General features: G+C 32.8%; 3 protein-coding genes and 1 long non-coding RNA gene across 5 annotated transcripts; 2 read left to right on the top strand and 2 right to left on the bottom strand.

Moving 5' to 3' along the window:
• Positions 1-5,265: 5,265 nt before the first annotated feature.
• Positions 5,266-16,395, bottom strand: LOC139526066 (uncharacterized). The gene is made up of 3 exons (XR_011665114.1): positions 16,325-16,395; positions 9,690-9,834; positions 5,266-5,369 (listed from the first exon to the last, which is right to left on the bottom strand). It is a non-coding gene; the product is annotated as an uncharacterized lncRNA (long non-coding RNA).
• Positions 16,396-25,580: 9,185 nt separating this feature from the next.
• On the top strand, positions 25,581-38,180 carry LOC139527528 (uncharacterized). Of its 2 annotated transcripts, XR_011665373.1 has the most exons (4): positions 25,581-26,747; positions 27,444-28,544; positions 33,535-37,361; positions 38,058-38,180. XR_011665373.1 is itself a non-coding variant. In XM_071323033.1 (3 exons), exons 2-3 carry the CDS (start codon positions 27,605-27,607, stop codon positions 35,931-35,933), a joined length of 3,339 nt encoding a protein of 1,112 aa, XP_071179134.1. In that variant the 5' UTR covers positions 25,581-26,747; positions 27,444-27,604; the 3' UTR covers positions 35,934-38,017. The 2 variants fall into 2 exon arrangements, 1 of the variants encoding a protein (XP_071179134.1); XM_071323033.1 differs by lacking the exon at positions 38,058-38,180 and having other exon boundaries at positions 33,535-38,017.
• Positions 38,181-43,252: 5,072 nt separating this feature from the next.
• On the top strand, positions 43,253-49,574 carry LOC139526067 (uncharacterized). Its single transcript, XM_071321224.1, has 5 exons — positions 43,253-43,354; positions 44,798-44,866; positions 46,742-46,956; positions 47,509-47,706; positions 49,003-49,574. Exons 2-5 carry the CDS (start codon positions 44,806-44,808, stop codon positions 49,099-49,101), a joined length of 573 nt encoding a protein of 190 aa, XP_071177325.1. The 5' UTR covers positions 43,253-43,354; positions 44,798-44,805; the 3' UTR covers positions 49,102-49,574.
• Positions 49,575-50,907: 1,333 nt separating this feature from the next.
• On the bottom strand, positions 50,908-57,223 carry LOC139527529 (uncharacterized). The gene is made up of 2 exons (XM_071323034.1): positions 57,180-57,223; positions 50,908-52,782 (listed from the first exon to the last, which is right to left on the bottom strand). The coding sequence occupies exon 2, from the start codon at positions 52,763-52,765 to the stop codon at positions 51,035-51,037; it is 1,731 nt and encodes a 576-aa protein (XP_071179135.1). The 5' UTR covers positions 52,766-52,782; positions 57,180-57,223; the 3' UTR covers positions 50,908-51,034.
• Between the last annotated feature and the right edge of the window lie 11,433 nt (positions 57,224-68,656).

The raw sequence follows: 68,656 nt of genomic DNA on the forward strand, positions 1-68,656 counted from the left end.
GTCTTTTCAGGGTATTTAATCAAAAACTTCCATGGAAGGCAAATTTAACTAAAAGTATATCAAGACTTTAGTTTCTAGATGTACTTGCAATAATGGTAAAAGCAAACACAGAAACAATTCATATTTTTAAGCATAGTAATTTACACCATTCTTTTACAAACAGTCAATATGCAACTTGATATCCAATATATACATTGGCTGCAGCATGAGGTGTAGTATAAATTCTCCTCTATCTTTACAAGTTCAGCATTTATGGATGTGCATGTATTGAAACTGGAACTTGAAAATTGGATACATTGCTTGATCATTACAAAAAAAAAGGGGAAAAGCTGCTAAAACGTCCCTTATAGGGGTAAATTCAGTAAATAAGTATACCATTTGGAGGAGAGCTTTCTGTTTAAAACTATAGGCTGCATTTGTACTTTCATGAATGATACATGAAATTATCTAATTTCTAAAGGTTGATCAGGTATAAAAAAAAAATCAACACATAGATTAGCATTAAAGTCAATGGGTGATTTTTTTACTGAATTTACCCCTGTACTATGTTAATTAACTGGTTAATCTGAAACGTTTTAATTGACAAACAAATGTCTCTTTTTTATATCTCTCAACATTCTCCCACTTTGGACTTGTTTTGATAGGGTTATCATTCTGTGTCTCTGTGATTCAGAAAGCATTTTGTCAAAATAAATATGCCAATATTTCTTTAAGTCCACTTTCTATCAAAAATAGTACTTTATGTTTAACAATGAGTTTCGTCCTGCAGATGATAATCGGCAACTGATTTCGGAAATGACGCTTAGTTAGCGAGCGAGCTTATTGTGCGGGAATACTTTTAACACACGGCTGAAAATTGTTTTAAATGATAACATCCATCTTGTTATTTTCGTTTGGTCGTGATAAGACACAATATGTAAAAGTGCATAATGTAAAGAAGAATAATTTAGATAAAACACGAATATACTTACAAGTCAATGTAAATGCAACATGGTCGTTGCCTTTATGTGATAACAGTAGAGTTGCAATTATTTTATCGTTGATTTCTTGTGTTATCTGAGTAAAATAAGGTATAACATGTTGAACCTCGCCACATTAATTATAAATGTGCATGTCTTAAGTCAGGAGCCTGTATATTCAGTGGTTGTCGGTCGTTTGTTTATGTGTTATATATTTGTTTTTCGTTTATTTTGTTATATAAATAAGACGTTAGTTTACTCGTTTGAATTGTTTTACACTGTCTTATCGGGGCCTCTTATAGCTGACTATGCGGTATGGGCTTTGCTCATTGTTGAAGGCAATACGGTGACCTATAGTTGTTAATATCTGTGTCATTTAGGTCTTTTGTGGATAGTTGTCTCATTGGCAATCATACCACATCTTTTTTTTTTATATAACACAATATAGTTAGCCTCCATTGCCTGTTTTGATTACGTTATATGTGTATGTTCTCGTGTCATGCAAAGAACAACGATATTTGCAGAATGACCCAGTAACAACACGCTATAACCATTTTAAATTAGTTGGTAATAGTACTACCCTCGGTTTATGAATAACATACCTAGCATTTTGAACCATTTGAGACACATTTCGTACAAGGAATAATACAAACAATTTTACAAGTAACTGGAAATAGTTGCATATAGTATTTAAAGATTTAACAAAATAATAACCAACTAAAACTATTACTCAATTGGTTAAAAAAGATTATTTACGTTGCTAACTTAGAACTCTTTTTAATATGTTTAAAATGACATTTTGGTTTTGGAATAAAAAAAAATCATCCGGTATATATCATTCGTGGAAAAAAGTGTTAAAAAATAATGCTAGAAGATTAAATCCCTTATTTAAGAAGTAAACTGTTACAATCAGCACGTTGATTTGTCCAAATGTTTTAATACTGTATTTTTTAACATTCCCATTTTAGATGAAGTGTTGATTGTTAGCTAGATTATAAGAAAAGTCAAAGTCTAATAATCAAAACGTCGTGTGCAAGGAAAGGTCAATAAATAAATAATTATGTATAATGATAATTTTACGACAGATACATTTAAATAAAATAAAGAAGAGAAAATATTTTTAATCATCAAGCAAAACATACAAATGAATCAGTACGGTAGCTGTAATGTTGAATTTATGATAGTCATCTAATGAAAAGTAAAATCACAAAAATACTGAACTTAGAGGAAAATCAATTCGGAAAGTCCATAATCACTAGTGACCAAGTAAGGAAAAGTCGTTTATTTAGGGAGTTTAATCGTCACTCTAATTAAACGACTATAAATCACAGTATTGGTAGTTCAAAGGCTACACCTCACATTTTGACTTGTCGTCAAAAAATCGTACGGTGCATTTTTGGTAAAATGGGCTTTGAAGTTCGTTCCCTTATTTTAAAGAAAAAAATACTTTCAAAAGATTTTTGGCCTACATTCTTAAATAACATTCGTTATATGCTTTTTGTTGTTATAAACATTGTTGCAACACCTTATTCTAACAATTTCAGGCAAAGTTTAACAAAATTAATCCGTTATTGAAGAGTTTTTTTGAAAAATGGAATACTACGAATATTTTGCGTTCAATAGAGTACAGTTCTACGTTTAAATTCATTTTTCATCATTTGTTTTTACGCAAAATGTAAAATAATCAACATTTTTATGATATTCCAAACCTTTATTAAACAACAATTTCAAAATAATTTATTTCATTATTTTGATTAATACGAACGATCTTTTTTTGTTTGTTCATGGTCCCATTTCGTGTTCGTTGTCTTGGTTTTCTTGTGTATTTTAAAAAAGATTTCTTATTTTCGTCTGTTGATTTGATATGGTTTTTTTTCTTTTTATATATTTCAAAAATTAAGAACCAAGTCTGAATTTTGACATCTAGTTTTCCGGAAAATGTTTGAATTAGGAAGTCCTCTACGACTAGGTCCTATTAGTTAAAAAAGGCAACACATATGTTTTAATTTTGAAAAGTGTATCGTGTGCCAGAGAAGAAGTTCTGAATCACTTCCTTTACTGTAAAGAGTAAACGTTGGTTCTTAAGTTCTGTTAGAAGACTCATAGATGGAATCTGCTAGCAATGTGTTGAAGAATATGGGTCGTTTTTTGAAATTCCTGATTTTGTGAACCAATTCGATTCTGATGTCTCTTGTGCAGATTCCCGTACTTCCTTTAGTCCATCACTCACAACTTGCGTCAGTTGGTAATTGTTCAATGCATTGATGATAAGAAAAACGGAAAAAAAATTTGGTGACTTTGCAGCTCACTATTATAAAAATATTATCCAATGCTTTTCTCTAGCGTACACAGAAGCAAACGTTTTTTTACCGCTACGACATGACACACTAAAAAAGAAAAATGTCTGTTGGAAAGGAAAGATACAAAAAGACCACAGTTTCCACCAAAGTGCATCAGATCATTGATGGAAAAACGATTCCAGGCTGGAAGAAGTTTCTTTCTGTTAAAAGAAACCAACAGGCTCTCACTAATTTCTTCTGTAGTTTTTCTTTTTCAAAACTATGACAAATCCCCTATGATTACACCTTATAATGAACTTTACTTAGCAGGTACGTTTGTAAATCCGAAATCGTCGAAGTGTTTTCTGACAATAATGTTAATGGCTATCGTAGCTTGGTTAGCACTCAACAAGGGCCAATACTCGTATGATAATTAATGCCTTATACTTTGACATGAAATTACCAGAAATGAGAAAAAGCGACAGAATAATCATACGGACCTCTGGTACGGATGTGATTTGCTATGTGTTCACTACTACAAACTGCTGAAACATGCGTGCGAGTAGGTGCAGATGGGGAACATTAGTAGTGTAAAGAATAGTTGAAGATTTTTACCCATTCACCAACTATGACTGTGCTTGCTTTCTCCCAACAATTAATAAACTGCTTCCTGCTGTACAAACTCTTACCGGATGCGACACAACTTCGTCTCTGTTTGGAGTAGTGAGAAAATAGTCTTCAAGACTTTGAAGGATATGCATGACTACTGTAGTTACAGAGCTTTGGGAGTACTGACGAAGATGAAGCCCAATTTGTGCAAGAATTTAGTTTGAAAAATGTATGATCTGAATAATCTCTTTAAATCATAATATGAAAAAAATGCGCGTCAAGCTTGTCACCGATGCAGATGTAGGTTAAGACAGATAATCTCTCTGTGAAGCGGTATTTTCTCCGCATCACACATTGCTAAAAGGCCCTGTTCCGTCAACCTTAGAATACGGATGGCGAAAATTAATTAATTCGGTACACCCCATTTATTTTGAAGGGCATATGTCAGCAGAATTCTTGCAGGATCTTGTATGATCATGTAAGGGAAATCTCCATGTAAAAAGTGATTGTTCATAACAAAACTGTACATGTTCGGAGCTTTGCTACTGTCAAGGGTCAGAATTATGTAGAGATTCATTGACAGATGAATCAGAAGATAGTCCTGGATGAAATTTGTACTATGAATCATGTTGATTGGATTTTTCTAGGTTATAAAGGTTTTTTTGTTGTAATGAATTACATGCATGATCTTTTGCCATAAAACGTCCAGGACAGAAGGCTTTAATTTAAATAACATTTATGATTTATTGCTGAGGTTGAATGACTACTGTAACCTTAACGGAATTTGTACTGATCTTGTATATTAGAACCAGATTTTGAAAAGCACCATTTTTCAGAATTAAACGATTACTAAGTAATAATTTCTACTTTTGTTTTACATTTTTGAGATAATTCATTGTCAATTGATTTAAAATATAACAGAAAATGCTGCTTAAATCTTTCAAATTTGAAAATATGGAAAGAAAAAAAAGAAAACAGTATGTTGATCTTTGACCTTAATTTATGCAAAAAACTATTACCACATTTCTTTTTGACGACATCGATATTCTAAAAGTACTAATTTTTCCGAATCCAATGATATATAATATAGCCATCTAGTCTTTTTGACGATTACATTTTTAAAATTTTGGGTCTGATTACCGTACTACACATGTCAAAATCAAATAACACATGAGCACAATCAACTCAAATAGACAACTGAGTCAATTATTAGGACGAAAAATATTTAAAAAGCAAAATTTACAAATATTACACCACATTTAAACATGATTTACATGCATAGAAGGTTATCGAAAAGAAAAATTACGTTAAAGATCATACGGTTTGTCAAAATACTTCTCCAACCAGTAAACCTTTGACTACCTTACAAATAAAAAATCAACACACGTTGTCAAGTTAGTTGCAAGATTTAACTTTTCTTACCTTGATTTTTAACATTGTTGCTTCATCTTCACAATTAAGTGAAAACTGTTTCGTTGAATCGGCTGAATATATATCATAATCTGCTTTCCATCTACAGAGCCTATTGCATATATAAAAAGAAAGATGTTATACATGTAAACTACTGTGAGTCACACACATTTTCATATCAAATTAAGTTTATTATTCCACAACTCAAACTTTGAATGTGTACTGAGTTATATTTTGTCTAAGATACATGGTTTTTGTATTGGTTGCTATTCGTATTGAACTAAAAAAAAATATAGTACTCTAAGAACTTTGTATGAAATCTTTGTTTGGGTTTTTTTCTTTTGTTATTGGTTTCTAGCTATCGTTTGAGTTACCCTTCTCATCTGTATAGCTAAATATTAGACTTCTACAAGTGTAATACCACCATTGATTTCCCCCTATTAGTCGTTGTTAAATTTGCACTTTTCAAAAAATTGTGCAGAATTTTTCTTTGTTTCAAATAAAGAAATACTTGGCATGAGTAAAGTTTTATCCTGTCCAGTTCTATAAAAAAAAAGTTTCACATAACATTTCATTGCATGTAAGAAAATAACCATCATTGAAAGTTAACCAATCAAATTTCTGCCCTTGGAGGTTTCAATAAGTCCTTATGTAAAAATTAAATTTACGCCGCGTTCCAAAGAGGGACATAAAGGCTTCTCTTTTAGTGAATAACTTGTCGTTACAACATTACAAATAATTTCATCTACATATAACCATGGTAACTATATATTCATTCAAGTATTACCTAGGAAAATGTTATATCATAGCAAAATATAAGAAATGAGGAGAAAAAGCCCACCCCCTCCAAAAAAATAAATATATGCACTTAGTATGGCTTGTTCTGTCAACTGAATGTTCATGGTACAGTCCTATTTCAAGACAATTTTCTCATAAAATGTGTTTTGGAGACTCAATCCACTCAGAATATTTCATTTTTTGTATTATTTCACTTAAATAGCAAGAAATTTTAACACATGAGATTATTCACAAGGCCATTGGTGCATGTACAGCTTCCCATAAAGAAGACCTTTTTGTTCAATAAACTGAATTTGACTTTTTCCCTTTGTAATACTGGTTATTTCAAGCATTTCTGTCAAGTTTTGTCATAATCAGTTCAATAGTTTGAGAAAAATCTAGTATATTGAAAGACGACATCTATAGCGATTAAAGCAAAATTTCTTCGACAAATCCAAACTAAGCCGCATCAAGATAGAATAGAGTGTGGACCAATAAATGATCAAATATCTATCTTATCTGCCTACAAACAGTTGAAAATGATACACAAGATGATTTTAGGAGGATAAAATACCACTAATAAACCTCTTTGACTTCTTTATAAGGTCTCTTTGGGTCAATTTATACCTCTCATTTCTTCAAAATTTCAACTTTTCAGGCCAATAAATAAAAATATTGGGGTAACTTTCACTCATTTATGGTAGAAATGTTATACGAAATGAGTAATTGAAGCATTTTAGCAGAATGAACAATCCATATAAAGGTTTACTGTCTCCATGGAGGTTTCAAGAAGTCCTTACGTAAAAATTGAATTTACGCCGCGTTCCAAAGAGGGACATAAAGGCTTCTCTGTTAGTGAATAACTTGTCGTTACATCATTACAAATAATTTCATCTACATATAACTATATATTCATTTAAGTATTACCTAGGAAAATGTTATATCATAGCAAAATATAAGAAATAAGGAGAAAAAGCCCACCCCCCTCCAAAAAAATAAATATATGCACTTAGTATGGCTTGTTCTGTCAACTGAATGTTCATGGTACAGTCCTATTTCAAGACAATTTTCTCATAAAATGTGTTTTGGAGACTCAATCCACTCAGAATATTTAATTTTTTGTATTATTTCACTTAAATAGCAAGAAATTTTAACACATGAGATTATTCACAAGGCCATAAGTGCATGTACAGCTTCCCATATTAGGTGTAATACCACCATTGATTTCCCCCTATTAGTCTTTGTTAAATTTGCACTTTTCAAAAAATTGTGCAGAATTTATCTTTGTTTCAAATAAAGAAATACTTGGCATGAGTAAAGTTTTATCCTGTCCAGTTCTATAGAAAAAGTTTCAAATAACATTGCATTGCATATAAGAAAATAACCATCATTGGAAGTTAACCAATCAAATTTCTCCCCTTATTCTATCTGTGTACAAGGTCTAGTCAACATGTGACCTCAAGATTACAACATTTTCTATAGAAATCACAAATAAAAAATAATGGTGTTTTGAAATACCCAAGACATTTGTTTATGACACAGAAATAGTTTTACTGCAATAAAATGTAGGATTAATTACCTACAACGGTCAAATTCAAGGGAATATTTTTTAGACCTACTTTCGTATGCAACCGGATGTGACGTACCATGATTTGATGGTATTACACCTACACAATAGGTCTGGACAGGTTGACGTACCAGCAAAACACGTGATATCCCGCCTTATTATAAACGTGTCTGTCCAAAGTTTGTACCTTTCATTTGTGTTTGATATTTGATGTTGATATTGGTTTTTAGTTTTTTGTATTGTATAGCTTGAATTTGTAATGTGCAAATGCACCACTCTCTCAGGTTAGGAGAAGGTTTGTGCCTTTAAACATGTTCAATATTGTCATAGTCATGCTATATATCATATTTTATGTATGTCTATTTTTGTGTTGGTTAGTCAGCCCGTCAGTCGTATGCATGGTAAGACTTCTTTTACATTTTGAAGTCATTTTGGTCCATTTTATAGCTAATATGTGGTTTGTATTACGTCCATTTGTGAAGGCCATATGATGACCAATAATGATTATTTGTAGACTTTTGGATTCTCAACATGCACTTAAAATTAGTACTTGGAATGTTTAACTATGTTATTTCCAGCTTCCCTGATGGGGCTTCTGCAAACAAATCGCGGTTTTGCGTACACAATCTTAATTTGATTTCTATTTTGAGTTTCCTTACAACGCCATGGATCGATGTCACTGCTAATTGAGGACTTGTTTAGTTAGTTTCACCAACTCAGTTTTTAGTTTTGCATTATATTATCTATGATATGATCATTATCATCAAATAATGGTTTCCTTCAAATTTGAAAATTTTGAAAATTTGAAATACAAGGGTTTTCTATTTATTTTAGGTTTTTGATTTTTTTTTATTGTGCGTTATGGGTTTTGTTCACTGTTGAAGGGCGACCGGGGACCTATAGTTTATACCTTCTACGCGAATTGTTTTCATGTGGAGAAATGTTTCATTGCAAATTATATCATATCTTTTGTTGCGTTCTTTTATTTATAGCCATCCGGTAGTCACTAGTGAGGTAGAGTTTTAATAATATGAAATACTCGAAAGAAATGTGTGGAGAATGACTTATTACTAGTAGTTAAAGACCGGCAATGCGTACATTTGTATTAACGTAACTAGTAATAAATATGTTTTTAGCAAATTTGACATTAAAATCTAATTATGGGTGTAGATGTTTGATGACATGTTTTGAAAAATGTGCATACACAATGTATTTGCTATAGAAGTCAGTAAACGGTACAATTGACTTGTGGTAAATGAATTTATAACATATAGTGCATTTCTTTAAATAGTTACTTTAATTAGTTGTGTTTATAGCAATAAAGATTACATTTCAACGTTGACTGCTGTACCAACATTTTTTTTAAAAGTCTGTCTTGTCATGTCTGTACATTCTGCTCAAACATTGTTGTCACTATAATTGGATTTCCCTACCAATCCAGGAATATGACTATTGTTTTCGCTCGTTTTTTTATTACTGCTTCCGATTTTTAACACATTTCATATAGGTCTTCCTGTTTTTGAATGTCCCTTGGATTTCGGGTTATTTTTCTTTATTTGACTGTTTTGCATGCCAATTCAAAATACGCCGAATGTATAGAAGCTCTCCCAAGCGCATAACTTTTAAGCATTCATATTGTTTGTCATTATTATTCATCACTTACCGTGAAGTTGTAAACGTACCAAACGAAGTGAGATTTAATTTCTGACATGACAATTACATATATTTTATTTTCAACCAAAGAAAGTGAATGACAACAAATTGAAACCACATATAGGTCACCCCTCCTTGGAAATGAATCACTGTATTAAACAATATATAGTGTTCTGCAACAGAGGTGTTTGTAACACAAACTGACTTGTTCAAACCAAGCTTTTTTAATGTTATCTGTCAGCTAAAAAAATAATCTTTCGATCAAGACTCAATTGGATTTTGAATATTACATAATATATACATATCAGTGTTATCTGTCTATTTGACTGTATACGCGGAAAATTTGATTACTCTTGACTACCATTCAAAAGGCATTGTTATAATCGTACTTATGTCGTAGAGTCAAACTCATTAGATTTATATATATATACCAACCTGTTTCTCACACTGCCTAGTTTGAATCCAGATGGACTGTTTATATTCAAAACATTTCTCATGCATGTGTTCTTAACTCGATTGCATTCCAGGAAAATGTTACCCCTGTCATCCATTATGTTCAGTATATCATGTTGATGTTGATCTGTAAAAGGTATGTTATCGGTATTAGAAATAGTATGATAATATGATAATTCTGTTTTCTCATTGGCTGAAATCATAGGTAATCCACATAGATTAAACGTTATATTCACTCGCCAAAAAAAATCCAGCGTCCGTGTCCCTAAATAATGATAGATAGATATATATTTTATTTTAAAGTACAACTTGTTACATATACATGATATACAATATTTTACAATTTTAAACATAAGCAGTCAATTAAGATGTATATTTATACCAACCAGCCTATAGGGGCTTATGATGCACTGATTTATGTACGAAAATTATATGAATAAATTTCAAATTCTGTAATCCTTATTACATCAGAGGCTTAATTCTTATTAATAACAATTACAACAGTTTGAATATATCAGTTGTGATTAATGATTAAATGAGAAAATAAGAATGAAAGTAACTTAATAATTTTTGGTTGGATAACGTAAGGGTTGTACATGGCAAATTTGAAAGATAAGAAATAAGTAAGTAGTTTCCCGGGTTTTTTTATTGGTGTATATTTAGATGTTTTCGTCATTTTAGCAACAAAATATATTTACTGAGCTACTAATAGTTATCAAAGGTACCAGGATTATAATTTAGTACGCCAGACGCGCGTTTCTTTACATAAGACTCATCAGTGACGCTCATATCGAAATAGTTATAAACCAAACAAATACAAAGTTTAAGAGCATTGAGGATCCAAAATTCCAAAAAGTTGTGCCAAATACGGCTAAGGTAATCTATGCCTGGGATAAGAAAATCCTTAGTTTTTCGAAAAATTCAAAGTTTTGTAAACAGGAAATTTATAAAAAAAGACCACATAATTGATATTCATGTCAACACCGAAGTGCTGACTACTGGGCTGATGATACCCTCGGGGATGAAACGTCCACCAACAGAGGCATCGACCCAGTGGTGTAAATAGTTATCAAAGGTACCAGGATTATAATTAAGTACGCCAGACGCGTTTCGTCTACATAAGACTCATCAGTGACGCTCATATCGAAATAGTTATAAACCAAACAAATACAAAGTTTAAGAGCATTGAGGATCCAAAATTCCAAAAAGTTGTGCCAAATACGGCTAAGGTAATCTATGCCTGGGATAAGAAAATCCTTAGTTTTTCGAAAAATTCAACGAAAATTCATTACAAGTGAGGCTTCTAATGTATTTGAAATAGACTGAAAAACTGTTATAACTTGTGACCCTCTTGCCTATTAGTTATCCTGAGTGGTAATTCAACAACTATATATACAATTCTAAATAGAAAACTTCGTTCAAACGTATGATTGCATGCGCACTGGATATGGATAAAAACCGCCATTTTTATACGTTTGCATGGAAAACAAGATTCTTTGCAGAAGGGTCTAATTACAGCACAATCATTTTCCCGAAGACCAAAAAGTGAAAAAGTAGATTTAAACAAAACGCATTTGACTAACAGGTCGGTCAACTGATGTTCTTAAACCCTGCTGCCTGCAATGGGCGATTGCTAAATAAAATTGTTCACAAGATGTACCAAATGGACCTTAATATAAATTAAATATTTTAAAACAGAAAAGAAAAACAAATTGTGACCAAGATGTTATACCACAAACATAAGGTGTCAATATTTATTGGTACACCAGATCCGCTTTTCGTCAATTAATGTCTTTTAGTGATGTAAGGGAACGAAACGGTATTTGGATTATTTATAAAACACACCAAGCACCATTCAATATATGCACAGTACATGTGAACTTTATTTTTTCGATTAAATTATCTAGAATAGATATTTCTGAATAACCAGACTGTGAAAAAATTAGAAACAGACAGACAAACAGATGGAGAGAATCAGAGAGAGAAATGGTTTATATTTAAGTGTGGTATATCTATTTGATAAAACAATAACTCTTTTGTTGGTATGATCTTGAGACATGTAAAAACAATTCAAACAAGAAAAAAGTGACATCATTTTTGTTCAATAAGTGAACGAAAAAATAATAATGTCGTACACCAACAAATGACGACCACTGAATTACAAGCTGCTGACTTGGGACCGACACAAACAGAATGAGTGGTTAATTTATGTATATAATGCAATGATGAAATAACTTCTTCAGGTTAAAATAAGATAATTTGAATTGCAATTAGAAGGTAAGACTTTAAACACCAGAAATACTGTGGGGTGAATGGTATCCTGTCTTTGCATCCTTCCGCATCATTCCCATTGTACATTTAAAGCTTGAGCAGAGGCATTTTTCGGTCATCTTAAATAATTCTTCTTTTAAATTTTCAATATTCAGATGTGTTCACAAAATTGTGCTGTATGTGCCAACTGCAGAATAATCTAAACATTATACTACAATTTGCCCATTTACTGTGGTATACGGTTATATGTAGTATAAAATGTTAACAGTATATTCTGATTCAAAATTATGATGAACAAACACAGAAAAATTGAAAATACATGTGACAGTAAAAGCACCACAGTAATTATCCAATGCAGGTAAATACTTACATTCAGTAACATATTTTTTAGGAATAAAATCAGGAACTTATACACATTTGATGTGTTAAAGTACCCCCAAAATATGTATGACTATAATAAAGCAAACTATTCGAGCATATCATTTTTTATTGAAACGATGTGCTGTTATATTTATGGGGAGATGACACAACGATATTATTATCACTTATGTCTTAATACATTACACAAAAATAGAAACGTGTTATGAGCTCACCATGTGATATTTAATACAATGAAAAACAAGAATTCAGCTATGGATAGCACTTACACATCGGATATTCTAAAGTTTGCCACCCCTTGACATAGTTAAAAAGGGAAATGTACGTTTGCTGTTTCCGGTGTGTGATTAGTTCTAGTTATCAGTTGTACCATCAGTGGCAAATTTTGTTTCCATGGAGATTAAAGTTGAGAATTGAAATGGGGAATGTGTCAAAGAGACAACAACCTGACCAAAGAAAAAAACAGCAGCAGAATGTCAACAACGGATTATGCGTTTCTGTACTTCTTAGTCATGGTATATTGACCTTGAAATATTTGCTTAGTATACATGTATTAGTTTTTGATTAGGTTAGTTTATGTGGAAACACTAGTGGTAGGTCAATGATATTTGGTATTCAGTCGAATAAGCTTCAGCATATCTCTTGTCCATGCCCTGTCTCCTCAGTCATGATTTGTTGACTTTGAAACTTTTGATTAGTTTACATGTATTAGTTTGTGATTAGGTCAGTTAAAGATGAACTAATATTGTTAAGTCAATATTAATAAGTTTACAATGTAGATTGGCAAATTGTTTTTCCATGGAGATTTTATAGCCGCATTCTTTTATCGTGGTTGATTGACTTAAATTAATTTTAATAAATGTTTGTATTTAGGTTTGTTCAAGGGGGTCGACTGATAAAAAGTCAAAGGTATTTGGAATGCAGGTTTATTAGCATTGGCACAACTCAGTTCCATGGAGATTTCTCAGTCATTTAACATCAGTCAGGGTTCATTGACTTTAAATACTTGCATAACTTGCATATACACATTTACAGTATCAAAACTACTTTTTTCGTTATTACCTTTTCAGGCAAACAATCATGTAATTTTCAACCTGGAATATGTCAATTTGCCGAAATTGAGAATCATTGAACATTCAGGTGAAATATATAAGTAGTGGACTTTCACTTTTTGTGCAGTCATCATCATCTGTAAATAATCATCAACAACAACAGCATTATCATATGCATCAACCCACCATATAATAGTGAAGACATGTTATAATGACGGATGCACTGCATCTTTAAATTTTCATCAGGAATTTGATAATCATTCAATTCTGGACAACCGTGAAATTTATTTGGAAAGAGTCAGTAAAGCAGATGCACTGAAGACGAAATATGTGAACAAGTTATTAGAATCCCAAGTAATTGCAAAAGAACTTCAAGTTTCTCTCACTTGAAAACTGTGATGAAATAGGAGAAAACCATCTATCCCGTGGTTATGGGCAATAAAAAATGACAGGAAGAATGTTTTGATAGAAAGTTCACGATAGGACTTCAAACAAGGCATAACCTAAAGGAAGACCCTGATAATGTGACCGTTGTAATGAGGAGCCTGAAAAGTAGATGGGATCAGCAGATTGTGTTTGACAAAGTTTGTTACTACATTTGTAAACAGCAAATTACAAGTTTTTTTTTCTCTAGACACTATTATAAGGATGGAGCATTAAAAGAACAAGTAATTTCTGACATGAAGAGAGAGTTGTTTGCTAAACTGATTGAACTGGTAACATACTCATTTGTGAATTTTTACTTGGAACTATGTTACTATATATAGAAAAAAAAATGCTCCATTTTTGTTTCATGAAATGTCAAAGCTCAGGAATATCCTCCTAACTACTGGGGTTTTTTTTAAATTACTTTTGTATATTTTTTTTTTTTTTAACAAACTGATAATAATGAAAGTTTTAACGACCTTCACTGGCTATACAGCCCTTTGGTTAACTCTGAACTTTCAAACTATGCAACTATAAATAGAAAAAAATCCTCGTCTATTTGTTTTATGAAATGTTCAACGTTATTAACTTTAAAATTAAAAAGAATTTGCAGAAATATCCCATCTAGGTTTTTTTCTACAAAATTTTTTTTTAAAACGTCTAATCAATGGAATTTCAATCTAACTTCAGAACTATTTAATAAGCTATAAACATGATAAAAAGGAAAATAACCACTCCATTGTTTTTCTGAAAATGAAAAAAGGTATACATTTGGGTTTTTCTAGAAAATTTGACATAACTTGGGAACGATTTTTCAATGAATCAGAAAAAAATATCCAATTCAATTTTTTTTTTCTTAAATCGTAAATTACTTTAACATAAGCAAAGTTTCAAAAAAACACTCCATTTTGTTTTAAGAATAATTAGAAATGTAATAAAAAAAAAATTCCAGAAATAGAATTTTATCTGACCTTAAGAACGATTTTCCATGAATCGGACAAAATACCCATTCCAATTTTATAATAGATTGTTCAGCACATATAGTTGCAATATGATAACTGGTTTGAAAAATTTCTTCGCTGCAAATATCATAGAGAATAATTTTGAAAACGATGAAAATCCCTTTTTTGAAAAAAATAAGTTTTGGAAATATTACACTATTTAGTTTGGTCTAAACATATTCATTATAGTGGATTTGGAAACAAGTAATTGCAACGTCTATCAATTCTTCTCCAATTTGTGGGTGCGAGTGCTGCCTTGTAGCAGCATTAGCCAGCTGTTTTCTGAAATCTACAAGGGTGTATGTTACGTGCAAGAGATATGATTCTCTCTTAACACGGGTCAGCATCCGAAGGAGTATCATCGTTTTTTCAAGACTATATATCTGCCAAATGCAGATACTCTTAATAAAATATTAGCTTCGTCAACTTATGCTATATTTTTGGTAACTGAAATGCAGTTTAACAACATGAATGTTATTCATTATCATTGGTTTGTATACTTATGCTTTGAAATAAATGTTTCAAATTTCATTATTATCTATCCAGAAAATGAGCAGAAATATAAAAAAATAGTTGCCCGTCACCCATGGAAACCATGATTTGAATTTAGAAAAAAAAATCAATAAATAAGTATTACTTAGCAAACATATAATACTATTTTAATAAACTCTGTGACATGCAATTTCTGAGTACTTTCATATCTCTTTGATAGTTATGTAAATTTCTCTTTAAATTACAAATAAGAGATGTAGCATATTGTTATCATTAACCATGTTAACCCCAGAGAACGTTGTCGTGAATTAGAAAAAAAAATGAAGAAAGAAATATATGTAAGTTTAGAGATGCATAATCTCACGACGATGCACTTTGAGAAGGAAAAATACATGATTTAGAACCAAAAATAGATAATACACATGTACAGAAAGCTAAAGGTGCGCAGTTTTTATCAAAGGAATATAAGAAAAACAGTACATATTTATTTTGTGTTTAGAAAAAGAAAGACATGAAAAAACAATCAATAAATAAACTGATTGACTATAATGGAAATATAAAGGCCGATTAATTGACAAAAAATTGAGATATAGTATGTAAAACTGTACAGTTCGAAATGTCAAAAAAAAAAGACTCAAAAATGTCCAAAAAAAAAGACTCGAAAATTATATAATTTATATGACACTGAATTGAGAAATACATCCAAATAACGTTGAAATTCAGTTACAATATTATAGAGGAAAGTACTATCGCTTTGAATGCTATGGAATTAAATAAACCAACAGGGCTAGATGGTCTTACAGTCGAATTTCATCAGTAAAACGTGTTGGCAGCATTCATCATTTTTACCATATTTTTGGAAAAAGCATGATTGTTTCAACAATGTCAATATTAAACATACACAGAGTTAAAAAAGAAAAGAAAGAAAAAAAGCATATTCAAATTAGTTTAAAAAAAATCACTTCCGAATCGATAATTGTAATAATTTTCAACATACCCTCATTACTCCCTGTCACATATAGTACTTCTCTAGTGTCTTCAATGCCATGTGTAATCGCATAATCCACTAAAATATATAAAATGTTTACTATTAAACATACTTATGATATATGGTTTTGAATATTTGCATAGTTTTTTTTTTTTTTTTTTTTTTTTTTGTTATTTACCTTTGATTTATGGAAACTGAATATAGTAAATATGGGTCTGGTATTTTAAAAATGGTCATTCTCAAACCGTTAGATAGGAATAACTAGTGTGCGCCAAATGCGCATTAACAGAAACCAAGTACCATGTGTGTGCCAATATAGAATACGTGGACCATGTACATAACTAGCTTATAGCATAAATAGGTTTTTTGCATTCTACTCGTGTAGACATATAGAATGACGTATAGAATGAAACTAACACAATGACTCGGTCGTCTCCATGTGTGTGTTTATGAAGAACAAGGTGACCATAGGTCATATTTATGTAGGATAAGTACACGCCTACATTCTACTTTGCTAGATAAAGTCTCTCAAAGTTGTCTCCTTCATTTCTTATACTCGTGTAATGATTTTGTTTTCATAGGTACTTTTAATCTCCAAGGTTCATTCATTTTTTTTACTTGAATGTGTCTTTGATATCTTTTTAGATCCATCACTTATCGCGCGTCTGGCGTACTAAATTATAATCCTGGTACCTTTGATAACTATTAACGTTTCCGTATGTCTACCGTTAAGTTATAATTGAAAAACACAAAGGGATAACTTTAAAAAACAATAGAAGATTTAGCTAGCCTGAAAAATCATTCAATACCGGTTGTATAGACAAAGTTAAAACGATACAGTGAAATGACAATTTATTCACTTTAATTTACATTTGGACCTCTTTTTTTCTCACCCTAATAATTCATAATAAAATCTTTATTAAAAATGCTAACACCCCAATGATATGATAAAGGAAAATAAAATGAGAATGCACAATCAAGTGGCTAATAACGATAGCAGACGTTATCTTATTGTAAAGTAGTAACAAACCTGACGCCAATATGTTTCCATTATCTGATACTGCAAAAGAATGTTAGACAATTTGATATGCATGTTTATGTAGCAGTCAGTTTTTACAGTATATCTACAGTAAAATGCATAACATGCTAAGCGTAAGTGTCAATACTTCAATATTAGCTATTTTTTTATAATTCAATCTGCCTAGATCATGTAGATCAGAGTCATGCTAAAACAATCCCGTTATACCTTTTTTAAATATTTCTGGTGGCTTGTATCTTAAACAGAATGTGTTTGCTAGTTCTGTGTCCTTTTTAATGTTATATATTTGAATGATTGTAAACTAAGTGTGGCAAATGTACTATTTAATCAGTTTTTTTACACATATGTCTAATGGCATTAAACATATTCTTTTTTGGAAACATATACGTGATGTGAAAGATTGGACATGTTTAAACTTTATCCAGTGATTTTTTAGTATTCACTTTTCATTGAGTGCTTTTAGTATACATTAGGTCGTTTAATTGGTTTTTACTGTGTCAAATCTTGTTATTATTTGATCTGTTGTAGTTGACCTTTTAGCATAAGTTTTAACACGTGAAGGCCATTCTTTGACTAGTAAGTGTTAAACTTGTGACTTTAAGCTATTAGTCCAATATATATCATCATGTTCCAAATCTCATCAATCTCATACTTTTGTTTATTTCCGATGTTAAGACCATTCTCGATGATTTGCTGTTCATCTTTTCCATTTTTATTTTTTTTTGCTTTCTTTAAAAAAATTAAATTGATTTCATGAAATCTAATTTTTGTGGGTGTTACGTAGCTCAATATTTAATTTTTATGTCGCTTTTTTTCCTTTAGTTTTGGTCCGTTATTTTTTTTTTTTTTTTTTTTTACATTATATTGTATGTTCGTTTTCAACTTATGAGCATGATTATTCATTTGCAATCTATTTCACGCGTACGATAACAGGGCGTAAACATGTTAGCTATAACTAAGTTTAACATTCAATCGTATTCTTACGTAGTGCTCTTGTTGTGCTGGTCTGATGCTATGATGTTTAAAACAAAACTTTACGACAAAAGAGATGATTTCAGCTTTCGTATTATAAAATTTCCATTTATAAGTAGCAATAATGCAGCAGCACCTGCATACGGAGAAAAAATCTCCCAATCAGTGATACATATTCCCGTGCTTGTATTTTCTATCATAATTTTCTCGATAGAGGATTGCCGCTCACAAGAAAGCAATTAAACCAAGAGTTCTAAATGGTAAAGTTGAAACCATCCCTTCGTACATTTTACGGACGCCTACACGAGTTGGTTGACCGTTATGTAATAACCGTTTCACAGAGGATATCGGAAATGTTCCTTACGTCGTAACTACAATCCCCTTAACTACCGAATAAGACTATTTACTCTATTTACACGACGGGAGCACATGTGGAGCAGGATCTGCTTACCCTTTCGGAGCACCTGAGATCACATAGTTTTTGGTGGGGTTCGTGTTGCTTATTCTTTAGTTTTCTATCTTGTGTCATGTGTACTATTGTCTGTTTGTCTATTTCATTTTTAGCCATGGGGTTGTCAGTTTTTTTTTTCATTTATGAGTTAGACTGTCCCTCTGTTTTTTTCGTCACTGTTTTACACCATAGAGAAGATGTACAAAAAAGTTTACACAGGTTTTAAGCTGTGATTGTTTTACCTTTTAATATTGTTTTGTCCCTTTTGCCCTTATATGATTAATACTTTTCAATTTAAACTTTTAAGTATAATTTTGTACTGTATAACCACCGGTTGTATTCATCGATAAATCAACAACAAAAATTGCATTAGAGTATTCATAAAAAAAACTGCGTTTGTCGAGTGACCTTAGGCCTTCACCTAAAACGATTGTGTCTGATCTACTTAATTTAAGGTTTCCCCCTATTTGTGACTTTTTTACCTATTGTGTTTGTTTGTTTTGTTCATACATCGTTGCTGGCGGAAAAAACGGCGTTCAATTATTACATTGTCCAGTTCTCTGTTATTCTGCAATACTCACATTACTGCTATAGTTGCATGTATACATACCGTTAATACCAATTAGAATACTGGCATTGTTCTCTGTTTCAATGTTAAACCCAACGTATTTCTCATATTATACTCACATCTTTGTTTGATGATGACAGTATCCACGTCTTTAAAACGTTGAATAATTGGAGGAGTATTGCTATGATTTATTGGCATCTTGGTTTCACAGGTTGATTATACACTTACACTCACATCAACTCAAAAATCAGTTTCAGAAAGAAAAAAAAATCTAGAATTGTTTGGCTTCTCAGAGGTGTACATCCTTAAATGGTCAATGCCTAAAATGTGCAAAATAGAGCATGTTATAAGTTGCCGAAACATATTCATTCTATGTTTAGAATATCAAAGCAGTGGTATTAAGTTCTTGTAATGTTCATACTCATGAGCAAATTAAAAGTAAAAAAGATTATTAGTAGACTATCGAAATGTGCAATTTAACAAAACCCGTAGGTTCAGCGTATAAAGATTGCCCTACAAAATCTAATTTGTGATATAAAACGTTCGTGAATGATGATAATTAATAATGCTATGTCATAATATTAATATTATATTTTACTACTTTTAAGAATTGTCAGACTCCGAAAAAAAACATCCTTAAAGATCGAGCGGTTATTACCCTCTGCGAAAAGGACCAACATATCGTCCAATTTAGGAAGAGTGTCGTCAGTTTAATAACTATCCTCTTTCATACTATTGTATACATTGGTTTAAACAGTAGCAATCTGACAACAAGTAACTTGCAATCTTGAATGTCTGAATATTGTTGACGCGTCTCAATTCAAAAATAAGTATAAATTAAATTAAAGAATGATATATACGACTTTTTCTAGTATTACAACAAAATTCAATTACCGGCAAAGCGTTTTGAGTCCGTATCAGCCGACAAAGCAGCTAACGATGTGGTTGTGATGTGACGTAAATACTACAAAAAAGTCCTAATATTTAAACCGGGCTGAAGTACGTTCACTATTCACTATTCACTTTTCACTATTCAAAATTCATGAATAGTGAACTGTGTTTTTTTGCACTATTCGCTATTCAAGTTTATGAAATTGAATAAATTTAGTATCAACTTGTATATGTAAAAATGAGAAAAAAACCCAGATATGCTATGCTTGCCAATGAGACAACTCTCTACAAGAGACCAAATGACCGGCACAGACATTTAAAACAGCTACTCACCGTACGGCCTTCAACAATGCACAAAGTCCCTACCGCACAGTCAGCTTTGAAAGGCCCCGAAATGACAATGTAAAACAATTCAAACGAGAAAACTAACGGCTTTATTATTTTATCAAAAGAATGAACAAAAAACAAGTATGTAACACACAAAGAAACGACATTCACTTGGGACAGGCACATACACACGGAATGTGGCGAAGTAAAACATGATAGCAGATCCAAACCCTCCCCTAACCTAGGATAGTGGTATAACAGTACACCATAAGAACCAACTGTAATATAGTACTGAATTACTGAAGATCGGTCACAAGCACCTGTCTCACATCTCTACGCATGAAAGTAAGGTTAATGTACAAAGATATATTTATTTTTTTACGATAAGTTCGTGCGTGAATGATGAATAAACAACCACACCGTAATAACTATTATAGTGTAGCAGAGACTTCTTTATATCTTTTATATATATTTCTCTGCATGATTGTAGTGATACAAATCAGTATACTCTGCACAGACGATAGGGAATGTTATGTTGCACTCGATAATGTCCCCGAATTTATAGATCGGTTACCAGTCAAAAATAAGTTACTTAAGTAGAATTCCTGCTGTAGCAATGCATTGGAATCCCCACATGGTTATCGCGATGTGAAAATCAGTTGTAAAAGGCTTCACTCAACAGATAGATATGAGGAGAAATACATACAACAAAAACACTGAGTGAACGTGGCCGTGTACTTGCACATCCCAACAACAAAAATACACTCAGTGCAGATCTGAGTGTGTTCTCAATTACTGACAGCTAGTTCAAAACAAATAACAATTAATAACAAATGGATCTCAGACTAAAGTATCAATCATTGCATATACAACACAGTTAAGAACAGAGAGGGAAAAAAACATGGCATTGTGCAATGCCAAGAACAGGAATAATCAGAGTGTAGATCAATGGAATTTATTTTACTATTAAAAACAATATTGATCCCAATATAAACAATGTTCAAAGAATAAGTGACAGGGTTGAATTCGTAACCTTTTAGAATAAGTTTATTTAAAAGATCGTTAAGTTGATTTGTTAAGTGTAATGTCTGTAATGAATTGCTATAGGAATTCGATTAGAATACGAGGTCTGTGTAATATATAGCATTAAGGTATAAACAGATAGGATATTTGTTATGCCTATCCCTTTAATCTAGAATTTTACGTAAAATTGAACTTGATCATGCATCTCAAATCCACTTATGCATATCTAGGAGCTTATGGTACAATTGTCGCACATATTTTCACAATTATTACATATATTTCAATGGGTGAGTGGGGTCCACTTTTATTAATCAAGCATTAAAATGCGCATTCGTTTCCGGCATTGGATGTCCACATCAAATGAAATCAACCGTTTAAACGGTACTCGATGTGTCAGGGGAGGGCAAAAGAGTAATCATGTCTCAAAGTGCGAATAGTTTCAAAATCTCATTTTTCAATATTAAAATTTCTCACATACTTATACATTTATATATAAAGACTTTAAGTAAAATATGAAAAGTCTATTAGGACTATAGGAGGTAATATACCAAAGTACTGCAAGTTTCGTATAAAAAAAAACTAGGGGTGTTTCCTCGATAAAATCTAATAATAGCACTAACTAATAGGATATCTGTATTATGGAGCGCCCGAATACCAAAAACGGCCGAACCTAATAAACAAGACTTCAACAAGCACGTTATATCCTATATATCCTAAGAAAGGTAATAGAAGGGGGAACAAACCTATATAGTGAATATAGTGCACAGATCCGATTTAAGGGGTATTGGAGCGCCCGAATGTTAAAAACGGCCGATTTGAAGAAAAATGCTCCCCCATGACGTCACGATCGAGTTTTGAACCCTTGAATCCCCTAATTACAGGTATATCCTATATATCCTAAGAAAGGTAATAGAAGGAGAAACAAAACCTATATAGTGAATATAGTGCACAGATCCGATTTAAGGGGTATTGGGGCGCCCGAATGTTAAAAACGGCCGATTTGAAGAAAAAATGCTCCCCCATGACGTTACCTTTCTTAGGATATATAGGATATACCTGTAATTAGGGGATTCAAGGGTTCAAAATTCGATCATAACGTCCTGGGGGAAGCATTTTTTCTTCAAATCAGCCTTTTTTTACATTCGGGAGCTCCTTACTCCCTTAAACCGCCTCTGTGCACCATATTCACTATATAGGTTTTGTTCCCCCTTCTATTACCTTTCTTAGGATATATAGGATATACCTGTAATTAGGGGATTCAAGGGTTCAAAATTCGATCATAACGTCCTGGGGGAAGCATTTTTTCCTCAAATCAGCCGTTTTTGACATTCGGGCGCTCCTTACTCCCTTAAACCGCATCTGTGCACCTTATTCACGATATAGGTTTTGTTCCCCTTCTATTACCTTTCTTAAGATATATAGGATATACCTGTAATTAGGGGATTCAATGGTTCAAAATTCGATCATAACGTACCGTCCTGGGGGAAGCATTTTTTCTTCAAATCAGCCGTTTTTGACATTCGGGCGCTCCTTACTCCCTTAAACCGCATCTGTGCACCATATTCACTATATAGGTTTTGTTACCCCTTCTATTACCTTTCTTAGGATATATAGGATATACCTGTAATTACGGAATTCAAGGGTTCAAAATTCGATCATGACGTCCTGGGGGAAGCATTTTTTCTTCAAATCAGCCGTTTTTGACATTCGGGCGCTCCTTACTCCCTTAAACCGCATCTGTGCACCATATTCACTATATAGGTTTTGTTCCTTCTTCTATTACCTTTCTTATGACATATAGGATATACCTGTAATTAGGGGATTCAAGGGTTCAAAATTCGATCATAACGTCCTGGGGAAAGCATTTTTTCTTCAAATCAGCCGTTTTTGACATTCGGGCTCTCCTTACTCCCTTAAACCGCATCTGTGCACCATATTCACTATATAGATTTTTTTTACCTTCTATTGCCTTTCTTATGATATGGCCGTTTTCGGTATTCGGGCGCTCCATAATACAGATATCCTATTAGTTAGTGCTATTATTAGATTTTATCGAGGAAACACCCCTATTTTTTTTTTTTTTTTTTTATACGAAACTTGCAGTCCTTGGGTATATTACCTCCTATAGTCCTAATAGACTTTTCATATTTTACTTAAAGTCTTTATATATAAATGTATAAGTATGTGAGAAATTTTAAAATTGGAAAATGAGATTTTGAAATTTAAAATTGGCACTTTGAGACATGATTACTCTTTTGCCCTCCCCTGACACATCGAGTACCGTTTAAACGGTTGATTTCATTTTATGTGGACATCCCAAGCCGGAAACGAATGCGTATTTTAATGCTTGATTAATAAACGTGGACCCCACTCACCCATTGAAATATATGTAATAATTGTGAAAATATGTGCGACAATTGTACCATAAGCTCCTAGATATGCATAAGTGGATTTGAGATGCATGATCAAGTTCAATTTTACGTAAAATTCTAGATAAAAGGGATAGGCATAACAAATATCCTATCTGTTTATACCTTAATACTATATATTACACAGACCTCGTATTCTAATCGAATTCCTATAGCAATTCATTACAGACATTACACTTAACAAATCAACTTAACGATCTTTTAAATAAACTTATTCTAAAAGGTTACGAATTCAACCCTGATAAATAATAATGTCGTTAGTTTTCTCGTTTGAATTGTTTTACATTGTCATTTCGGGGCCTTCAAAGCTGACTGTGCGGTAGGGACTTTGTGCATGGTTGAAGGCCGTACGGTGAGTAGCTGTTTTAAATGTCTGTGCCGGTCATTTGGTCTCTTGTAGAGAGTTGTCTCATTGGCAAGCATAGCATATCTGGGTTTTTTTCTCACATTTTTACATATACAAGTTGATACTAAATTTATTCAATTTCATAAACTTGAATAGTGAATAGTGCAAAAAAACACAGTTCACTATTCATTAATTTTGAATAGTGAAAAGTGAATAGTGAATAGTTAACGTACTTCAGCCCGGTAATATTTAATTTATGTGTTCCTCATGTTACTGTACTTTTTTTAATCTTAGTTCATGGCCAAAATCACAAACGGCTCGTATATGCTTTTTCTTGATGATATGATTTCGTTAAATAATCAAAAATTCTCTAAATAAACTGCCGAAATTTACCTACCAAAAATGAGTAAAATATTAACAGCAATTCGTGTCCTTTCCTAAATTTACACATTTTAGTTTCACACCAGAAACTCAACAAACACAATTTACGACAAACAGCATAATTTGTCTTTCCTTTTTCTTTTTACTTTTTTGGACGGTGGTGTTCCGTTGGCACTTTCTGGCGGTATATATCCTAACTCGTTCGCTATGCCCGTGTCTGTAATGATGTGTTTTATTTCAATGAGCGTAATAAATGTATTACTGGTAAATCACAAGTCAGGGATTTATTACCACAAACTATTAAAAACCTTTACTAAATTCTTTCATAAACACAAATATGGTGTTTTTCAAGTGTGGCAATACCTTCAATATGTTTTCAGATGGAATGCATTTTTGTGCCTGTCCCAAGTCAGAAGTCTCTTGCCTTTGTTAGTCTTGTGTTATTTTTAATTTTAGTTTCTTGTGTACAATTTGGAGTTTAGTATGGCGTTCATTATCACTGAACTAGTATATATATATTTGTTTAGGGGCCAGCTGAAGGACGCTTCTGGGTGCGGGAATTTCTCGCTGCATTGACGACCTGTTAGTGACCTTTTGCTGTTGTCTGCTCTATGGTCGGGTTTTTGTCTCTTTGACACATTCCCCATTTCCAATCTCAATTTTATTCTAGAGTGTATGGTGATGTTATTTACCGAGCACGGAAATGTATATACGACTCCGAGTAAACTTACCAATCCTTTGAATAAACTTATTTGCAACGTTACTAATCAACCACCATAAATATATCTTTCATTATTATTCAAAACTTTTGTTTTTGTGTGACAGCGGAAATTCACGTTTCACTTCTTGTTTCAGATTTTCATGTTTTATTGTATATATTCATATGTTTTAATAAAGATTCTTATTTTCGTGATTTTTATAATAAAAGTTCAATTGTAAGTTTTATAACTTTACAGACATCTGATTTCACATGGAAAAATATAGTTTCGTAACTTTTAATCTTCATAGCATTGTTTGGTAGAATTACGTTACATATAGAATTTACAAGTCAATTAACAAATACTTTTTCACAAAAGATAGCAAATAAAGGATTACATAATTTAGTACAATTTCCTTCTCAATAATTTAGTTAATCCGTCCCTTAGTGACATATGTGAGTCACATGATTCACAGCGTTACCTTAAGTAACCTCGAGGTACCCCACAGGATTATTAATTGTTTTTCCTTTGTTAATCATAAGAAATTCCCCTAATTAACCTCGCCTGGAAACCAAGCTTGATACCTGGACAAGCGTTTCTGGTCACTTGCATTCGTGTCCAGCAAACAATAAACATCTATTTTTATACAAGCTTGTTCTTATTCCAGGTGAGTGAAGTTAAACTATTTATTTTATATTTCTTAATGATAAGATTTTATTACAAAGTTTTAAGACAGAATAAGTAGCATTTTTGTTCATATTCATGTATCTTGCATTTATACTTTCCAGTTCATAAATTACATTATTTTTATAGATATAGTTGAAATCTTAACAGTTTATTTAAATTAAGTTAGTTTGCGCACTCGAAAGGGAATTCTTTATACAAAATATATTCAATAATAGTTACAAGAGTATATTCTTTTAATTCAAGTATTTTCTATAGTTTTAAGAGTTCAGAATAAGTATTCAATTCGTTTTTGTAAATAGTTTTGTTATTTTTAATATGCGTGTTTCAATACGTTTTATTTTAATGTTCGTGTTTCGATATACTTTATTCAATTTCGTTCAGTCTTTATTCCTGTAGATAATTAAACGATGCGACAATTTCAGGCATTTAACTATTTTAGTTCTTCGAAGCATTTAGAAGTAATTTTGTATATAGTTAGTTACGATTTTCTTTTAGTACTTTAAGTTCTTTTATTTTTGGGTCATTGTTCATATCACTGCAGAGTTACTCCCCTTATAGAACTAGCGTTTATTTCGACAAAACAGAAAATGATGTGTTCTTCATCTATTCGACTATTCAAGGTGTTTTATAGTGTTCAATTATTCATATTATTATGCGTAACATTCAATTCTTCATGCACATACGTTATAAACATTTTCTCATGGCAATTATTCATTCAAATGGCCAGTGCATAGAAAAGGGGGGTGCTCTTGCATTCATGTTTTATTTGTGTTTGTCAGTTATATTTATCTGGCACATTGTACATAGCGTTTGGTTAAATATTTTATATAGTTTAGTAAGAACTACATTAATTGTTTATTCAGAAACAGGTTTAAATGAGATAAACCTACTTTGGCATTGTTTCCATAGAAACTGTAAAATATAGTATTCAAATTATCTCCCTTTATTTATATTTAATTCCCCCAGTTCAAGTTCATATTTATATTTCATTTCTATATTTAATTCCCCCAGTTCACGTTCATATTTATATTTCATTTTTATATTTCATTCCCCCATTTCAATTCATATTTATTATTTCAAGTGAGCTAGTCTTACCCCTATTCATTTAAAGTGAACTATACTTTTGGGTGGGTTAATTATTCTTATTCGCATTATTCAAATACCAGAGTTACTGATATATTCTATTATATTCATTGTTTCTATATATATGTTTTTATTATGTATGTTCATTGTTCATTGTATTATTATTATACACTTGCATTCGTGTCCAGCAAACAATAAACATCTATTTTTATACAAGCTTGTTCTTATTCCAGTATTCTAAGTTCCAGTTCAGTGCAGTTCCAGCACAAGTTCATATAAGCAAGACACGGTCACTCACACTACTTAAACAAACACCAGCAAGTCCAGTAACTCTGTATTACCCCACCCAAACAAAGTTCACAGATTGGTGGAGCGTCAAAAGATAACGGTACCTATGCCAAAATCCAGACCAGAACAGAAAGGAGCCACTCCATTGAATTCAGAGCATCCTGCCACAAGATCTTTCTCAAAACAGATTATAGAGGAAGAACCAATCCAAAGTATCACAGATAATTTTCAACAAGATATAGGTTTGATACTGTTAGATAACAACAGTGATACAACAACCGTTTCATTTAACACTGATTCAGGCGAAGAATCAGACATTGAAGATATTTCCAATAATTCAATTATTTCTTTCAATTTAAATTTAGACTCAGAAATGGCTTCAGGTCCATCCTTACAAAAATTCAGTGATGAAAGCTGTTGTGTGCCAGCAATATGGTGGAATCTTTTCGAATCATATAGAGCGTTACATAATGTTGACAATAATAAGGCATTGTGGGTTTTGCCTTTACAACTTACAGGGCATGCCTCTCTGTGGTTTCATAACCTTGATGCGAACACTAAAGGCGATATTGGTAGTTTGAAAGCAGCATTTTTAGCCCGATTTTCAAACACAAAAACTAATCAACAAATCTACAAACTACAACAGACAAATACAGAAAGTAGTCAAGCGTATTTGGCTAGAGTTCAGCAATTAGCCATGGGAGCTGAAAATTTAGGGGAAGCGGTAATTGTTGACATTGCCGTCAATGGTTTAAAACCTAGTTTGAAGCAAACCGTCATCCAAAAATCACCTAAGACTTTTGAACAATTAAGAAATTCTTTAGAAATAGCTACTAATGTGGCTGAATGTGCTAGTTCTAGCACACCATGTACGTCACAAGACATTAATGCTATGTTTTCATCTTTTTTAGAAACTATGAAATCTGCTGTAAAGCAGGAAGTGACTGAAGTGATGGCTGTCACACCGCATTCTATGCCAACTCAGAATTTTCAAGAAAGACAAGTTCCAACACAATACAGACAAGACTATGTGTGCTTTGGTTGTGGTAAGTCTTGCACTAATAGGAGATTATGTCCTGCTTTTAATGTTAAGTGCTTTAAATGTGACAGGGTAGGTCACTTCAAAGAGGTGTGTGGTTTAAATCTAAGAAGTTATCCTAGGAGCAACAATAGGCAACCCCATCCTTCTCAGAGTAGGAACTTTAATTCACGCCATCCTAACTCTTCAGCATAGGGACACGGGCCTATCCAGTCCCTGGGTAGGCACTCTTCAAAGAGACAGAAGAGACAAGCCCAGACACCTCCTTCTTCTTTAAAAACTTCTACTTCATTTGGCAAAAACAAAAATAAGCAGCAAAATAAAATTCCAGAAATTGCACAGTTAATGAATTTATCAGGGAACAAAATGCAAATTGAAGTTTGTGGCAAACATGTCACAAGTTTAGTTGACACAGGTGCACAAATGAGTTGTTGTTCTGTACAATTACTCCAATTCTTAGGAATAAGTAAGGATAAAATCGAAATTTCAAAAATTAAAAGTGCTATGGGTGTTGGAGGTGAAGTTCATTCTGTACTTGGGTTAGTTTCTCTTCCTCTTATACTAGGCAATGTTGCCATGAGGTATAATTTTCATGTTTTTGACAAATTACACCAGCAAATGATTCTTGGTTTTGACTTTCTTCATGATGTTAAGGCTCATATCATATGTGATAGTGAGACTATTTTCATTCCTGATTCATGTTCGAATACTCTAAATGCTTTAGAGTTGAATTCAGGTCTTGCTAGGACAGTGAGTGGTACTTTCATTCCTCCTTTTCATCAGGCTAATATTCCAATTAGCGTTTCTTCTATCAAGAATCAGATTGCGTTACTAGAGCCTTTGCCATCTTTACCAAAAATGTCTCTTGCTGGTGCAAAATGTTGTGTTTCTTTAGATGATTCAAATCAGTCATGCTTAAGAATAATGAATCCGACTAAAGACAAAATTTTCCTTCCTGCAAATTATGTTGTTGCTGCAGTTACTCCTGTTAATTCAGAAGATATAATTTCAATGTCCGAGGACAATGATAAAGTCCAGAATTCTGACAATTCCAAGTCAAAAGTTCACACTGAAAAACACCAAAATATCCTTCAATTTGACTTAAGCAATTCCGATCTTACTGATGAACAAAAAGACCTACTTACAGTTTTCCTTCACAAAAATAGAAAAGTCTTTGCTGAAAACCTGAGTGAACTTGGACGCACTCACATGTATGAGCATGTAATTGAAACAGATGATGCCCCTCCTGTTAGAAAAAGATTTTATAGGCAAACTCCTCATGTTTTCGATGAAATGAACCGTCAAATCGAACAAATGTTGAAATATGACATTATTGAAGAGTCTAATAGTGAATGGCAAAGTCCAGTTGTTATGTGTAAGAAGAAATCAGGGGAAATGAGGTTTTGTGTGGACTATAGGTTATTGAACAAGGTTACACGTCCAAAGTTTTTTCCTCTACCCAGGCTAGAAGATGTGTTCGATGCACTTGGTAAAGCCCAAGCTTCTATTTTCAGTACTTTAGATCTTCTATCTGGATATTGGCAGTGTGGCCTTGACCCCAAAACTGCACACAAAGCAGCTTTTGTAACTCCTAGTGGTGTCTACCAATGGAAAAGGTTACCATTTGGTTTGGCTTCTGCACCTTCCTCTTTTCAACATTTGCTTACACAAGTTCTCAGATCTCTGAATTACAAAATTGCTCTTGTCTATGTCGATGACATCCTTGTTTTCAGCAAATCCTTCGAGGAACATCTCAATCACCTTCAGTTAGTCTTTGACAAACTTATTTCTGCTGGGTTAACTTTGAAACCAGGAAAATGTCTTTTTGCTAGGAAGGAAGTGATTTATTTAGGTCATACAATTTCAAAAGAGGGTGTCAAGGTAGACACATCAAAGGTAGATGCTGTCAGTACTTTTCCTGTTCCTAAAAACCAAAAACAAATTCGTTCTTTTCTTGGTTTGACAAATTACTACAGAAAATTCATTGAAGGCTACAGTCACATTGCTACACCTCTCAACCACCTTCTGAAAAATGATGTTCCTTTTGAATGGTCAGAAAAGTGCCAAAAGGCATTTGATCTGCTCAAAAAGGCTCTTTGTTCTGCACCCATTCTTGCTTATCCTAATATGTCCAAACCTTTCATTCTTACTACTGATGCCAGCGGCACAGCTATTGGGTACATATTAGGTCAGTTAGATTCTAAAGGTCAAGAAAAGGTCATTGCTTATGGAGGTCGGTCATTGACACACGGTGAAAGAGCCTGGGGTGTCAGTGAATTGGAATGTCTTGCAGTTTTAGAAGGTATCAAGTCATATCATGTTTACTTAGCAAACAGTCATTTCAAAGTTTACACAGATCATCAAGCTCTTAAGTGGTTAACAAACATTAAGCAGTCCACAGGTCGTTTAGCAAGATGGTCAGTACTTCTTCAGGGATATAGTTTTGACATTTGTTTTCGTCCAGGGAAGAAAAATGGGAATGCTGATTGCCTCTCAAGAAGAGAGTACTCTGATTTTCAATCTAGTTCAGAACCTGAAGATGTCATTCCTTCTGTAAATCTTACTTCTATCAGTTCACAAGAAAGTTCAGAGCCTTTACAGGTAAATTTTGTTTACACTCCTACAAATTCTCCCATTCCTTTTGTTATGGCACTTGATGCTGAAGATTCAGATAATCCAGTGATAGAAACAGACCCTGAGCCAACACAAATACAAGAAACTCACACTGAAGTTATGCCAGAAAACATAGGTCCTTTGCAAAAAGAATGTTTTGACTTTAAACATATCTATGCGTACCTTGAAAATGGCACACTTCCTGATGAATCTAAACTGTCAAAGAAAATTTGTTTAGAAGCAAGTCAGTATGCATTGTTAGACGGTATCTTGTACCATTTTTATCAGCCAAGGACACGAGGTAGAAAGAAAGACCTTTTTGTAAAACAACTTGCTTGTCCACGTCAATTTCGAAATGACCTTCTCAAATCCTATCATGAAATAGGGCACTTTGGTTTTGACAGAACCTATCTAGCTATCAAAAATAAGTACTTCTTTCCTGGAATGTACCAAGCAGTGGCAGATTACATTAGAGGCTGTGATGCTTGTCAAAGAGCTAAACCACATGTTCATGCAAAAAGAGTTCCTTTAACTCCAATGCCTATTACAGACACTTTTGCAAGATGGCACATTGATCTCATAGGTCCTTTCAAGGAAACAAAATTAGGTTATCGTCATATTCTTATAGTAGTATGTGCATTCAGCAAATGGACAGAGGCTTTTCCAGTAAGATCTGAAACAGCTGCAGAAATTGCGGATGTTCTTCACAAAGAGGTATTCTCTCGTTACGGAAGTCCCACTAGCCTTGTTTCAGATCGTGGTCAAGGGTTTATGAGTAAACTTGTTGCTGCTGTAACCCAAATTTACAATGTGAAACACTATTTCACAAGTTCTTACCATCCTCAGACTAATTCAGTTGCAGAGCGAACAAACAAGACTGTCATACAATGTCTGAGAACCATTGTAGATGAAAATCAATCAAATTGGACAGAACTCCTTCCAGGTATACTTATGGCTTTTCGCATGTCCCCATCAGCATCTTCTGAGTTTTCTCCATATCATTTACTTTTTGGTAAAGAAATGAACCTTCCTGTTGACACCACTCTGCTTCCAAAAACAGACATTAACAAAAATCTGAAGGTTCATATTGAAAACATCATGGATTGTCTAAAAATAGCCAAAAGGTGTGCAACTGACAACTTGAAATATGCACAGGAAAAACAAAAGAAGCATTACGACAAAAATACTGCCTTGCCAAAATTCGAAATCCAAGATTTAGTTCTTATATATAATCCTAAAGTGCCAATTGGGTTAGCTTCAAAATTACACAGAAAACAAGATGGTCCATTCTACATAGTTGCCAAAGGACTGAATCATACATACAAATTGAGAAGGTGTGAAAACAACAAGATGCTAAAAAGCATGATCAATGCAAACAGGTTGAAAATATACACTCCCCCAGATCATCGTCCAGATCAAAATGCACCTCCTCCTGATGTTCCACGTCCAGACCCAAGGAGGGAAGAACAACCAAATTTCCAAAATCCAGTCCCTCCACTGAATCCAAACAATGATGAAATTATTCCAAATCAAGATGCTGATACTTCAGATACTGATGAACCTATAGATGATGGTTCAAAACAATTTTATGATATTGAAAAACTTGTCCAAAGTAAAAAGATTAATGGTGTACAACAATTTCTGGTAAAATGGGTCGGATACAGAGAAAAGACCTGGGAACCAGAGCAAAATCTGCCAATTCAAATGGTGCGTCAATACCTTGCAACAAAAACACAAAGAGGAACCAAACGAAAGAAAAGAAAACGAAATAATATTTTTCATTAAGTTGCAAATTAATCATGCTTTTCATATTTTTCTATGACTTCATATTTCACATTGTTCTAGTATTTCATAGTGTTCTAGTATTTTATGTATTTTCATAGTGTTCTAGTATTTCATAGTGTTCTAGTATTTCATGTATTTTCATAGTGTTCTAGTATTTCATATTGTTCTATTGTTTCATATTCGATGCAATCATATTCTATTCAAAGGTTAGTGAAAATCAGTGTTCGCAGATTCAGTTCTTTGTTCTATTTGAAAGGAGATTTCTAGTTCATTATTCCTTCCTTAATATATTAGTTCATTCGTAAGTTCAGTTCATTCAGTTCAAAATGTGTGCATGTTCATGTGCAGTACAAACACATTTTTTTTTTGACAAAGTCCTCAATAGTAATTGTTTTACCTTGATCTTACATCCAGAATATTCATGTTGACTTTGGCAAAACTTTGATGTCCACCTGTGCTTATTTTCTTATAACTTTGTTTTCTGTGTATTGATGTCACAATTATGAGGAAACTCATGTTCATAGTGCTAAAAGGGAGTTATAAACCCTAAACCGACATTCAGTGCACACTCTAACACCTTCTACCTTTCTTTTCTCTAGGAACCTTAAGTTTTGCCACAGTCTTAGTATGGATGCTTCTGCTGAATGTTTTAGCTGTGAACGCAGAAAAAGAAAAACTTGTGCAACGCACAAATTATGGAGTTACTTTTGTCAAAGAGGCGGATATAGTCTTTGGAAGCGAACACTGGTTCCACACGTTCGAGATTTCTATTCCACATAAGATTCATAAGTTTTCCTATCCATCCTGTGACATTATTCATCAAAACTGCTTCATTCTTAATCAAGTCATTTCACATTTGTCTGCATTGAAAACAGACGTTGCATCAAATGTTAATAGTACTGTGGAGATAATTCATAAGCTTATTCCAAAAGCAGATTTCAAAATTAATACAGCAAGTACACAAAGTAGGAGTAAAAGAGGATTGTTCAATTTCGTCGGATCCATTTCCAGATCTCTATTCGGCACAGCTACAGTGAAAGACGTTCAAAAGTTAGCCAGACATGTAAACATTCTAATAAACAGGAATAATAAATTTGCTAAAGCAATGACAGAACATGATCAGTTACTGTCATCGTTCATGTCAAAAACTGATGAAAGATTTCAAAATATTGTATTAGGTGTTCAGCAAAATCATGACATTATGGTCAACCTTACTTCAGAAACTTCAAAATTTGTTGCACACTTTGAAAAAGTCAGTGTAAAATTGTCAAATTTACTTATTGATCAAATGAATCTTTCTTCATCTGTTAACAAGTATTTAGAGGAATTAAAAATAGGGATACATGAAATGGTAAAGGGAAATCTATCACCTTTTCTCATTTCTCCAAATATTTTGAAAAATACACTCAAGCATGTTCAGCTTATTCTAAATGAAAAGTTCAAAGGATTCTACTTGTTAAATACTGATCCTGCATATTATTATTCATCTTCACAATTGTTGTATGCCAGAAATCATTCTACTTTATATGTTACTTTGAAATTTCCAATTTCTACGTTTTCATCACCTCTTGCATTGTATAGAGTAAACTCATTTCCAGTACCTATCAATTCGTCTAGCAATCATGGCACCAAAATTATGGACCTTCCTGAATATTTCGTTGTTACAAGTAATAATCAATATTATAATCATATCTCTTATTCGAGAGTTAGTTCTTGTACAGGAAAAACAACATTATATTGTTCATATAGTTTGCCACTTGTGTCAACAGTTTCAACAACTTGCATTTCTTCTCTGTATTTTAATTCGAAACAAGATGTTCATGAACATTGTGATTTTAGATTCCTCATGAATGTTATCAAACCTACAGTTGAAGAAATTTATGACAACACATTATTAGTGTATAAAATGAATACTCTTGCATTTGAGTGTCCAAACAAACACAAAATAGTAAAAGGCTGCAATTTTTGTTTTATCCAAATACCTTGTATGTGTTCTCTGTCCACAGATTCTTTGTATATTCCAAAGAAAATAGAAAAATGTACAAATTATAAAGACACAGTTACTGTTCTCCATCCAATTAACTTAGCATTAATTCAGCATTTCTTTGATTCTGACACTTACTCTTCCATTCTAGGAGATACTACCTTCACCAAGCAAATTAATATTCAAATACCTTCTATTAATATTTTCAACCATTCTTTTTCTAATATTATTGCACAAGACCATAACCTTCACCTAAGTTTAAAACGCATTGCACAAGCTACCCTTAAACAGAAAACTGTCTTCAAATCCCTCTCTGAACCTCTTATTAATGGTGATATTTCTATGGATGACTCATGGCTTGATCTTAATACCATTCTTATTATTTCTTCTCTATGTGTGTCAGGTCTACTTGTCATAGCATGTATCGTACTTTTTAACAAGATTCGCATTCTAACAGCCACACTTCTATTGCTTCAAAAGATTCCTCGTTCACAAAGTTTATCCATTCCTTCTCCCTTACCATCCTTTATTTACAAGCACCTTGCAACAACTACTGAATCCTCGCATGTTCAAAGCATTTTTAATACACAATGTAATCCTTGGCCTTTTGTTGCTCTGTCTTTTACCATGACTTTGGCCTTAGTAATTGTTTCGATTTATTTCTTCAAAAAGTTCAACAACAGAAACCATACAAAAGTAGTACTGGAAATCACAAATGGGTTATCATGTATAACAATACCCATCGTTACCCTATCACTTTGTCCATCAGATTGGGATATTACTGCCCCAAACTGTATTCAAAATATGAGAATATCCGGAACATTTTGTACAAGACTACATGCAGATTTTGATAATTTTTCTATTGTTAATATAAATACTAAACATGAAGTTCCCATTCCTGAAGATATTTCAGTAAATCCATATACCGCCAGTAGACTTAAAAAGATGTTTGGTACTCCCTTCTTCTGCCATGTTTTAATCACACACCACAATTACTTTACAAGAATAAAGTAATCATTTATTCATATACTATTATATTTTTATTGATGGACATAATCTTATACTTGTGCATGACTTGGTACAATCTTAGTCATCTTGTTTTTATTGTTGATCTTAGTCAAGAAATTCAAATTTTGCTTAATTGAACAAAACCATCCAAAATTTTTTTACTTTTCGAATGAATTTTCAGTTCAATATTCATGATGGTAAATTTTATTCTTTGCGGACAAAGAATTTTTCAGCGGTGAGGGAATATGTGACAGCGGAAATTCACGTTTCACTTCTTGTTTCAGATTTTCATGTTTTATTGTATATATTCATATGTTTTAATAAAGATTCTTATTTTCGTGATTTTTATAATAAAAGTTCAATTGTAAGTTTTATAACTTTACAGACATCTGATTTCACATGGAAAAATATAGTTTCGTAACTTTTAATCTTCATAGCATTGTTTGGTAGAATTACGTTACATATAGAATTTACAAGTCAATTAACAAATACTTTTTCACAAAAGATAGCAAATAAAGGATTACATAATTTAGTACAATTTCCTTCTCAATAATTTAGTTAATCCGTCCCTTAGTGACATATGTGAGTCACATGATTCACAGCGTTACCTTAAGTAACCTCGAGGTACCCCACAGGATTATTAATTGTTTTTCCTTTGTTAATCATAAGAAATTCCCCTAATTAACCTCGCCTGGAAACCAAGCTTGATACCTGGACAAGCGTTTCTGGTCACTTGCATTCGTGTCCAGCAAACAATAAACATCTATTTTTATACAAGCTTGTTCTTATTCCAGGTGAGTGAAGTTAAACTATTTATTTTATATTTCTTAATGATAAGATTTTATTACAAAGTTTTAAGACAGAATAAGTAGCATTTTTGTTCATATTCATGTATCTTGCATTTATACTTTCCAGTTCATAAATTACATTATTTTTATAGATATAGTTGAAATCTTAACAGTTTATTTAAATTAAGTTAGTTTGCGCACTCGAAAGGGAATTCTTTATACAAAATATATTCAATAATAGTTACAAGAGTATATTCTTTTAATTCAAGTATTTTCTATAGTTTTAAGAGTTCAGAATAAGTATTCAATTCGTTTTTGTAAATAGTTTTGTTATTTTTAATATGCGTGTTTCAATACGTTTTATTTTAATGTTCGTGTTTCGATATACTTTATTCAATTTCGTTCAGTCTTTATTCCTGTAGATAATTAAACGATGCGACAATTTCAGGCATTTAACTATTTTAGTTCTTCGAAGCATTTAGAAGTAATTTTGTATATAGTTAGTTACGATTTTCTTTTAGTACTTTAAGTTCTTTTATTTTTGGGTCATTGTTCATATCACTGCAGAGTTACTCCCCTTATAGAACTAGCGTTTATTTCGACAAAACAGAAAATGATGTGTTCTTCATCTATTCGACTATTCAAGGTGTTTTATAGTGTTCAATTATTCATATTATTATGCGTAACATTCAATTCTTCATGCACATACGTTATAAACATTTTCTCATGGCAATTATTCATTCAAATGGCCAGTGCATAGAAAAGGGGGGTGCTCTTGCATTCATGTTTTATTTGTGTTTGTCAGTTATATTTATCTGGCACATTGTACATAGCGTTTGGTTAAATATTTTATATAGTTTAGTAAGAACTACATTAATTGTTTATTCAGAAACAGGTTTAAATGAGATAAACCTACTTTGGCATTGTTTCCATAGAAACTGTAAAATATAGTATTCAAATTATCTCCCTTTATTTATATTTAATTCCCCCAGTTCAAGTTCATATTTATATTTCATTTCTATATTTAATTCCCCCAGTTCACGTTCATATTTATATTTCATTTTTATATTTCATTCCCCCATTTCAATTCATATTTATTATTTCAAGTGAGCTAGTCTTACCCCTATTCATTTAAAGTGAACTATACTTTTGGGTGGGTTAATTATTCTTATTCGCATTATTCAAATACCAGAGTTACTGATATATTCTATTATATTCATTGTTTCTATATATATGTTTTTATTATGTATGTTCATTGTTCATTGTATTATTATTATACACTTGCATTCGTGTCCAGCAAACAATAAACATCTATTTTTATACAAGCTTGTTCTTATTCCAGTATTCTAAGTTCCAGTTCAGTGCAGTTCCAGCACAAGTTCATATAAGCAAGACACGGTCACTCACACTACTTAAACAAACACCAGCAAGTCCAGTAACTCTGTATTACCCCACCCAAACAAAGTTCACATTTGTATCGATACTTCATTTGAAAATAATTGGAAGAACCTTGTTGACTTTTAAGGTTAATGTGTATAGTTACAAAGAGTTTTTGACATTCTTTCATGCTATAAAACATATAAAATCCAGGGTTGATAATATTGCGATCACTGTAAATTGTACATGTTACGAGCATTTTCAAAAGAAATAAAGCTGGAAAGTTATATGAATATGGTATTGCCTAAAGGGGGTATTTATTTTTGCATTCGTTTGAGACATGCAATATGTTTGCTATGCACAAAGTTTATAAGTGTAAATCGTGTCTTACCTAAATTTGTTAACAAACAAATCCATTAAATATATCGGTGTCATGCAGATTTAAGTCTTAAATGTTTTGATCCATATCAACTACGTTAAACATTGTTAAATAGTAATGTATTGTCAGACATTTAATTCGTTATCTTTTAATTATCCTGTTCAAACCGTTGAGGTATTGTAGCATCGGCGATGATCATATAATGATATATGTCCATAATGTTTAAATGTTAAAGTATGTGATTGTCACATATTACAAAGCAAGTAATTCAACATTTTACCTTAACAATGGTTCAGTTCAAAGTTGTATTTCAATGACCTGCATGGTCGTTGTTAATATTGTTTGTAACTTATTTTATCATGTTATCATACTTTTAAGGTTAAATATGATTTGTAAAATTTAATTATATTCAATGTATAAGGCAGCAACCATTTGATTTTCGGTGGGGGGGGGGGGGGGGGGGGTCGTTGTCTATTTTTTTTTTTTTTGAGAAAAAAACTTTGTTTCCAGTTTTTGGCGAAAATAAAATTTGATTCACCCTCAGCTGCCAGTATTTATAATGCTAAAATTGAAAGAAAAAAAGAAATTCGACTTTCGAAATCCATAGACCAAGAAAATCAAATAGTTGCTGCCTAATATAAACTCGTTTGGTTTTTTTTATGTTTTGAGTTGACTGTGAACATTTCAGAACTATTTCCTCAATAAGCTTAATTGTATTCTTAAAAAATACGCTTAGTCTTTTTTTCAGACTGTTCTGTCATGTCACTTCCATCCAACTGTCGTGTGCCACTAATGAGTCTAATGAAGATGAAACATGTGTCTGACGTCTTATATCATAAGTCATGCTAACCTTGATGAGTTTTATTGTGTTTATGCTATAAAATGAATCTAAGATATATAAAAAAAAACAACATATTCCTGTAGATGAACCCGATCATTTGCTTTTTGTTCTCTCTACCCGGTTACAACCACTGACCTGTGTGGTGTAGCGTTGTCGTCCATGTACAATAGTCTTGGCGCAATATTTAGCCACAGATAACTAACGCCTTGATACACAATCACTTTATGAAGGTCAAATTTCACCTGAACGTTTAACAGAAGAAAGATTAGTCAAAGGTATTGAAACAATACATTTGTAAAAGTGCAGAGGATCTTTAATAAAACGTTAACGTTGCTCGACGGATTTATCTTTACAGTCGTGATGATTTTTTTAGTGTTTGTTATAGGCAATTCATAACACAAAACTTTAATACTTTTTCGCAAAATTAAAAAAGAATATTGAACAGGTATATCATGTTAAGGAGGGGTATTTGCGAAAAATACCAGTCGAGAGAATGTTAAATTTCGCGAGCCGTAAGGCGAGGGAAATTCATTCTCAAGACTGGTATTTTTCGCAAATACCCCTCAAGAACATGCTATATCTGTTTAATTACACCGAATGTCTAAACGCATTGATGATCGTGACGTTACAAGCGTCCAGTCGGATAGAATATTTTTTGGCAAATACCACGGCAGAGAGGGTAAAAAAGGCATATCCTTTTTGCATATACCCCGGCAACGTTAAAAATGAACGATATGCATTTGATAGCAGTAAATTGGTGAAAAACACACTGGCTATCAACTAATCAAAACCCAGGATTCTTACATAAGGTGTAATTATGCCTCTTATATTATTATGATGCTTAACTTTAAGGGGACTGTATATAAAAGATTGTAGATAACTTCTGTTGCAAGCATAGTACGTGGAAAGGCTATTACTGGGGTGAATAAGCACATCATGTCAGAATCAATAACGCAAAATATCAAACTCAAAAGTGATATGATAGCCTTAGTTCTGTTTATTCCCAAAATAAACTTATTTGTTTATAGCTGACTATACGGTATGAGTTTTTCTCATTATTGAAGGCAGTACTGTTGCCTTAATTGCGTTCATCCACTTCATTTGATAATTGATGGATATTTGTTTTATTGTCAATCATACCACATCTCCTTATTTTAATACAGTAACTCGTATACAAAGCAAACTATTTTACTTTTCGTAAATTGTACACTAGGACTTCCAGTGGCAAAAATGTATTCCGGAATATGAGTACAAAATGTGAGCTTTAACTTTGAAACAAAAATCTTGCTTTTTATATGGCAAAACAGATCTTTTAAAGATTGATTTTAAACAAAAACAACGGTTTTCCTGAAGAAAAAAAAAGAAATGGGGTCTTTTTTGAAAAGAATAATATGCCTGCAAATTATTTTTATTGAAACTCTACCAGAAAAAGAATTTCTCAAAAGTTCTTATTTGAAAAAAAGTTTAACCTCAATTTATCATCCAACTCTTCACAACCAGTCTTTTTGCTCGCCAAGTCTTCAATGCCGTTAGTATTAGAAACCTATTTCCATTAGTCTTTTAAAATGTCAATAATAACAACTTGCTAGCTTTGAATGTGTTTAATGAATTTGTTTCAATCGTTCAACATCAATTTTTTCGTCTGTTGAAACCGTTTTGCTTTTATAAAGGGACGTAACACCACTACCAACCGTGTATTAAAAAAAAGCATCATTCATGTATACATGTGTTGTTGTGTTGTGGAATGAATCAACATTCATGTAAATGTTCCAGACCATATGCGTATTTGGACCATACGCGTATGGTCATGACCATATGCGTATACTCATATGGTCCGACCATACGCGTACGGTTGGACCATACACGTACATGTATGGTCGGACCATATGAGTATATACTCGTTTGGTTATTAACGGGCCGGACCATATGAGTATTTGGACCATATAGGTATATTTTTTTTTCAAATATTCATTAGAACTGTTTCAATAATACAATAAACTTTATATTTCTAAGGCTACCTAAACATTTAATATTGATGTCGTAGTATGTTTACATCGCTACTTGTATTCTGGTATTTATGCGTAGAGTAAAATTTATTTCCACACGGTAATAGTCGTCGTCCCATAATTTTTTTGCATTAGTTCGTCTTGTTTGTGCATGATTCTCTGTAGTTACACTTTTTGCTTTTTAGTTAAAAGTTAAATTCTTAGCAGCTTCGTGACCTTTGGTATCGTCTTTTTAATATCGTGACAACTACAAGGGTCATACTTTTGAAAAGATAAAGTATTAACTGTGATTGCTTTCTAAATTCTTTCCTCCCTCAGCTCGTTACTAATGACCTTTGTTATACTTGAATCTTGACAGGAAGTTATCTAAATGACTGTTTTCCCGGATAATGATTGGACTAAATAGCGATAGGGTTTATCTACATCCGTGGACCAGTTAAGGCATGTAAGACATTAAATAAGGAAAACATTGGAAAATGCTACATTATTTCCTTTCGGGTACATTATATGTTGTTGAATTTTATTTCCACTTCAAAGACGTTGAAAAGAAATGTCATATAGTTCAATCTAATGTTGTATTGTTATACCACTGTCCCAGGTTAGGGGGGGGGGGGGGGGTCCCGCTAACTAGTTTAACCCCGCCACATTATGTATGTGTCTGTCCCAAGTCAGGAGCCGGTATATTCAGTGGTTGTCGTTGGTTTATGTGTTACATATTTGTTTTTCGTTCATTTTTTTTACATTAATAAGGCCGTTGGTTTTCTCGTTTGCATTGTTTTACATTATCATTTCGGGACCTTTTATAGCTGACTGTGCGGTATTAGCTTTTCTCATTGTTGAAGGCAGTACGGCGACCTATAGTTGTTAATTTCTGTGTCATTTTGATCTCTTGTGGAGAGTTGTCTCATTGGCAATAACCCCATTTTCTTTTTTATATATAGTGTTCACTGTAGATTTTGACCTTACTATGTGACCTAAAAAAACTACAAAAAGTTTAGATTCCATCGATCTGGTCCTTCTAGTTATTATTTTTTCTTGTAGTTCAACTAATCATTTATAAGAGAAGACTAGGGCAGCGTTAAATTGATTCTAAAATCGTTAAAATCAAACACCCTTCCTTAATACTTGCATTCATACATACTATTTGGCATCCGTTGTCAACATTTCTTTCAAAAATACAAAATGCCTAATTAAAGGCAAGTAACAGGTCTGACCATATGTTTTATTTTTTTTAATTTATTGTTGTCCATGACTATGTTAAATAAAAACGAATGGTCGTCCGCTGTTTACAATGTATGATTAACTTGGTAGATAAGTAAAAGTCTGAACTAACACGAACATGAACTACAATGTATGGCACAGAAAAAAAAAGCAATACTTTGAACGGTGAATACATGCATACAAGTCATTTTTCAATTAACACTAACAAATATATATATATATATGTGTATGATATATATATCAAGTACACGTTTCGCAAATATGAATCTTCTTATAAACAGACTGATTAAGGAGTAAGTTACTAGTTTAAGCAATAAATGTGATTTAGTCGTCATTAAAAAAAAGACCCATATATATGCATTCATCTGATTATTTTCTTTCCTTTTTACCTTTGAAATAATTATAGGGGAAAACATTAGTTTTTCGAATCTCTGTAAGAATAAATCTGGAACATCGTCAAATATTCGTAAATCTGGATCACACATTACACTTTTAAGTTTTAACTGTCGTCGAATTGTACCTTTAAGACCTGACTTTTCTCGGTCTTATAGTTCGAGTAATGTAAGTCTCTAAATTCTTCTATCGTATTGTCACCTGTAAGATGACCGTTCCTTTTTTACGTTTCTATATCATAGTATTTGTCGGAGTTTCGTTGGTTGAGACGTCCAGTGAGTTTCTGTGACGTGACGTTCATTGTTGCCGTTGCCATTGACGTTGCCGTTGCCGTTTCCATTATATTTATTCCTTTTTCTTTGATACATTGTACCGAAGAATATTCAGCCTATTGGTATTCAAATTTACGGAAATTATAAAATGTAAGTACAAGTATTTAGTAAGATTATACTTTAAACGATTTTATTAATTGTTTTGTATTTTGTCAATGCATCAAAAATAATACAATCCAATTCAATGTATTTGAATAAAATATTGTTTAAACTAAACTAAAAATAATATAAGCATCTGATTAGTCTTTTTGACTAAATTTAAGATATCTTTTACTTGATTTTTTTCTCATGACATTCGACCACATATATAGCAATTCCCAGATTTATCCACAAAGTTGATATTTTAAAACTGGCCAAGCGCTGGTAACGATTTTACTTTGTTCTTGGTTTTTAAGAGAATGTATTCCAATTCATTCATATTATTGTCCCTTTATATTTTTGTGAGTTATTGGTATGCTGACATAGTAAAATTTGTTTTTCTTCACAAATAAACATGTATATAAATTAGGAGATGTTGTATGCTTTGCAATGTGACAACTACATATATACATCAAAGTTTAAATGAGTTTGATGTTAGCAAGGCAAAAGCACGGTCTTCAAAGATGAGAAAACGCATACCATATAATCGGCTGTAAAACGAAATGACAACATGAAACAATTCAAGTGAGCAAACTACCAGCCTCAATTATAACAAATCAATTTCCGAAAAACAGTGTTTTGAAGCAGAAGTTTACCGATTGTCCCCTTTTAACAATCAACAAAGAGGCATGGATATTGAGCACGTGTATAACAGGCAGAATAAGATAATAGTTTATTTCAGTGACAGATTCATACGTATTGCGATCACCGGAGTTTTACGAGCAGGGTTACGCTAAGGTCACTTTTAATACGGAAATGGTGTCGGCTTCCTGGAAGCAAACAATTAAAAGAAAAATAAACTTATTCAATAAAATGTGGACAAATTAAAAAAAATCTTCAGAAAAAGTGTATGTACATAAGTTTGATAATGACAACTATTCATTTTGTTATAAAAAGCATATAAAGCATATTTTTATTTTTAATTTGAGGTTTCATATGACTTTAAAACACATTATACACACTTTTTTTTCTAAAAAGGAAAAACAAATGAATCAACCGACTGGTGGTTTTTTTTTTTAGCGAAACAAAAAATATCTTTCAAAAACTTAAATGTTGATATAAAATATAACGATAAAGAAAAAAAAAACACAATTCGAAGTAATAAGAAATTCTTGTATGAATTTTAATTTTAGTTTCTTGTGTATAATTCGGAGTTTAGTATGACGTTCATTATCACTGTACTAGTATGCATATTTTTTAGGGGCCAGCTGAAGGACACCTACGGGTGCAGGAGTTCTAGCTTCATTGAAGACCCATTGGTGGCCTTCGGCTGTTGTCTGCTCTATTGTCGGGTGGTTGTCGCTTTGACACATTCACCATTTCCTTTCTCAATTTTAATTAGAGCTCAATAAACAACAAAGTTGTATATGTATTTTTTTTTTTTTTTTCATTCAGCACACATCATGTTGACATTATTGGCTGTATTTGCACCTGCTGTTACTAATAAGTTGAAAGCTACAGGAAGTAAGTATAAATTTTGTTGTTAAAGTTTGTTGTTTTTATGGTGTTTTTTTTTTTTTATCGTTAAGTCTATCCGTGACTCAAGCTAAACACTGTTTTTTGAAACTTGCGAGCTGTTTTTTGAAACTCGCGAGCCCGGCGTAGATTTGTAAAAACTTAGGCATACTATAATATTGATTTTAATGATTTTTAGATATTAAAAGATGTGGTATGACTGTCAATGACACAACTCTCCTTCCAAGTAAAAAATTATAAATGTAAACCATTATAGGGCTACGTTTGGTCTTCAACACGGAGCCTTGGCTCACACCGAACAGCAAGCTATTAAGGGCCCCAAAAAGTACAAGTGTAAAACCATTCAAACAGGAAAAGCAATGGTCTAATCTATGTATAAAAAAAATTGAACCACAGCAACAAATGACAACTACTTACCATTCCTTTGCTGCAAAAATTCGACTTGTCGCCAAACATCCTCTTTTCATAGGAGTTCACAAGTGACCCGTAACAAGGCTAACGGGTTTTCTTTTTTTACATTTAACAAACAGTATTTTAAATGTGAGCCAATCATGAAATTCTGCGGCGTTATTCGTCGTAATATTATAAAGATCAAGATTTACAATCATATACATGTAATAATAAAATGCAATTCAACAAGGTTCAATATGATTAGTTATTTATTTGGATATTGAAACGAAACATTTTTGTTTTACGATTGAAATGAAAACATGTCCAGTTGCATATCCCAATCTTTCCTCGTCACAAACCCGTATTTATTTGTATTTCATTAAGTGTGTTATGCTCTTTATATCCTTGAACTATTGGCCACTGGACATACGGAAACACAGGTTCTTCTTGTTTTTATTAATTGATAAAAACTGCAAACCTTGAAGCCATTTACTGAAAGGAAGGGGTTCGTACCCTTTATTCGCTATAAAGTTACAGAACAATCACCCTTCTTAGATTCGGGGGGAGTGAAAAAAAGGGGGATGTTAAGTGGAAGAAAGATATAATGCATTTGAACATTCATTTATAAAATAAACGAAAATAAACAAATATGAAACATAGCAACCAAACACAACCACTGCATTATAGATAAATGACTTGGCACATGCAAGTAGATAATGCTTGAGCTCTCCTCCTCCTCCGTATGTTAATATATTTCAATTTCTATAGAAAATGGTTGAGAATAACGAAACGTAAGGTGACAATGTGCTATTGCTTGACGAACGTTTTATGTGTACATTTTCCTAAAATTGAAACTTTTTTGTATATACTGAATGCGAAACAGAAGATAAGCACCGTAACTCTTTTTTTTTTTGTCCGTATTTTAAATGATGCGCGTATAAATGTTCAACGATGTATACTTTTCCTATACGCTGGTATAAACATTTGCATTACAACGAACTCAAATTAAACATACAAAAAGGTTGGTAAACTCGCAAATTAAATAAATAAATCGACAGGATATTTTCTCAAACAAAATAAATATAGAAATTATTAAACTCGATTCTGCTTATCTTTACCTTATCAATAACTTGTTCAAATGCATGGAGATACTGCATTTTCTATTCCCTATGAATAAACACGGAATGAAATAACTAGAAATGTCCAGTGACCGAACTTTTTTTGTGCAAGCCTGATACATGTACACTACGTGTTAAACAATAAAAAAAAACATTGCACATTTGTATGTATATATTGATATAATGAAATAATTGTTGTAACTGACTCTCCTCTCTTTTCCCCCCTTTGTTGTGAAAGGTTGGACGTTCCTTTAATTGCTGTATACATAATCACTTGGACATACATTTATATCTTGTTTTAGTCAGTAAACCAATTTATCTTAATTGTGTTCATTCTAATATTTACGCTACAAAGCATTGAAACCAGCTAATCAGAGAAGACCTCACAGAAAATATGACAACTTTGGTATACCGGTACCACAAAGCGACATTACGCCACTGTTTACACCGGGACTACCAAACCTACATATACCCGAATCTAGTGTTGATGGAAATGCATTTGAGGACCTATCTGAAGTTTCTGCTTCCGATTTGTATCTATACTTCAAAGATGAGGAACCTGAACATCAGGTATGATTATATCACTAAGCTGAACATGTACTCTGAACTTTTAAACCGCGATCCTGTTTTGAGTGAGGTGCTTGTTTCTTAGCCTTTAGTTTGATATACTCATCTGGTGTTTGTCTGTGTGCCGTTATCCCCTCGTTCTTGTAGTTATATTGAAGAATTGTTTACAATTTGTTATTGATAAAGACGTTTGATCTACTAGAAACTTGAAATCGAGTTCGATCAAAAACTGACAAGAACAGGTAAATGAATTCAGATTTGCTAAAACAACACTATAGAATTAACGTAGTTCGATACGCGGTGTATTTGTAATTTCAGTGAAGATCACTTCTAACTTCTCATTACACCTGTCAGAATAATCTGTCAAAGAGCTATTCTAAACCTTCTTAGAACAGTTCTACCGAAAACAATTCTATCTTAGAACTGTTCTAAGTGGTAGAACTGTTATAATTAGAACTGTCAGAATCACAGAATCAGTTCTAGGTAGAACTAACCAAATCAGTTTAAGGTTCCCAAAAAAATCTTTTCTTAATAAATTTCAACCTTTCAATGTAGGTTAAAACAGAAAACATTGAATACAGGATGAAAAAGTCTGATTTGAATGCACCTGAATCACATGATAAAGAGTGCACCAATAATTGTTGGATACGAAGTGGAAGCGGAAGTGCGTTTCTCGATGGTACTAGTGTAGACTTCCCTACACATCTGACAGTTCTGGAACAGTGTATGTCACCATTCAAAGGATTAGGAGGGGTAAGTTAAATATATAAGATATTTTTACGAGAACTAAACATATTTTTTTTAATATACGCCAATGACAGACAACCAACAACAATAAAAACAAAGATATCTACAGATGAACATCAAATTTAAAACCAAAATGCACAGCACGTTATCCCTGTGTAATTTTAAAGAAGTAAATTGTTTTCAAAGACAATAAAAAAAATCCAATGGAAGATAGGCGAAAGGTACCAACGGGACATTCACACTTACAGTCGAAACTAAACTGACAACGCCATAGCAAAAATAGACCAAGACAAACAATGTTCACATAAACCTTTCCTCAATCACAGGTAATAAATTATTGGCTGGGGTTCGAGCCAACTGTTCCTACCATACATTGGAGAGAGAGAGAGGCAACAAACACCGATGGGACATAAACCGAAAACAAATTGACAATGCCAGGGAAAAAAACGAAAAGACAAAAAGCCAGTGCACTTATAAACTAATTATAAACACAACCGAAAACTGAAGACTGAGAAAAATGAGCCCCCCCCCCCCCCAGCCCCTTTTTCCAAATAGGGGTTATATCAGGTGTCTCAAAAGGCTAAGCATGACATACGATACCTGTTGGTGTTAATGAATAATAAGAGGAAATCAGACATGTGAGATTTGGGGTAAATGATTATACAAAACAATGATCCAAACTAGTTTTATTTTACACGTACATGTAAAATCCACTGTTTATTCAAAAGTTTAGAAAAAAATACCGTTCTTAAATGATCACAGTACACTTTCAGACACCTTTGAATGAATGGTCTGTTGGTATTGTTTTTGTCGCGTATACAAGAGCTTCAACATGTATTATAATTGTTCGTTTGCGTAGTCTAGAAGGAAGTAACGCGTGATATATATAGTTTCTCTATTTACATTAGAAAAATGTTAAACAACAATATGCTACATCAATGCTATATATATTTATACTGTACTCGTTCTATTTGAGCAGTCAAAATGCGTTGACTGTATTTTTCTATGTCATATACAGCCACTGACCCGATATCACTTTTCCTCATGAATATTTAAATAGAAATTGCCGAAATGATATTGAATTATTCATACGACCTCTTCAACCTGTTCTTGTTTCAAATGCATACACCGATGCGTGGAACGACTCAACATTGTTTCTTTTGGAATTATTGGAAAAACATATTTAATTTGTTAATATTGTTTGTTTGCAACCTATAAATCATTATGTTTTATGCTTATGGTTGATATTTTTCAACTAATACAAAAATCAGGCATCTAAGGCTTAATTTGCATTTTTTGCAGGTAAGGTTGGATATCATGTCACACGAAAAGAAGCCAGAAATGGATTCTATATGGAACTATGATCTAAGCTACGAAGACCCTATTAACGATGTTGACTAAAATCAAATAGGAATTACATAGGGTTCCAGTGCTGTTCTTCAATTTAAAGCGAATTGCTTAAATTCCGTTTCTGATTAGGCATATGGAAGCATAGTACATGTAGGAAATGTTCCTGAATTTCCAGTACACGATTGAGATATACTATTACACTTTAGTAGGGAAAATCTGGAGACTCAAGTTAGTACCATAGAAAGAACTTAAGCTCAAACATACCGAGAGATCAGAGAACAAAGAAAATGAAATAGATAACTTTAATTTATTGTTACATGACATGTATTCTATTGATGCTGTTGCAAATGTAGTGGTCCTTCAATATTAACTGTGTGGAAGCACGAGACAAAGCAAACAAATAATTTAAAGTTTGCTGAAGCTTATGATGTTTTATTACATTAAACCATGGCCACTAAATACCAAGTGTGGTCCTATCGAGTTTCCTTATATTTTTAATACAAAATATATTGAAAAAAACTCTCAGTATCCTCTGTGTATTTTTATTATTAATTATATGTTTTTCTTTCACTAACAATTTTCATCTTATTATTTCAAACAATTTTCATCTTATTATTGCACGCAATGTCGTCCTGAAATATCATAAAAATACTTGTCACTGGACGTTTAAGAAAAATTAAAAAAAAAGAGTTTGCTTTACCTGTTATTCCAAAACAGCATAATTATCATGGTTATAATTGTCTGCATCGAATAACAGTACTATTGGTACAATGTAAAACATAAGAACGAAGGTATTCTATTAATGGGGGTTGGATGAGCCTTCCAATATCGTAGAAGAACAGAGAAAGACAATATTAAAACCGAATAATCCCAAAAAGTTGAAACAGATAATTAAAAGTTTAAAAATCATCACAAACAAATCTCTAACGTTTTGTTTCTTACTATATCGTATTAATATGTTCTCTAAGAGACTAAGATACCGAATTGATTGAGCCATAATTACTCTGAAACCATATACAAAGTCGGAAATATTTGTTATACTTGTATGACCTATAAATGTAGTGTTTTGTACTTCCTTAAGTCTATGAAAAAAAATCCACAGAAAACACTATTACTTGCAAAAATATTCAAATTCGGATCCCCTAACCACCCGTGTCTTATACGCTTCCGGTATTTGAAACTAATTACGGATTCAGACTTTGAAAAATCATGATAATTTTTTGGATTTCTTTCTCGGTGTCAAAACAAAAAGGAAAAAGAACAAACAATAAAAATCTAACCTACCGATAATATGATTGAAACTGATGTTACCGGAAACAAGATTCAGCAACTTGAGTATGTCAACAGATTAAGAGTAGTGTCAACAGTCATTGAGATACAAAAGGGGTTGATCATTGATGAAGTGTTTTATATTTTAAAATTTTTCATCCAATTAACACGGGATGTTTTTTTTTTCTTGTGTGACCTTTTCGATGTCAGCGGCTTTTAAGTAGTTCATATAGAGTTAGGCAACAACCATTTGATTTTCGGGGGGGGGGGGGGGGGGGGGGGGGGGGGGGGGGTCTATGTTTTTTTTTTGGAAAAAAAAGTTAAACTTTGTTTCCAGTTTTCGGAGAAAAAAATAATTTGTTTTTGATTCTGAGAAAAAAAAATTGTTTGTTTCCCCTCAGCTGCCACTATATGTAATGCTAAAATTGAAAGAAAAAAATTATTTTCGACTTGTTGCGAAAAAAATAGATTGTTTTCTCCAGAAAAAAAAAAACCATAGCCCCCCCCCCCCCCCCCCCCCCCCCCCCCCCCTAGAAAATCAAATGGTTGCTGCCTTTTAAAAACGTTTAACACTACTGAAAAGCACACTTTTCTTGGAATATTTAATATTTATATATATTATTTTCAAACAAAGATTAAATACTTTAATTAACTGCTGATCAATATCAAATCCAGTTTTTTTTAACTTGGAAATTAAACTAGATCAAGCTTGTTATCAATATCGTGTTATATTAAAAACTTGAATGAATCCAAGCGTATCGGATATAACAAATTTGGTAAAATTGTGACTAAAGCATATCGAGTATGGATTTTGAAGACAAACGCCACGAGAAAATATAACTTCACTACGGCTTTCTTTAGCCAGGCGATGTATCTGGTTTGAAGATTTGTTACAGACATACACACGTTCGTCTTCATCAACCGCTAAGCCTCCCTCTCCTGCAATATCATATTGAGAGAGAACTTCACTTCCGATGTAATACTTGCTGTCTATTTCACACTGTTTGTCACCAATAGATAATGTTGGTGCCTTATCTTTCAATTTTGCAAGTTGTAAAGATTCGTGAACCTCAGATCTGCGACCCTTATTGAAATCTAATTTGATTCGGCGAAGGACATGTTTACTTCTACAAACAATGTCATGTTCTTTAGGAAAATAGCACATCGATTTAATAAGTCCCATATCACATAGCGTGAATGTGTTTATTGTGCTACCGCCTTTACTTAAGAATTTAATTTCATCATGTTTGCCTACAATTATCGTGTCTTCGAAAGTCGTAACAGCGTAGCATCCTTTGTCTGCTTTAACTCTCCCACTTTTTTCCATTTTCCATATATTAATGAGTTGCAAATAAGTCAGGTTAGGTAATGTTACAACTGCCTCGTTTGTGCCGGGAAATATTGAAATAGCATATGGCTGATCTTCAAAACATATTTCATTTGCGTAATATTTGCAGTCAGTATAGACATATATTTTGTTAACGCCATACTCAAAGTCGCATAAAAGCATTTTATTGTCCATACTAGCAACACAACTTGTTATTTGATGCGCAGCGCCTGGAAGTAACTGTATTTCGTTTTTTTTACTAAATACAGAAAGGTGTACTGGAGTAAAGCGGACGTTGCACGGTTCTTTCAACTCTATTAATGACCCAATGGAAGGAATAACCATATTTGCTGGCTCTTTCAGTTTCAGTATGGTTCTTTGGGATGATGATATAACTTCCTGCACTCGTTTTGACAATTCTGGGTATTCCTCAACCTGGTCTTTTAATTCTAGAAATAATTGAGTGTTGGGTCCATTTTCTTTTAAAAAATTCAACGCTTGATTTTTTTTCTGCACGAGAGTGGCCAAATTTGACAGAGAAGATTTCGTTTTTATTGATTTGTTCAAATTCTTACTTTTAACGACTGCAAGGTCTGTTTTGAAGTTTTGTTCTAACTTTTCAATTGTTTTAAGGAAATCAATCTTGATAATAGCAAGTCGTTGCAAAATATTGTTTTCCATTTTCTCTAAATCAATAATATTGTTTTCTTGATCTTTATCAAAACAACATAAAGTCTCATTCATATTTTTCCAAACTCTTCTCATATCAGACAACAAAGAAGAATCTTTGATAGATTGTGAAGCAACTTCTAACAGAATGACATCTTTACAGGACTGGTGGTTTTCCGGAATACATGCTCTACAGCATACTTTGTCATGATTCACGCAGTAGAAATCCAAAAATCTATCTTTATGTATAGTGCAGTATTTATTTGTCGACGGTATTGTTGTTTTAATTGAACTTGCCTCTATCAAATGGTGAGACTTTGTAGCTTTAAACTTCATATGATATACTACACAGTCTTTGCATAGCATTTCCTCACATTCAGAACAAAATCGAAACGGAACCATCGACTTTCCTTCTGCAGAACAAGGTGAACACTGTGCATTTGACGTCATTGTAGTAATACTAGTACCTGAAAAATACAATAAATTTACAAGTTTAGGTGAAAGTTACTAGATTTTCATAATTTTGATGTACAAGTACGGTGGACATGAATGCCATAAACAAGATGGTCATTATATTTACTGACTTCGATGTACAAAACAGAATTATAAAGAAAGGCCACAGTAGTATACTGCTTTTCGAAATTCATAAATCGATAGAGAAAAAACAAATCAGCGTTACAAACTTCACTTGAGGGCAACACATCAAATATATAAGAACTACGACACAACAGATACACAACATTAACATGTAACACACTCAGAAAAAAACGAACTATAATATAACAATGACCATTTCCCTGAATTGGTACAGGGCATTTAAAGATAAAAATGGTGGGTTGAACCTGGTATTGTGGCATGCCAAACCTCCTGCTTTAATGACAATGAATATTATAATATTAAAATGACAACATTACATGTAAGTTCAACAGTATAAATTTCTTTTAGTATACATACTGAAGTCGTCATTATTGAGAGCCAATATATCATCCAAAATATCTAAAAGTATTATTACATTTTTCTATCAGATGTTGTTTCGATGGGTCTTAGCTGATTTTAGTCATATATTGTAACACATAGCAACACAAAAACAGGTCCGTAATAAGTGGTGCACAGTAAGTCCCCATTGGAAATCCGATATTCTTACGATATACGGAATCTCCAATGCGAACAAAAATGATGTCTAGTAAAAATTCAAGGGCAGATATAGTATCAAATAGGCGTGCTACAATTATCTTCAGAAGTACTATATCACACATAACTGTCTTGTCCAGGATATTATTTTAACTAGTGTTAATTTTAGAAAATGTAAGTGTTGGCTTATGGGAAAAAAAGGACTACCGCTTTCCATGTAGGGGTTTATTGCTCGTTTCGAAGCTGAGACATTTTCACAAAAGTCGTTAAATTTACAGGGTAGGAAGTTAGTTGCGTTTTCCCCAAACCATAAAAAGCTCTGTGTGATGCGGCTGCTCAAGGTAACAAATAGGACTAATTTCTCACAACAAGTTCTCTCGCAATTCAGTATTTTTCAAACTCCATAGATTAATTCTATTTGAGTGCATTTTGTTCAATTTTATGTTTAAAATTGAAAAGGAAATGGGGGAATGTGTCAAAGCGACAACAACCCGACCATAGAGCAGACAACAGCCGAAGGCAACCAATTGGTATTCGATGTAGCGAGAAACTCCCGCACCCGTGGGTGTCCTTCAGCTGGCCCCTTAAAAATATGTATACTAGTACAGTGATAACATATAACCCCTTATTTATTGATTTTGTATTTACATTGTGTCATAAATTTTGTAGATTAAATTGATTCATTCAGTGTATGTTCACCTGTGTTAATGTTTCTTTCGATTAAGTTAAACCCTTTCAATTGATAGAAAAGTGTGATCTTTTTATGTTGTGATGTTACACTATTGTTTCAGATATATTTTTCACATAAAAACGTTCTCTCGAAATTCAGTATTTTGCAAACTCCAAAGATTTACAACTTTATTCGATTGTCAACTGCATTCAAATAAGCCGAAAAGATTAAGCTCAGTCACTTGTTAAAACGACATTGTGTCCAACATCACTGCATAGAGATGTTTTCTACGCATATTACATTTGAGGACCTTACTTGGCGGCTCCGTAGGGATATTGACTCAAACGGTTTGTCTTTTTCTAGTTTGCGATTGTGACATCAAGTGCCGTTTCACGATAAATAAACAAAAATTTAAACGAACCTACTTGAATTTGTAATTTTATTCAATAAGTCAAATTTTCGTAACTTTTTGTTTCTTCAGATTAGGTAAAAATATATCTTTAAGAGAAAAATTATTTCTATACAATTAAGTTGGAGGGCTATATCATAAAGTAAAGGATTATCAAAATGATTATCTTTTAAACAAACTTAGAACAGTGTAAAGTGCACAAGGATCAACCTCAAATGATCGCTTGATCGGGTGTGTTCAATAATTAGTTCATTGTAAATGTTTATATTCGATGTATGACTCCATTTTTCAGCATTTCATTTATGGGTGAGTTTAAATGATGTAGGATTTTTTGTATAATTTGGGAAATGCTTGAAAAACGCGTTATATACATTAGGTGATATAACACAGTTCAAAGAAAAGTTAGGAGTTGTATATGTTTTCTAATTGTGCGTATGAATGTCAATCACATAGTATTTTAGTGAGGAATTATCTTTATTTTATTATTATTTACAGTTGAAATAAAAAAAAATACATTTGAGTTGCCACTAATTTTATTTCACAGTCAATATTTAGATCTAGGTTTTCAAATCAAATACTATTTCATTATCATGATTATGTCAGGGAAATGTTCTAATAAAATGACTTAAAAAATTTAAAAAAGCGTAAGACTTAAAATCTAATTCCTGTTTTCATTCTTCATTTTATCTGGATATTGGAAATTACAAAATTATTCTTCTTAACAGCTGTTTCAGAAATCAGAGTTTTGGAAAGCTAAAGATTAAGGCTACTTTTTTTTTAATTTATTTTAAAACTGTTCTCTTTTTGTTTGCATTGATTTGAAATTGTGTATCTCTCTTTTTAGTAATTTGAAGTTATCGACATTTTCATAATAGCATATAAGGTTCAAAGTTGCCTACATCAGTAAACTTCAACTTATTTCAATTTTTAATAGTTTTTGTTTGTTTCACAATTCAGTTTTTAACCAGTTTCAATCACTGTGATCAATTCTTATAATCTGATAATTGTCATTCAGTGCAATTGTAACTCATTTAGATACCCTCTTAGGTTTGAACTGTAATTAGATCCAAATAATGATTTCCTACTAAGAACATGGTGTTCCATCATCTTCACAATTAAGAGACATCGAATCCTACAAATGCATTAGTCAAGAGCACCTTGCTATATATTCTTATTGGGGGTAAATTCAGTAAATAAATATACGTCATCAGGGACCGCCCATTTAGGGGAGAGCTTTCAGTATAGAATTGAAGACCTGTGCTTCAATGATTGGTAGATAAAGTTTTCAATAATTTTGTTTTGATTAGATAGATCAAATCTGAGGTTAAAAAAAATTAAATTAAATAATGTTAAATGCATTTAATTTTTTTTAAACAGGATTGAAAAGTGATGGGGTCATTGTAGGAATTAAGTGCAAAACTACAATGTTTGTAAACCAAGCCATGTGGAAGGCCCGAAAATGCCGCATGACCCTATGTTTTTTGGTTGCAAAATATGGGGCTATATTTGTACTTTAATGAATGAAATATGAAAGCTTCTAATTTGTAAAGGTGAAAAAAAATATCAATTTAATTGAACATGTAGGTTTACATTGAAGTTAATTGGGGATTTTTTTAATGAATTTACCCCTATAAGTTTAGAAATAGACTTTGGACGTATTCTCACCAAAAAGTGCGTACTATAAACCTCGTTACAATAAATTATTAGGTTCTCGTGATGAACACTGTTTTAACATTGGAATGTTTTACATCTCTACACCGGTTTTAAAAACATTTACACGGTGTATAAAATAAATTTTATTATTTATAATTTTTGGAGGAAAAAGGTTTCAGAGAGGAAGAAGTAATGGGGTTTACAAAATATACAATTATGAGAAAACTTCAGAAAAATGGACAAAAACAAATAGAAAAAATAGACCAAAACACTAATAAAAGAATACAGAAAATTGGAGTCTTGAAATATATCAAAAGTAGTCAAAATATTACTTAAAAGAACACCCCTCTCATTTTCTAGCCCTATATTATTGAACATTATCCTTAACACTGCATCGTTGATGAGATATAAAAATCGATATAAACTTTATTATAAACTATATGTCATGTTGGAACAAATATTGTATACCATTTATCCCGTTAGGAACATATACAGTAATATTTTTACCAATGGAAATAATATTCCAGAATGTTTGTTTTCCATTTTTGAACGTAGATTGTAAAGGAACTTATATTTGTGACAATGCCAATATGCTATCCAAATAGAACTGATCATCACGTAAATAAAAAAACCCATGAATAGCCTCCGACAGGAAATTGATCATAGTATTTTTCTGTATATATTTGCATTTGCACATTTCCATAATGTAAATAATGTTAATATTGTTTTTGAGTTAAAATTATCAATGTTGACCCCTATCCTGCTTAAATGTACCAAACGCTTGTGTAAATCCTTTATCTTACAATTTAGGAAATTGCACTTTCGCTTTTGCCTGTTTATCAATGGGAAAGTATGTGTTCTTTAATTGTATTTAAATGTACGCATAATAGGTTTGAATGTGTAATATATATATTTACTAATATGAAAATCTTTATAGTTTAAAAGGAATCAACTTATAATTAATTTATGATGATTGAATGATATTGAAATATAGAACTTACCGTATTGTTATGATTGTCGAATTTGTTGATAACATATTTTGTATGGTAGTATGACCCGACAATTGTTCGTTCAAAGTTCATATTTAGGATTTTGTATATTTTTATAATATTTGCTTTTTATCAATTATTCCGAGTCCTCATTGCGTTTTAATAATTTATTAGTTTATTGTATTTTACGCTATTCCAAAGTTACTTGTATTTTACACTTAACTATAATCCTTTTATTCAGATTAATTATCAAAGATTTATATCCGTCTTTATGATAAAAGGTTCTGTAACAAAGAATATAGATAAATTGACACTAAGTGATAACTGCCGAAAGCCATTCTTGACAAACTTATACGAAGCATGTTTTAACACTTAATCCCCGCTTTCGGCAAAACGCTAATTTATATTATTTAATAAAAAGATATTTGATTGGTTCATTTTCCGTATGTCAATCAGTCTTTTGAATTTGTATTTTATATTTGTTTTTATGTTGTTATGCAGTTATGTTTTGATATTTGAAATATATGGATGTGAAATAAATATGTAAACTTTCCAGCGACTTGGACTTTATCTCAACTACCGCTTGTTACCCCCAGAAACAAATTAATATGACAGGGGTGACCAACAACCCGGTCATAAGTGGTGGAATAGTACCCGTGATCTCAGAAGTGTACCTCAAAAGCCAAGCGAGTGAGAAAATGTACTTTTAAAATTAACAAAATTTCGTTATATATAAGTGCTAGTTACAAAATTTTATCGAGGAAATGAAACGACGAAAGAGGAGAAAAATGTGTTTTCCGTTTCCATTGGACTTATTCCTATCACAACTATGATGAACTTTTAATGTAAATATAGATCTGTACAACTGATTTCAAAATGGACCCTACTAAATTATTAGCTAAATTCAAAGGTGACTTTACCGAAAACCCAAGTCGTTGGTGGAAATTATTTGAAAACTTTGTTTCGCTATATTACGATGAATCTAAACTTTGTAATGCATTTCCACTATTTCTAGAAGAGAACGCACAGATATGGTATAATAAACTGTCAGAGGATGTAACAAAAAGTCAAAACAATTTAAAGAGCGAGTTTTTAAAGAAATACGAATTTTCTTCAGGACAAAATTTTCAAACTAGTACTGATTTAATAAACCTTTCTCAACGCGAAGATGAAAAAGTGTCAGACTATATTAACCGGCTTCATGTTTTATCTGAAAACCACGATTATGGAGAACAATTTACTTTATGGAAACTCCGGAATGAATGTAAACCTGAGCTTATGCGACAAATGGCCTTCGGTAAATGGCCAGAGACAGCGGCAGAAGCAGAAACTCGATTGCGTTCAGTAGAAGCGACATCAAAATGTCTACAAGAGGAAGACCAGAAGAGAATGCAGGATAATATCGTCACAAAACTGCAACCGGAAATGGAGAAGTTGCTACAACAAATTAGTGCCGTAAACAGCGAAGCATTTCAACAACCAACTGCAAGTCAGACAATGGTGGAACCACTTCTTGATGATCGCAAAGTTCAACATCGTCACAGAACGCAAAGACGACAACGCAGACGTAATCCATGCCACAGATGCGGTGAGTGTGACCATATACCATCTCAATGTCGCTTTATTAGAATAAAATGTAATAAATGCAAATCCATAGGCCACAAAGCAAAAATGTGTAGATCAAAACCAAAACATTTTTCGGCGCAACCAACAAAATTCATTTCGGCAACAGGTTTAAATAACACAAAAGCATCAAATTTAATTAAAATTCGGGTTGCAAATCATTCTGGTATGGCTATGGTTGATTCGGGAGCTACTATTAGCGCAATTTCGGCAGATTTTTATTATGCAAACTTGCATAAGAAGGTTACACTTGAAAAGGCATCTCTTCTTGCAACAGGAGCAAGTGGAGCATCTTTAAGAGGAATAGGAACAATTAAAGTCCCTATAGAAATAGGTCGTTTAACAATGCAACAAACTTTTCATATTTTTGAAAATTTTACACATTCTATTATTCTTGGTTTAGATTTTTTAGACAATCAAAAAGCAAGGCTCAATTTTGATGACAAAACCCTTGTTTTCCAGTCTGGTATTACCGAGGTTCCCCTTACTAATGGTGATAATTATGACAATAGCATATGCTTTATTTCTTTAGTTAACGATGAAGTAATTCCCAGTAGGTCCGAAGTCATTATCCCCGTTCAAACTGTTGACAAAAGTATAAAATCTAAATTAGGTATTATTGAACCGAACCCAGCCTTGGTTGGTAAACAGAATATTGTCGGTGCCACATGTCTTGTACAAATAAGAAACAATAAAACATTTTTACAAGTCCTTAATCCTACAAATGCAAAAGTACGGTTATCGAAAAATACAAAAATAGGCAAGTTCAGTGACGTTATAGAGAACTCAATTTCAAGTGAAATCACCGATGACACAGTAGAAATTAATTCAATAGATAAGGGTACACAAAATAAAAATAATGAAGCAAAGTACATCGAAATAGCTAAAAGTTTAAATTTCAATTTTTCTGACTCTGATTTAACAAAAGAACAAAAACAAAAACTAATGGTTATGTTAGGTACAAATAGGGACGTTTTTGCTATGAATTTATCCGAACTTGGTTGTACAGATCTTCATCCCCACCGTATCGAAACAGGCGATGCGCAACCTGTAAGACAAAGGTTCTACAGGCAATCACCAGTCGTCAAAGGAGAAGCCAGCAAACATGTCGAAGAGATGTTAAAGTACAATATTATAGAACCGTCACAAAGTGAATGGGCCAGTCCCATTTGTTTAGTCCAAAAGAAGAGTCCAAAGTCAGCATCGTCAACACCCAACACGCCCCAGTATAGGTTTTGTGTTGATTTTCGTCTCCTGAATTCTTTAACAACTAAAAAGGTGCACCCGATTGTACAAATGGACGATATTGTTGATATGTTAGGCGAGGCGAAGGCGAAATACTATAGTACCGTCGATATGTTTAATGGATTTCATCAAATAAAGCTTGATCCGGCAACGAAACATAAAACCGCATTCACATGTCACGAAAGAGTCTTCGAATTTAACCGACTACCATTCGGCCTTTCTAACAGTCCGCACACTTTTCAATTAGTCATGTCCGAAGCCTTACGTGGTATAAACTGGAAAAGTGCACTAGTCTACATGGATGATGTACTCGTTTTTTCAAGAACTTTCGAAGAGCATATGCAACACCTAACGACTCTATTTCAAAAGCTACGGGAAACCAATCTAAAACTTAAACCTACAAAATGTACTTTCGCTGCAAAAGAAGTAAAATGTTTAGGCCATGTTTTGTCCAAAGATGGAATAGCTGTTGACACAACCAAGATAGACGCAGTTAAGACATTTCCTGTCCCCCAAAATACAACAGATGTCAGAGCATTTTTAGGACTGGCAAATTACTACAGGAAGTTCGTAAAAGGTTTTTCTGAAATTGCTAACACGTTACACAGACAGCTAGTGAAAGGAGCTAAATTTATTTGGGACAAGAGCTGCCAACAGTCATTCGAAGAGATAAAGAAACTTTTGATCTCATCTCCAATACTTGCGTTTCCAGACTTTTCAAAAGATTTTATCCTCTACACGGACGCTTCACAGATCGCTATTGGTTACATTCTTGGACAAAAAGATCATAAAGGCAGAGAACAAGTCATTGCTTATGGTGGACGATCATTAAGAGGAGCCGAAAAGAACTATTGTATCAGAGATCTTGAATATTTAGCTTTGGTTGAAGGAGTTAAACAATATCATGTTTATTTGGCTAGCCGAAAATTCACAATATATACAGATCATGAAGCACTTCTACACACTCAGAAGCTCACGAAGGAGAAAATCACAGGCCGACTTGCAAGATGGGCCATATTCCTACAGAGCTATGATTATGAAATAATCTACAAAAAGGGAACGGCTAATGGTAACGCTGATGCATTAAGTAGAAGACCATATGATACCGAAATAGCTATTATTACAACAGCTACAGTCGAATCGTCAACACAGATAGAATCCAGTTTCATCGAGCTAGACCCATATGCGTCCATTTGCGAAATAACCTCAAGTCCAAAAGAAATAGTAGTCAATGATCAACGGACAGATGAAAATTTCAAAGATGTCATTAAATATATATTGGATAAAGAACTACCCGACAAGACCAGACAAGCTAGAAAAACGGTTATTGAATCACAAGATTATATTATAGACGAAGATGTATTATTTCATTTATACTACCCGAAAGGAAAAGGTCACAGAGCGGATAGGATAGTTAAACGATTGGCAGTACCATTAACCCTAAGAGACGATATCCTGAAGTCATACCATGACAGCTTACTCGGTGGACACAATGGCATTGAACGTACTTACCATACAATACGATATAAATACTATTGGCCTGGTATGTACAATGACATTCAACAGTACGTACAGACGTGTATACAGTGTCAAAAAGCTAAACCTGACGCCCATAAGCGCCCGACACCACTACAACCACTTCCTGTGCTGGACGTATTTAGAAGAGTACACATGGACATCTTAGGACCATTTAGAAAAAGTTCCGGCGACTACACACACGTTCTACTAATAGTCGATTCATTTACAAAATTTATGGAAATACTTCCTATGAAAAATACAAGCGCAAAAGATGTAGCTGACCTATTTTATAACCAGTGGATATGCCGTTATTCAGCGCCTGATGCGATCCTGACAGACAAAGGACAAAACTTTATGTCGAATATATTGAAAGAGGTTTGCAACATCTTCGAAATCGAAAAGATAAATACCAGTAGCTACAGACCCCAAACAAACAGTACATGCGAACGGAATAACAAGACAATAGCTGAAAAACTTCGCACATGCATTGATGCCAACCAGTTAAATTGGTCAGACAAATTACCAAGTATTGCTCATGCTATGAACACGTCAGTATGCACGGAATCGACACAGTACACTCCGTATTTCCTCGTATTTGGAAGAGAATGCAGAACGCCTATTGACACAGTTTTAACAGAACCCTCCAAAGTCGGACCAGTCGCTAAGCAGTATATAGACAAGTTACATGAACACTTAGTTTTAGCTAGAGCAATAGCGCGAGAAAATGCACTCGAAGCACAAAAGAAGTACAAAGCACAGCACGATAAAAGAGCAAGAGAAATTTCTTACAACATTCGTGATAAAGTATGGCTAGATACTAAGAAAACGGAAGTTGGGTTATCTCGAAAACTTTGTAATAAATGGCAAGGCCCGTATTACATAACCGAAGTTAAGGGTAAAAGCACGTATAGACTCCGGCGCTGTTCTGACGATGTACCAATTAAAGGACTTGTCAACGTCAACAGACTAAAGAAGTTTTACGACCCACAAGACAGGCCTACAAACAATGTAGATGTTCCAACTGACGACGAAATGTCAGACGATGATGACAATGAAGAGGAAATTGCTGAGGATGACGATGAAATTGTTCGAACGGATACACAGCCAGACTCCAATGACCCTACACAAAACGATACTCAGGTACAACGGAACACAAATGATGTCCGAAATAACGATGATTCAGATCTGTATCTAGTAGAACGGATAGTAAAAGCAAAACGTATAAACAATAAAATGCATTATTACATAAAATGGTTAGGTTTCGGTAGCACAAGCAATTCATGGGAACCGGAAGAAAATATTCCTCCAGAATTAAGACACGAATTTAAAGTTCGTATGGATCAGAATAAACGTATAAAAGCACGTAAAACAAAGAAATAGAAATAACCCTCCCCCTTTTATTCTTCTGTAGACTTACACATTACAATTACACATCATTTTTCAAATTAGATAGCAAAACTAACATACAACGTACAAGCTCGGTTTATTTGGTACATTGCAATTGGATAAATATTTACATAATCAAATATTTCATTTTTGTACCCGCAAACAGTATTGTTAATAGTAAAACAACATTTAAGTTTATATTGGGTTGTCATAGTATGTTTGTCGTAAATTTGGACCTTGTGTTTTTTTTACACAAGTTAATGGTCGTATTATCAGACAAACATCAGTGACAATTCATACATCAAGTAACTGCAATTTTTACAAAATTGGTGTTATTTTCATGTTCTAACAATGGTATAACGGGTACAGTCGTACCAAACTTTTGGCATTTCTTTCGACCCCTTTCGATCATGACTTGGACTCGTCACCCAATTCGTGTTCAAAGGAGTTTCAATATAGGAGTGACGATCCTATGCTGAAACGATCAAACCTTGAAAACTCTTTTTTTTAACTGCTTTTTGCATTTTAAGAAACCATTGTTAAACTGTATTTAATTTCAAAACATGCATTTTTTTCAAACAACACCACGACAGAAGTTCATTTGCATATATTAAAGTATAAAAAGGAACTTCTTTATTCAGACAAAATAATGTCTTAAAATTTCCATCAGCACCAGTTTAGTTTTAAAATAAACAGCATTTGTACAATCAGAAAGAATTTTACACTTGAGTTTTATATATATTTCGTTATTATGTCCTATTTACTATTTTTCTCAATTTGAAGTTCAACAGTTTGACACCCCCCGCCTATTTTTTTACCAGCATTTTATATCCGTACCCAAGTTACCATAATATTTTTAGAGGAGAATTTTAAGATTTTATTTACTTGCAAATATATATGTTTAACTTTACAACCAGATGTATTGCGATATTTCATACAATGCCTTTTCAAGTACCGAATTGATCTACATTTTGCGTTTTTGTTTAAAATAGTTATCAGGTATAAGCGACATTTTGATAAATGGTTACATTCACATAGATGTATTGACTGTATTAGTACAAAGATGTGTACATAAATATCCATATAGTGCTACAGAACTGGTTCGGACAAATGTTCCTGAAAATTAAAAGATGTAGTAACAAAGTTCAGATGGAAGAGAATCTTCGTGATATTCTTAGTGTTCATTCCAGGCCGAAATAGAGATGGTGATGAAAACAGATTTATTCGACAAAACAATGACTTTTAATACAATGACAATGTTTATATATATATTACTGATTTATTTTATATTCCCATATAGATTCAAGTATCGAATTTATGAAAAAGAGAGACACAGTGTTCATTTGATATTTGCATGGTGGCAAATATTACAGACCGTTCGTTTTATACTTATTGATTAGTGATTTATTCGTGTTGGTATTTAGACACACTAAGATTTAATTACATGTACTTTAAAGATATTTTGAGACAGAAAATTTTAGACGACAAATGTTCGTAATAGCGCGCTTGTAAATAATGTAAATACAATTTTGCTCTATTTAATTTTTCCTGTATGCTTTTTGACATATTATTCGTTCATAATTTACACACGCTGATACGGGAGTATCAGATAAGGAGCGACGGGGTAATATGACCCGACAATTGTTCGTTCAAAGTTCATATTTAGGATTTTGTATATTTTTATAATATTTGCTTTTTATCAATTATTCCGAGTCCTCATTGCGTTTTAATAATTTATTAGTTTATTGTATTTTACGCTATTCCAAAGTTACTTGTATTTTACACTTAACTATAATCCTTTTATTCAGATTAATTATCAAAGATTTATATCCGTCTTTATGATAAAAGGTTCTGTAACAAAGAATATAGATAAATTGACACTAAGTGATAACTGCCGAAAGCCATTCTTGACAAACTTATACGAAGCATGTTTTAATCCTTAATCCCCGCTTTCGGCAAAACGCTAATTTATATTATTTAATAAAAAGATATTTGATTGGTTCATTTTCCGTATGTCAATCAGTCTTTTGAATTTGTATTTTATATTTGTTTTTATGTTGTTATTCAGTTATGTTTTGATATTTGAAATATATGGATGTGAAATAAATATGTAAACTTTCCAGCGACTTGGACTTTATCTCAACTACCGCTTGTTTCCCCCAGAAACTAATTAACATGACAGAAGTGACCAACAACCTGGTCATAGTAGGATGCGCCTTCCAATATCATAGAAGAACAGAGAAAGACAACATTAAAACCGAATAATCCCAAAAAGTTGAAACAGATAATTAAAAGTTTAAAAATCATCACAAACAAATCTCTAACGTTTTGTTTCTTACTATATCGTATTATTATGTTCTCTAAGAAACCGAATTGGTTGAGCCATAATTCCTCTGAAACCATATACATAGTCGGAAATATTTGTTATACTTCTCTGTATGACCTATAAATGTAGTGTTTTGTACTTCCTAAATTTGTCTTTGAAAAACAATCCACAGAAAACGCAATTACTTGCAAAAATATTCAAATTCGGATCCCCTAACCACCCGTGTCTTATACGCTTCCGGTATTTGAAACTAATTACGGATTCAGACTTTGAAAAATCATGATAATTTTTTGGATTTCTTTCACGGTGTCAAAACAAAAAGGAAAAAAAACAAACAATAAAAATCTAACCTACCGATAATATGATTGAAACTGATGTTACCGGAAACAAGATTCAGCAACTTGAGTATGTCAACAGATTAAGAGTAGTGTCAACGGTCATTGAGATACAAAAGGGGTTGATCATTGATGAAGTGTTTTATATTTTAAAACTTTTCATCCAATTAACACGGGATGTTTTTTTTTCTTTTGTGACCCTTTCGATGTCAGCGGCTTTTAAGTAGTTCATATAGAGTTAGGCAGCAACCATTTGATTTTCTGGGAGGGGGGGAGGGGCTATGGTTTTTTCCCCCTCAGCTGCCACTATATGTAATGCTAAAATTGAAAGAAAAAAATTGTTTTCGACTTGTTGCGAAAAAAAATAGATTTTTGGAAAAAAATTTCTCCAGAAAAAAAACCATAGCCCCCCCCCCCCCCCCCCCCCCCCCAGAAAATCAAATGGTTGCTGCCTTAAAAAAACGTTCAACACTACTGAAAAGCACACTTTTTTGGAATATTTAATATCTTTATTTTTCAAACAAAGATTAAATACTTTAATTAACTGCTGATCAATATCAAATCCAGTTTTTTTTTAACTTGGAAATTAAAATAGATCAAGGTTGTTATCAATATCGTGTTATATTAAAAACTTGAATGAATCCAAGCGTATCGGATATAACAAATTTGGTAAAATTGTGACTAAAGCATATCGAGTATGGATTTTGAAGACAAACGCCACGAGAAAATATAACTTCACTACGGCTTTCTTTAGCCAGGCGATGTATCTGGTTTGAAGATTTGTTACAGACATACACACGTTCGTCTTCATCAACCGCTAAGCCCCCCCTCTCCTGCAATATCATATTGAGAGAGAACTTCACTTCCGATGTAATACTTGCTGTCTATTTCACACTGTTTGTCACCAATAGATAATTTTGGTGCCTTATCTTTCAATTTTGCAAGTTGTAAAGATTCGTGAACCTCAGATCTGCGACCCTTATTGAAATCTAATTTGATTCGGCGAAGGACATGTTTACTTCTACAAACAATGTCATGTTCTTTAGGAAAATAGTACATCGATTTAATAAGTCCCATATCACATAGCGTGAATGTGTTTATTGTGGTACCGCCTTTACTTAAGAATTTAATTTCATCATGTTTACCTACAATTATCGTGTCTTCGAAAGTCGTAACAGCGTAGCATCCTTTGTCTGCTTTAACTCTCCCACTTTTTTCCATTTTCCATATATTAATGAGTTGCAAATAAGTCAGGTTAGGTAATGTTACAACTGCCTCGTTTGTGCCGGGAAATATTGAAATAGCATATGGCTGATCTTCAAAACATATTTCATTTGCGTAATATTTGCAGTCAGTATAGACATATATTTAGTTAACGCCATACTCAAAGTCGCATAAAAGCATTTTATTGTCCATACTAGCAACACAACTTGTTATTTGATGCGCAGCGCCAGGAAGTAACTGTATTTCGTTTTTTTTTTACTAAATACAGAAAGGTGTACTGGAGTAAAGCGGACGTTGCACGGTTCTTTCAACTCTATTAATGACCCAATGGAAGGAATAACCCTATTTGCTGGCTCTTTCAGTTTCAGTATGGTTTTTTTGGATGATGATATCACTTCCTGCACTCGTTTTGACAATCCTGGATATTCCTTAACCTGTTCTCTTAATTCAAGAAATAATTGAGTGTTGGGTCCATTTTCCTTTAAAAATTTCAACGCTTGATCTTTTTTCTGCACGAGAGTGGTCAAATTTGACAGAGAAGATCTCGTTTTTATTGATTTGTTCAAACTCTTACTTTTAACGACTGCAAGGTCTGTTTTGAAGTTTTGTTCTAGTTTTTCAATTTTTTTAAGGAAATCAATCTTGATAATACCAATTTGTTGCAAAATATTGTTTTCCATTTTCTCTAAATCAATAATATTGTTTTCTTGATCTTTATCAAAACAACATAAAGTCTCATTCATATTTTTCCAAACACTTGTCATATCAGCCAACAAATGAGAAGCTTTGATAGATTGGGAAGCAACCTCTAACGGAATGACATCATTACAGGACTGATGGTTGCCCGGAATACATGCCCTACATCATACTTTGTCATGATTCACGCAGTAGAAATCCAGAAATCCATCTTTATGTATAGTGCAGTATTTATTTGTAGACGGTATTGTTGTTTTAATTAAACTAGCCTCTATCAAATGGTGAGACTTTGTAGCTTTAAACTTCATATGATATACTACACAGTCTTTGCATAGCATTTCCTCACAATCAGAACAAAACCGAAACGGAACCATCGACTTTCCTTCTGCAGAACAAGGTGAACATTTTGCGTTTGACGCCATTGTAGTAATACCTGAAATATATAATAAATATATAAGTTTCAGGCTCTCGAATAATGATTATACCATTCACCTAAACAAAACCGTAATATCAACAGATATTTTTCGGAAAGAAAATGAAATGGAGCAATACTAGTTCTAGACCGTGGAATAAAAGTCATTATTTTGACTGTATATTGTCCTCTAGTTAAGAAATAATTCCTCCATGTCATGCTCTATGCTCATTTTAACATAAGTAGGCATTATATATGTCGATATTTTACACTGAGCGTTAGCGAGGTGTAAAATGTGGTCAAATATAATGCCTACCCATGTTAAAATGAGCATAGAGCATGACATGAAGGAATTATTTCGATTCTAATATGACAAATACAGTATATTTATAGGTCGAAGAGTACGAAAATACCGTAAGAATGTTTGGCTGTTCCCGTGTCCTCCCCGAGGAGTCTGTATATTACATTTCATATTTGTTAAGTTTAAAATCTACGAGCAGGGCAAATATATGTTGTTTGATAAAAATATATAATAAAAGTTTATGTTAGCTGCTTAAATGTAAATATTTAAAAGGATAACGATGGAAATAACGTTAATATAAACAGTAAGTCCGTGCGCATGTGTCAAACATTTTTTGTGCTCATTAGAACACTGCTTTGTTAACGAAGCGTAATAAGGACGTCATATTAGAAATGTTTGGTTTTTAAAGCGTTATATTGCTAT

The sequence above is a fragment of the Mytilus edulis genome, chromosome 6 (assembly GCF_963676685.1).
Source record: "Mytilus edulis chromosome 6, xbMytEdul2.2, whole genome shotgun sequence".
Classification (NCBI taxonomy): Eukaryota; Metazoa; Mollusca; class Bivalvia; order Mytilida; family Mytilidae; genus Mytilus; species Mytilus edulis.

What these genes read in the sequence shown, in the direction of transcription:
- LOC139527529 (XM_071323034.1), bottom strand. Translation starts at nt 52,765, where the DNA reads ATGACGTCAAATGCACAGTGTTCACCTTGTTCTGCAGAAGGAAAGTCG.
- LOC139526067 (XM_071321224.1), top strand. Translation starts at nt 44,806, where the DNA reads ATGTTGACATTATTGGCTGTATTTGCACCTGCTGTTACTAATAAGTTG. An exon ending in TAAGTTGAAAGCTACAGGAA is followed by an intron (nt 44,867 to 46,741) that starts GTAAGTATAAAT and finishes TACGCTACAAAG; the next exon opens with CATTGAAACCAGCTAATCAG. An exon ending in ATGAGGAACCTGAACATCAG is followed by an intron (nt 46,957 to 47,508) that starts GTATGATTATAT and finishes CTTTCAATGTAG; the next exon opens with GTTAAAACAGAAAACATTGA.
- LOC139527528 (XM_071323033.1), top strand. Translation starts at nt 27,605, where the DNA reads ATGCCAAAATCCAGACCAGAACAGAAAGGAGCCACTCCATTGAATTCA. An exon ending in CTATGTGTGCTTTGGTTGTG is followed by an intron (nt 28,545 to 33,534) that starts GTAAGTCTTGCA and finishes TCTTTTCTCTAG; the next exon opens with GAACCTTAAGTTTTGCCACA.